General features: G+C 39.4%; 3 protein-coding genes, 2 long non-coding RNA genes and 1 pseudogene across 5 annotated transcripts; 2 read left to right on the plus strand and 4 right to left on the minus strand.

Moving 5' to 3' along the window:
• Nucleotides 1-4,134: 4,134 nt before the first annotated feature.
• On the minus strand, nucleotides 4,135-22,530 carry ak2 (adenylate kinase 2). Its single transcript, XM_024798343.2, has 7 exons — nucleotides 22,329-22,530; nucleotides 20,022-20,147; nucleotides 17,698-17,808; nucleotides 16,734-16,828; nucleotides 13,451-13,523; nucleotides 8,997-9,216; nucleotides 4,135-4,393 (listed from the first exon to the last, which is right to left on the minus strand). Exons 1-7 carry the CDS (start codon nucleotides 22,425-22,427, stop codon nucleotides 4,386-4,388), a joined length of 732 nt encoding a protein of 243 aa, XP_024654111.1. The 5' UTR covers nucleotides 22,428-22,530; the 3' UTR covers nucleotides 4,135-4,385.
• A 1,806-nt stretch (nucleotides 22,531-24,336) lies between these two features.
• Nucleotides 24,337-40,895, plus strand: LOC101483182 (C-type lectin domain family 4 member E). The gene is made up of 8 exons (XM_076879523.1): nucleotides 24,337-24,569; nucleotides 24,758-24,838; nucleotides 26,850-26,954; nucleotides 27,147-27,224; nucleotides 39,400-39,465; nucleotides 39,575-39,726; nucleotides 39,842-39,966; nucleotides 40,059-40,895. Exons 1-8 carry the CDS (start codon nucleotides 24,506-24,508, stop codon nucleotides 40,261-40,263), a joined length of 876 nt encoding a protein of 291 aa, XP_076735638.1. The 5' UTR covers nucleotides 24,337-24,505; the 3' UTR covers nucleotides 40,264-40,895.
• A 12,123-nt stretch (nucleotides 40,896-53,018) lies between these two features.
• LOC112430243 (uncharacterized) lies at nucleotides 53,019-54,583 on the minus strand. Its single transcript, XM_024798467.2, has one exon. The coding sequence runs from the start codon at nucleotides 54,489-54,491 to the stop codon at nucleotides 53,019-53,021; it is 1,473 nt and encodes a 490-aa protein (XP_024654235.2). The 5' UTR covers nucleotides 54,492-54,583.
• Nucleotides 54,584-54,833: 250 nt separating this feature from the next.
• Nucleotides 54,834-58,116, minus strand: LOC143414560 (uncharacterized). Its single transcript, XR_013095190.1, has 3 exons — nucleotides 58,083-58,116; nucleotides 56,201-56,304; nucleotides 54,834-55,047 (listed from the first exon to the last, which is right to left on the minus strand). It is a non-coding gene; the product is annotated as an uncharacterized LOC143414560 (long non-coding RNA).
• A 5,921-nt stretch (nucleotides 58,117-64,037) lies between these two features.
• Nucleotides 64,038-65,312, minus strand: LOC112430244 (uncharacterized; annotated as a pseudogene).
• A 1,998-nt stretch (nucleotides 65,313-67,310) lies between these two features.
• LOC143414627 (uncharacterized) lies at nucleotides 67,311-67,784 on the plus strand. The gene is made up of 2 exons (XR_013095279.1): nucleotides 67,311-67,643; nucleotides 67,730-67,784. It is a non-coding gene; the product is annotated as an uncharacterized LOC143414627 (long non-coding RNA).
• The last annotated feature ends 4,305 nt before the right edge of the window (nucleotides 67,785-72,089 follow it).

The following is a 72,089-nucleotide window of genomic DNA, read 5'->3' on the forward strand; positions in this document are numbered from 1 at the left end:
CCCTATTCTCACCGACTGTGGTCTCGCAGTCAAAAAGCTGTGAATCCACCTGCACAAGGATGTGCTGAATCCCAGATCCCGGAGCTTATCCGTAAGGATGTGGGGCACTATGGTGTTGAACGCTGAGCTGTAGTCTATAAACAGCATTCTCACATAGTTCCCACGTCCCTCATCTAGATGGCTCAGTGTGGTGTGCAGGACCTGTGCTACAGCATCTCCAGTGGATCTATTTGTCCGGTATGCAAACTGCAATGAGTCCAAGTCGGGAGGGAGGAAGGAACTAATAAAGGGTTTCATGAGCCTCTCAAAACATTTCATCACTACAGATGTTAGGGCCACTGGGCGATAATCATTTAGGCTGGCTGGGCGGGTGTTCTTAGGGATCGGAACAATCACTGATGTTTTAAAGCAGGTGGGGACTACCTGCTTTAAAACAACAACTCACCTGACTTCATTTGCAGGAGAAAAAGGATAAAGTCAAAAAAGGCAGGTTTCATAAACCGTAACAGTCCTATTGGTTGATTTCCTTAATTGGATTAGTTGATAAAAATGAGAAACTGAGGTTGTCATTGTCTGATGATACTTTATATTCTTATTTAGTCTATTTTTTCCCAACAGGGATATTCATTACAGGTCACACACATTATTTCATAGTAGAAAGGAGAAAAACCAAGTGGCTTCCATTGATGATAAGGTTTGAAACTAAAATTAGATATGAAATTTAGATGAATTTAATGTATTGAGTCAATTTAAAGATTTCAAAACATAGAGACAACATGTACTCAGTTTAACACCTGGCTAAAACAGAAATTCTGGACAACGAGATCTTTGTCTGTTGGTTTGTTAGCTCTAACAGCTTCATTTATCACCAAAGTCTTTTGCATTCAAATAAATGTCTCAGGTCACGTCACAGAACTCTATGCAGTCCTGTGATAAACTAAGTACACCTCACCATTCAATAGAAGCACCGTTAGCATATACAAGTGATTGTTTACTGTATGACTGTATCAGTCTCGCGTCACTGTGGATGAATTTTGGGCCACTCTTCTTCACAATAGTGCTTCAGTTCAATGAAGCTTACAGACATTTTTTCATGTAGAGTCAACTCACAGCATCTCAGTCAGTTTGAGGTCTGGACTATTTCCCTTTTGAGCCGTTCTTTTGTAGATTTGCTGCTGTGCTTGGGACCGTTGTCCTGTTACATGACCCAGTTTCAGAGAAGCTTTAGTTGTCAGTTTTGACTCTAGAATACTTTGGTATATGGAGAAGTTCATGGTCAAATCAATGACTGCAAGGTAACCAGGTCCTGTAGCTGCAAAGTCAGCTAAATCACCTTTCCACCACTGCATTTGCACTGCATTGACATGAGGTGTTTATTCCATGTTTGGGTTTCGTCAAATGTCCTACTGTGCAATGCGGTCAGATATTAAGATCATATTTGTTTAGGCTTTTTCTATTTGTGCTATCGTGAGCTTTAAGATTTAACATGCTGATTGAGGTCTGTGGAGTCTGAGATGCAGCTCTTATGTTTGTCATAGTTTTTCTGAGCATTGCATTTTGGGATGAACTTGCTGCCACGTCTAAGATTGCGATGGTTTGTTAACACACAGATGATTGTTTTCCTGCATTTGATTAGATGCACCTGGCTGCTACTCATCTTCCTAATTCTTATAGAAGAAAAATAGTTTTTCACAGGACTGCATAGCTGATAACACCTAAAAACTTGTGCATTTGTGTTGATAACTGCTGCTGACAAACTGAAGTTTTGTCACATTGATGAAGTCTCCAGTTCAATCTTTGTTCAAAGGTCATGTAAAAAACTTTTTCTATGTGTGAGGTGTACAGGCTTCACGGTTGAGGGTTAAAAGGTAAACAGAAACAATTTGCTTCAACTTTTAAGTTTAAAATTAATTACATTTTAGCTTTGATCATGTTTATTGCTACTAACTTATGTGTTTAGTATTTTTTTTGACATCTCAGTCAGACAACTCACATTTGGGATGATTCATGACGGCTGCGGATTACTATTAAGAGTTTGGTGTCAAGGCTCTGAGCTCATCACTCCCTACAAATATGATGACTAAACATCACACATGTGCAACTTAAATAGACCAACAAGTCTGGTATGTTTTGGGTGTAAGACGCAGTGCAGCTCAGTTAACATTTGCCTTAGAAATAGGGCTGTGTTAACCATCTCTGGGAAAAGTTTCACCATGCTAGCTCAAAGCGGAAACAGTGTAGTGACAGCAGCTTCATTATATTTTACACGAAGACTCGGAAACCTGTCATTTCCTTCCTGTGTTAGAAAAAACATGTTTTATCGCAACAAAAACAAATGGAAAACTTAACTTCAACAGTTTCCTGCTTAGATTGTGCAGCAGTGATAGGATCCAGGCATCAATCTCCATCTTAAGCAATCTTTTCCAGAATGAAAAAGCCCCCATCTACAGGGCACGAAAGGCCACTGAATGTTTTCATTCTTAAGAAAACCACAGTGAAATAATATGCAATGACCCAGAATGACTCAGCGGATCAACATGTTAAGGCAGTGCTCGCTCAGCACCTCGAGTAGAGTTCAGGGATTCAGACAAACCCTTCTGGCTGCAAGCAAACACCTTACAGTGATTACAATCCCTAAACAAATCTTTTAACCTGTTAAGGCCCCAGTGGTTTCATGATCTCCTCCCTTTTGCACCCATCTTTGGGTGCATGGGTGCTTAAGAGGTTAATAATCATTATCTTTCCATTTTAGATAATGCTAGTTCCTGTTTTATAATCTTTCTCTTGGATAATTGACAGTTTTATGATGAAAGCATTCTTGCTCGTGGAGATCGACTCGTTCACAAGTTCACTTTCTTGCTAACGTGTTGCTCTAAAAGATCTGTTAGTCTTTTTTTAGTGAGAGATGTGAGGCCGATGTTTCAAACCAGATTTCAAAGGTAAGAGGCAAACCTGAAAGGTTATTCAACACGGTTAGTGATATTATTATTCCTAACCCGCATGCTTACGTTCGTAATTTTTTCAATAACAAACAGAAACAGTAATGTGAAAAATATAAATTCTGCTTCACCATCTTTGGTGTCTGTTTGCTTTGTCTGTTGTTTTAGAAAGTTGGTAAAAATCACTCATTCAATAAAAACATCCTCGTGCTCTTTTGACCTTGTACTTGCACCTTTGTCCTGTTTTGGGACCTTTATAGTTTCCTCTTCAGCACATTTTGAGCATTTATCAAAATTTCCAACACTGCTATGCAGATGACATTCAGATATATATCACTCTTAAGCTCCAAGATGTTTTCAAGCAGCAGATGTTGCACACATACTTTAGCTCTATTAAAGGTTGGATGGTAAGTTTCATCCAACCTAATGAGGAGACGTCTTTGATGTGTCCCTGACAGATTTGCGCCTATGGTCATGGAAACTCTGGCTCCTCTCACCAAGCTGAGTTCCACTGTGCTGTGCTCTGAACTGTGGGGGGTGATTATTTATGCCTTGATTTCATCATATTTGGATTATTATAAGTGTTTCTGTCAATCACTTTTACGCACAAACTCACCGATTCTTACCAGATTTGTATTTCTTTTAATAAAAATAAGCCATTTTATGCAGTATTTAAATTTATTTTACTTTGACTTGTGGTCATTGCGCCGCTTTAAAAACAAACAAGCTTTTCCTCTGTTTAACTGAGGTCCTTTTACTGTATTGAGCAATTTTGTCATCCTGTATTTATTTTACTGAACTACCTTTAGGCTATTTTCTATATGTTGTTTTCAATTTCTGAACTTCTGAGATAAATTGAAAACATCTTATGAGCAAGTCCAATTTAGTGTATTTCTCATCATTCATATAGATCCTCGATCCTTCAGACATCAGTGTGTGATATGTGGAACTGTTAAATAGGAAGTCACTTCATTCCTCACTGCACACCATTACTGATAGCCTGACTTTAACCCTAACCTTTTTATGTGTCACTTCAGGTTATGATATGTCAAACGACAAGCAACAAATGTGCGGACACTCGATAGAAAATGTGCATGAAATGTCACGGTACTCCTACACGATATTTTATGATTTTATTTCTCGGATTAAAGGCCAAGTGAATTTGAGACTGGAGTGAAAAACAAAATGCACAACATTTGATGATTGTAGAAAAGCAGGAAATTTATTAGAAGGGAAAACATGAGGATTGTGACAACAAGATGGCTTCGTTTATTCCTGTCATGATCTACTTGAAATAGAAATGTGCAACAACCCCAAAACAACCTTAACTTATTCAGTCTAAGGAGTCCCCTCTTATTGCCTGCCCCTCCCCTCCGTTTTTCTGCCCACCTGAGCTGTTTGCCAGCTCCAGTCCTTCGCCTCGGTGGGCATGACGCAGCTCTGAACTCAACCAGCTGGAAGACAAGGGGGAGAAGGAAAGAAAAGTTTTGAGTGAATTTCTAGAGAAAACGTAACCAGGCATGACTTCAAAAACAAAGCTTCCTCGGTCAAACAAAATGTACCTGCCTATCTCACAAGCCCATAAAAAAATGCATTTAAGGTGGACAAAAACATCCAGACTTCGAATCAGATTAAACTATAGCACGTGTACATTTACAGCTTTCAAAGAGTGACAAAACGCATTGGAGGCATCACAAAGCACGGCATGGAATATTAAGGTAAATTTAGCATGAAATAGTCTCATTGTGTTGAGTAACAGTCTGAAATCTGCCTCCCGGGAGCGCCGAACATCTGTTGTCGTTTTTCATCACAACAGCCGGGAGAGACTAAAAATGCATCAGCATTCAAGGGAAAGAGGAAGGTAACACAGTCTGCATGCAAGAAGCTCCTACTGAACACCAGGTGACTACAGAGGAAGGAGGCGGCTCCAAAGGTCAAGGAGGAACAGAGGAGTGAAGGATGAACGCATCCACTTAACACACTGTTTGCTGCTACAACTACACGTTTCTTTTCCAACTATTTATTTATGAGTGACTTATGTATGTATGTATGTATATATATGTATATATTGTACTATTCTTAGTTAGTGTATTGTCTGTCTTGTCTTAATGTTGGTTTAAAATGGAGCACTGTAACAAAAAATAATTTCCCCCAGGGATCAATAAAGTATTCTGATTCTGATTCTGAACGCACAAAGAGGATACAACAGGAAAACCTAAAGGCTTTGTTGTTTGTAGAAGAACATTTTTAGAAAAAAAAATGTTTTACAGCTAAAACTGCTTCAGCGAACATAAAAATAAGTGGAAACTACAGAAACAAGATGAGATGAAACGAGATTAAACAGTATTCTTTGGAAGTCTCTATTTAGTGTGAAGGCGTTCGTTTCTTTTACTGGTTTTCCTTTTAGATCACAACTGTTTGATCTGAAACAGCCACCATCAAAACAAAAACAAAAGGTTAAATATAAAATACACCTTTTGGGAGCTGCAGAAACAAAAAAGACTGAACTTAAAACATTTCCTTGTAGTATCTACTGTTAAGGTTTTTGCAATCGTCCTTCAGCTCATGTCTGATCCTTGTGACGTCACACAAAGTGATGTCAGTGCTGAGAGCCTGAAGCACAGCAGAAACACAAGTTTAAAAAAAATAAAGTTCACAGTTAAAATGTAACTTTTGATTTCCATTTTCAGACCTCTGAAGTAAAAAAAATAAAAATAAACAGGCATCTTTAGAGGGGAAAAAAGGAGCTTGAGATGGCTTCATTGTAAAAAGCCATTTTCATACGAGTATGATTGATGTGTGTTTAGCTCACGACTCTTTAATGTGGAACTGCATTGTATATCAACCCTGCAATAAGTGATTTTGTGCCACTTAGGGGCAGCAGACCCAAGCTGAATCACTATACACACTGACATACAGTAGTGTCTTTTCCTCATTTTCTGTCACATATATACAGCACACACTGTTGCAAATACACACAGCAAGCTCATTAAATATGGCCCGAATTTCAACTACTGCACGCATGTTTCTCCACACATAGCACATATTCATATCTTTAAAAGTCCCCAGACTTCACACAACTCCAATTCAGAGATGTTTCTTTGTACTCCTGGATCTGTTTGAAGCCACTGAGAGGAAATGTGTTTCATATAGTCTTCTCAGGCACGCAGAAGCCCCACAAAACTGATGCTCAAGCCTTGATTATGAGCTGATAAAAAAAGCAGGAGATAAACCGGCTCAGTTCATTCAGTGGATGAACTGAGCCCAGTTTAAGGTAAATATGAAACTGGAAATTAGCACAGCACGTCCCCTTTTAAGTCGATACAGTGACAGTAAGAAAACACTTGCTTCTTTACACATCTTGCAGCCAAAGAACATTCAATCATTTTTTAAACTATATTTTGGTCTCGACCAACTCTAGAGGAACCATCTTGCTCTTTATCTGCTAAACATTTAATTCCAAGTCTTAGTTATCTGTAGCTGTACAGGTAGTAGGTTTTGCATGAACAGATCCCTGCTTTGGCTGAAAAATTACACCTCAAGAGTGGCAAGGTGATTGTGTTTTATCATAAAATCTAATCATAGCCGCTAAAAGTCTTCATGTCTTCCCAGAACTCTTAAAGTTTGGTCACAGTTATTTTAGGAACTAAACACCAGAGAAAAACCCCAAGAGTGCTTTTTTCTAATTACCCATCGGCAGTAAACATGCTGACTAAACTGAAATGTCAGTTATCTGGTTGCGAATCAGTCATCATGGATTCAGACGTGAAATTATCCGACAGATTCTTGGAAGCGGTTCGAACTATTAAAATTCCAGGATCAGCGTCAAGGAAACAACATGTTGGAACCAAAACTTTGTAAACGCTGCAAAAATATTACTGGTATTAACAGGCTGAGCTGACATCATGCCAAAAAGTGAGCATCCTGTTTCACAGTTAAGTACATAGTGATTAAAAAATTAAAGGTATTACGACGTATTAAAGATGAAGTGTGTTCTGGGAAACAACTTGGGGGAAGGAAGTGTCCACTTTCCACTCCTGATTCATCACTTCTGTAGCAAACTATATTAGGAAACACAAATGAGTCTTGTTCTACACTTTCCCACATATCAATAGATCGCTATTTCTGGATCCACTGTCAAGCTGTTTCCCAGCTCCTGCAACCAATTGCTCTAGACCAGGGGTGTCGGACTCCAGGCCTCAATGGCCGGTGTCCTGCAGGTTTTAGATCTCACCCTGGATCAACACACCTGAATAAAATGATTAGCTCATTACCAGGCCTCTGCAGAACTTCAAGACATGTTGAGGAGGTCATTTAGCCATTTAAATCAGCTGTGTTGGATCAACGACACATCTAAAACCTGCAGGACACCGGCCCTCGAGGCCTGGAGTTCGACACATGTGCTCTAGACCCTGCCTGATAGTTGCATTCCTCCAGGCCTCTATCTTTAAGAGGGATAGGCATAACTACAAATCTTAGGACTACTGCTCATCAATCCAGTATTTTTATCATTACTTCCAACCACCAAATGATCCAAAACTGATAATGGTAATTTCTGAGCTGCAAATCAGATGATGGTTTCAGCATCTCAAGAGTTTAATAATGTACACACCTTTAAGACCTTTAAGGCTTTTAATCAGTAATCACATTTATATATTAGATAACTGATCATTTAGTTAGTGGTATGTGTGCCTCAGGCTGCTGGTATAACACACCTGGAGCAATTCCAAATGAAATACAAAACGAAAACTGTGCATTTCTCCGTGTGTGATGGACTTCTACTAAACATTTTGATAGGCTGCTCATGTTTTTGCCTTTAAAGGCAAAAGACTTGTGGTGACAAGTACTTTCCAATATCACCTCTAGTGACGTGCAATCATACTTTTGAGCTTTTCTCTCTGCCTGCGTGCTGCACCACACCCACCGCGGGCAGTAATGTGCGGATGGGAGGCCAAAACTGAGAGAAAACGATGGTGTGGACGTAGCCTTAGGTAAAGCACAATGTCTTCTGCATAGAAAACAGAAGTGCATTAAGGATCTTTATCAGTAACTGAGGCGGTCAAAGTGTGAAGATACAAGCCATTTTTTTCCTTTAAGCACTGAAAGCAATACCACTAATATGAGAGCAAACTGATGTTCCAGTCTTGATCTGCTGACTCTGTTTAAAAACATTTTAAGTCCGTGTGTGTCAGACTGAGCAGATTTGTGACTGGTTCAGCTAACATGCTGGTGTTTTCACAGTTAGTAATTGTCTACTTGAGTGCGTCATTGGCCACGGGGCCAATCTGTGGCCAAGAACTCACCCTCCTGTTTTCAGAACACACCTGAGGCTGTTGCCACAAACATTACTGTGCCTCAACTTTCCCCCTGCACCCTGCTGCAGAGGTTCAGTCTGCAGACCACTGACATCAGAATATAATTCATACTATGACACACTCCACTTCCGGTTTTGCTTTTTCTTGCACTTCAGATGCATTCAGGGACAAGAAGGAGCAGCAAGTACAGCTGGTTTGGAAAAACAGAAGATCTAATCTAACATTAGGAGAAAAGGTGAAGAAAAAAAGGCAAAGCCATTGATTAAACAAGAGCAAACCTGTCCAGCAAAGGCAAACAATATGCAACAAATGTCAATATTTTCAAAATGCGCTCTGGTGAGGAGCATCTATACAAACATGCACGGCGTTCTGCACTGCTTAAATGTCAAAACCTTCTCACATCTCTACGGTGAAAAGCAGCAGTGTGGTGCTAATCGATGAGCTCTATTTTGGCTTCTTCTGTGATGAAGAGTAACGAAAACGATTCTACATCCGCTCTGTTCCTGTAACATTGATGATGCATTGCTGCTGAATTTCTTGAGCCGTGACGGCACACCGAGTCTCCATCTTCCCCGTTTACACTTCAAAGTTACATTTTGTTGCCACTCTGACACTCGATCCACTCTTGTATAATCTCCACCACGCGGGGGGAAAGAAAACAAAACCAAAACATGAAAACAGTCAGGTGAAGGGCAATGCGGCAAAGAAGGAAAACTTTAAATGAAGAACACTTGGTCTTTACAGGCTGTGGCACGAGCGGGCATTTCCGTGGCGGCGGAGAACGCGGCTACGATGGAGGCGAAGACTACGTTTGGGTTCTGGGCAGCGTCGACGGCCGTGTGCAGACCCCTGGCACTGTAGTACTGCACCAGAGGGGACGTCTGCCGGTGGTAGGCTTCCAGGCGCGAGCGCAGGGTGTTCTCGTTGTCATCGCTGCGGCGGATCAGGGGCTCACCCGTCACCTGAGTGCAGAGTAAAAAAAAAAGAAAACACATAAGACGAATCAGAAACTGTGTTCTTCTGAGTTCGCAAAAATTTTTGCTTTATTTAAAAATAAAAAATTGCATACAAAATGTAAAGCACGTTAAAAGTAGAAATGCCCGACAACACGATCGGTTGTGCAAGAACTGATTAAAAATAAAATAAAAATGTAAATATCACATGACTAATCCAAAGTGCATACAATTTTACTTTATGAGTTATATTATTGTTTCAGTCTATTTTATTGTACAGTCTTTACCTTCCAACATAAAGTGAGTTGATGCACATGTTGTTGTGATTTGGTGCTATACAAATAAAATGTAATTGGAATGTAATTAAAAAAAGTAATATCTGATTTAATATAAAACGTCCTGTATTTAACTGTAAATTGTACAAATGAACTGTTGCATCGGAAACTGAGCAGATAGCGTTCGACAGTTTTCAAAGCGAAAGTTTTCTCAATTTGTGCTTGGTACAATATTTCATCAGGGGAGAAACCCCCCCCACCTTGTGAACACTTGATTTGTTGTTTCCGTTTCAATAATAAATATAGTGCTTCACCAAACATCTTTCAATTAACCATAAAAGGCACAGCACCAATGAGTTTTCAATCCAAATTGTTTTTTTGTGTCAATATAGTTAAAGGCAATGCATGTGCATGCACAAATAGGACTGGCATTAAGCCCTGGTCACTCATTGACCATTAAACATTGCTTTTGTGCACTGGGATGTCAACATAGCTACATGATCATTCGCAGTCAGGTTTCTACCACGTTGCCATAACTACAAAAGCTGTTGTTCCTCAAACTAATTTTTTTAAAAAGAAAAAAGAAAAACAGCAGAAACAGGAATCAAAGCACCGACTTAGGATCTGATGTTTTTCTGCAGAATCTCTCCTTTAAGCTATCGCATTAATCTCCCCCTGTGCTGACTGTGAGTCCCTGTGCTCTGGCACTGATGTACGACAACAAACACTTGCAGAGACAGACCTGCTTGCAGACTCAGACTCGTGCCTGCTGTCAGCACCTGATTACAAAAGCTGGGAGTTGAACGACAAGCCGAAACAACTCCAAGGTGCAGCAGCAGTCATGTCCCACTTTTGAAACACTCGTGTTACACAGTACTTGTGGGTCCAGTCACACCTGACATTCATTACATGTAATGTTTCATGATTACCACATCACAACAGTGCAAGGTGCAAAATGTGTGCTCAAACGACACACACACATGAACCAGCTTGGTGCTAGTCTCTGCTACATTAGGTTCAACAGCACCTTAAACATCTGCACACACAGACTGAATTGTTGCAATTTTCACTAAAGCATAAAACTGTACAGTCGTTGGAACGTCAAGTATAAAACTCAAAGGAGATACTGAATAATTAAAATTAAGTCTCTCTGCTGCACATTCCTTAATCCACAGAAATCTACTCATGGAAAAAACAGGAGACAATCTCAGGAAAACTTCAAAGCTCTCTACAGTTGTTTCTCCGCATCTTCAACAGCAGAAAGAAACATGAGATTATAACTTCCAGTTGTATTGCTTCCCCTTTTTAATGCATGTGTGCAGACGGAGCACGGTTAGACTGCCAAAAAAAACAAACAAAAAACAAACTTCAACTTGAGTTTATTTGAAGAGCAGACACTTCTAATGTGACTCATGTCACTTTATTAGTAACAGGATGTGTGAAAATGAACATCGAATACTACATTTCAAAGAGGAAACATGCCTCATGTATGCAAACACAGTTTTCTACACATTAGTGGTTCTTATCTAACATTCACACACACTTATACTCCAATGAATGTATTGGAGAACAACTTGCCCAAGGACACTTTTGGCATGCAGACTGAAGCAGCCAGGTATCGAACCACAAACCTTAAACCCTCCATGCACATAAACACAGGTAGTGTTTGTAATTTGGTAGTCCTTGTTCTGCCCTACAGCCACCTGAACTTGTTTTCCACCTGCAGCACATTCTGATTAAAGAAGCCCTCCAGTCTGCTGAAGAGCAGACAAACAATTACAGTCACAGCTAAAGTGCAGGTGGAATCTGAGAACGGTGGACTGTTGAATCAGAAACTCTTTGTAAAGCAGCCAACTGATATCATGGACTACCACAATGGAGACGTAAAGAGTGGAAAAGTGTTTAAGGAAAACGTGAGAAAGGACACACTGGCTGGCAGGCAGCGACTCAGCTTTTGGGTATCGGTGAAGACCTGCTAACTGTTCATCAAGTTTGATTAAATTCTGACAAACACTGCAGGAGTACTGGTTCTTGTGACGCGTGGGTGGATGACAGATAGCTCATTTTATAAGCTCATCAGTCCTTAACATAGATGAGCTAAATATAAGTCAGCAAAGAGACTTGGGGAGGTGTTAAGCTACCCGAGCGGTCTCTGTATGATAAACCCAGACATGGTCAACGCCATGTCTTCGTCTACTCACACACTGGTTGAACTCTACTTTGAAGCACACCACCATCTCACACTATTAATATAATTAAAGAAATGAAACTCTTTGTTTAAACCATTATTATTAGTTATAATCACAATTTCTACCGTCATGTTTCTAGAAAGCTTCACACTGACCTTTTTCCAAACTCATATTAAAACAGCAAATGAACTTCAGGTCTTTTTTGGTAGGCGCATTTGTGCGTGAAATGTGTTTTTAATCATCATAAAATGAACTTTTGCCATCTGCCAGGCTGAAACAACTTGTTAGCATTTTTAAAAATCAAGTTAGTAGATGGCCTAATACATGACCTTTGGTCTTTTATTTAGTACATGTGTCATAATCTCCTGTTGCAATAGCGCAGACAAGAAACTTCTCGCCGTCGCCACACAAATTTTATTCAGTTGCTGCCAGCAGACAAGTTCCCACATGCAGAAAATAAAATGAAGGAGTGAAGTATTCAACCCAATACTGAGTAACAGCCAGTGAAAAGTATTTGCCCCCTAAACCTAATGACTGGTTGTGCCATCAGCAGCAGCAAGAACTGGATTTAAGTGTTTGTATAACTCGCAATCAGTCTTTCACATCGCTGTGGAGGATATTGACGCACTCTTATTGTTGCCACATTGGAGAGTACAAGAATGAACGGCCTGTTTATGGTCCTGCCAAAACATCTCAATCAGGTTTATGTCCGGACTTTGACCAGGCCACTGCAAAACATTTTTTTAAATTTTTGAGCCAATAAGAGGAGGACTTGTTGGTGTGTTTCAGATAATAGTCCTCCTGCTTAACTCAAGTAACCCAGGGCACAAAATGATGGCTTGACATTCCAGGATTTTCTGGTCAGGAGCAGAATTCATGTTTCTATCAGTTACAAGTCATCCAGAGCCTGAAGCATGAAAGCAGACCATCACACTACATCATGTTTGTCTGCTGGAATGGTTAAAAAAATAATAATAAAATGCCATGTCCATTTTACTTCACATGTAACAGGATTCAAACCTTTACAAAGTTTGACTTTTGTCTCATCAGGCCACAGGATATTTTCTCTAAAGTCTTGGGGATCATCAAGATACATTTGCTAAATATCAGACGAGCCTTTTTTGTTCATCTCCCGTGGATGCCACTTTTGCCCATTCTCTTTCTTATTGTTAAATCGCTATGTTGGTGCACCACTGTTCCAAATTTGCTCCACTTTCGGATAATGGCTCTCACTGTGGTTTGCTGGATTCCCAAAGCCTTAGAAATAGTTTTGTAACACTTTCCAGACACAGACTTTGTTTCTCGGTTGTTTCTTTAGACACATCTTTAGGCAAGACGTGTTGCTTGTGATCATGATGCAATCTTTTAGCCTACTTTGCTTTATCAGAGAGGTTGAAGAAAAATCTGGTTTATCACAGTTAATTCATGATTTTGGGGGGCGTCATTTACTTTTCCACACAGGGTCAGGTAGGTTTGGATAGCTTTTTTCAGGTAATAAATGAAATCATCATTTAAAAACAGCATTTTGTGTTTATTCTTGCCATCCTTGCATAACATCAACATTTGTTCCAGTTGATTTGTTTGCTCCACTCGTTTGTGATACATTTTGTTCTTTAAGAGCAGATTAGTGGCTCTATTTAATTGAGAAAATGTACTGAATAATCTAAAATGCATGGAAACACTGATCTAAATCTTTCTGCTGGTTTCCAGGCTGGCAGTCATTTTCGGTGGGTGGCAGTTTAGCCAGAAATGGTTTCTAAGTGGGTGGAAAGTACTTACGTCATCCTTCATGGACTCTTTGGGGGGGTTGAACTCCTCGTGGTAGGAGCGGCCGCTCGGCTGATGAATTAGTCTGGGGAAACAGAGGGAAGATGGTAAGCGGAAGCAGAGCACAGGACAAGGACGTTAAAGAAATCAGAGCAAGAGCGAAGGAGGTTTGACAACCACGGTGACTCATTAACTACTTAACTGTCCTTTTTTTCCATCCCACATGATGCCCTTGTCCTACTTGGGCTTGAAAAGGCAGCAGTCTCTTCAAAAAGGACCCCCACAGACAGAAAGATGACTCTCTGTAAACTAGATATGCTTTCTACTCAGCGTGACGTGTGAATAATGTGGAGTGGGTATAGTGAAGAAAGGGGACACCGATGAATGTCTGAAGAGACGTCTGCGTGTGGGTCAGCTTCAATTCAGGGCTCAGAGTCTCATACTGAGTGTTCTGAGACTTGTTTTGTAGATCATTAGACGTATTAATGTACTGAATAAGAACAAAAGTAAAAGGAGAGAAACACACCAAAGAAAACAAGAAGTAACAATTATAACTTATTTTCCAGTTCTCTCTCATTTCAACATGTACAGCTTATGCAAACATTAGGTCAGACCAGAAAGTAACACATTTCTGTTTCAGTTCACCAGTGCTGACTTTCTCAACAAAAGCTGAATGCAAATCTTGTAACAGTATGTATAGCAATGTAATAGGGATAGAACGAGGAATGAATAATGATGAATCAGAATTCAGAATAACTGATGCATTGTTTTGAAATGTACCAGAATAAACTCCATTACTCGCATGCATTTCCAGTTTACTTAGATGTGAAGGTCACCGAGGTTCAAAGTTATACAGCAACACCACAGGAGTTACGTGTAACCGCACAACCCTGTGGTGTTGGCGACATACATAGGTGACACGCCACCAAAGTTCACTGCAGAAGTCTCAATCAGACATTGCAGCTTTCAGCAGACTAGCATTCTGAATATAGCTAACTGACAAACCCATGAGTGCATGGCTGATTACCAAATTACTACATAATCCACATTAAAGATGTTACTTTAGTAAACTTTCATTTATAGTTACAGAAATACAAAAGGTAAAATTCACAGCACATTAATATGAACATCACAAAGTGCTTCACAAAAAATGATAAAACTTTAAAATGAAATGTTACCACTTTGAATATAATTTGTTCTACTGATATTCAGTTCCTAAACCATGTGCGGACACTTATTGGAGCTGATATACTGACTATGGATGCCCTATTACACATTCAGCAGATGCAGACTGACATTTTGAATGACGTGGCCACTCTGTGAATGCAAGCATTAAAATCCATTCTTTTGTTAGCTTCTTCCTATGATTACAATATCTGCCTCTTCAGCTGCAAAATGCTGTGTGTTCATCACCTAGCTGCCAACTAGGGCTGTGCGATATGACCAAAATCTCATATCCCGATATAAGACATCTATCGTCCGATAACGATATAAATCACAAAAATGTAACATTTTCTGTAAATTCTGTGAATCTCGGGCAGCTCGACTTGTGTGAAGTGTTTCCAGCTGCGTGTCGTGTACCTGGAGTCGAGTGTTTTAACTGATGTATGAAACTATACATTTTTAGACATAAGTTGTAACGGCCGACGTTTTCTTTGTATTTATTACACAGCGTGCTGCGGGGAAAAGCCTGTTCTAACGTTTGAGTCTAAGGTTTATTTTTTAGCACCTGGCGGCTCTTTTTTGCTTCTCATCCGTAAATACTCTGCATCTTTCACGTGATTCTGTTTATTTTGAAAAGTCTCAACAGGATCTTGAGCTTTATTGTGAAAGGTTTATGTGGAAAATACACAAGCGGACACGCGGTGGTTTTACTGTTGTTGTTGCTAACGACAAGGCATAAAAACAAGCACTTGTCTGTCTGTAGTGTGGTTATATAAGCGCTACATAAGAGAAGGAGAGAACTTTAAGAAATTAATATAGCCACTACAGTGACCATCAAAACGATGAGAAAATATTGCCGTAAACAGTTTATTTTGCGACACCACAAAACAAACGATAGCGTAAAATGAAACGATAGACGTTTTTAAATCGTCATCCGATATATATGTTATATCGAACAGCCCTATTGCCAATCCTATTTTCTGTTTAGACACAGGCTTATTAGCGGTTAGGGAATCAACAAAATCAAGAGACTACTCTGTGGGCTCATCACCTGGTAAATAGTAGCTGTGTTTACATTGAAAATCTTAATTGTGGCTGCTTGAGAGCCATGAATTAGATCAAAGTTATTCAGATATTAGAGTATCATGTTTTTTTCTCTGCACACGTGTCTCTTTAGAGTTAAAATCTGGAACCAGATCATAGAACCTAAAGAAGGAAAGAAGGTGACTGGACTTCTCGGACGTTTTACGTCTCAGTCGAGAACGTTCTTTCGTTCTAAAACCAAAATGGTGGAGAGTACAAAGCATTTAAAATCTAGTTGTTGACCCACTATTGATCATGTGGCTCATCACATGGGTCAAAGTGTAAAAAAAAAGAAAAAAAAAGGCATAAGTCATTATCAGCAGCTGATACGGACACAGGCTTTCTTTCTAAGCTCTTTAGAGTATCAGCCAGGCACTGAGCAGCTGTGGTATTCAACATGTCCCATCAGGGACGGACACGTCGACTTCTCCAAGAATTGAATCTGCAAACCTTCTTGCTGCAGATGCTCAATCGCCTACAGGCTACTTTTTGCTAATCATGTGCGTTCATGCTCCATTTCTCCTTAACATCATCTCACTGTCCCAGAACCTCCCGTCCGCATGAATCAATCTACTCTACCTGAGTAGGTTTAACACGCTGACAGAATGAGGAGCTGCTCACTCGAAGGAAAATCACCAACTTGCCCTTATTGTCCACTTGCTACCCACCTGAGAAATAAACCACACTCTTTCTCTGGTCTTGAATAAATCATTTTCTGTCATATTTCTGTCAGTGCGCCCCGGGCACTGATGAGCCAATGGTGAGACTTTTCTAGTCATCTTACTACATGTAGAAGATTCCTAAAAGAATCTCTGAAAAGCTGTTTATATTACATCTTAGGTGTGAGTGTAATGTGAATACAGTGATTTATTTTACAGCCTCTGTCAGTGCGCCCCAGGGTGGCTGTGGCTACAATGTAGCTTGCCATCACCAGTGTGTGAATGTGTGTGTGAATGGGTGGATGACTGGATATGTAAAGCGCTTTGGGGTCCTTAGGGACAAGTAAAGCGCTATACAAATACAGGCCATTTACCATACTGACTCCCACCTGCCACAGATCCTGCGAACCAGCAGAGAATCATCGACGGAGAACTCGATCACAGAGTCCAGCTTCTCATCTCTCTTGTCCAACAAGTCGTCCAGCTTGAAGAGACAAACACAGGAAGTCAAACATAACAAATCTGCTGTAAAGTACAAACTGACTTTTTTGACAACCGACTGTATAACACTACTGTTTTCAGGTTTATGTAATTAAACTTTAATAAAAGCTTTGTTTTTCTCTGTGAAGTTTGAAGAAACTTAAAGTAGATAAGGACAATGTTCACAAAACCCTTTTAAACAGATTAATTATGCCACCTAAAACTATTTGCATCCATTAATTTTAGCCTGGTTATTCTGAGTTCTAGGTTTAATATATTTGAGAAAATAGTTTTAGAGTTTGTTTGTGTTATCAAATTGTTAGGAAAGTTGAAACTGAAAAAAGAAAATGAAATGTAGACACTAGAAAAAGTTGCATTTCCTGTGAAAATGCAGTATGAATGCCGTATAGTGGAATCTGCTAAAAACAGCAGAAGAAGCAGAAGTGTCTGCTGAAAAGAGGCGAATAAGCTGAAATTTGTGCTAAAAGAAGTGAAGAAGCTGAAATTTTTGATGAAAAGAGTTGAAGAAGTTGAACGGTCTACTGAAAATAAAATGTTGCCATGAGTAGGATTCGAACTAGGGCCTCCCGCTCTCAGAACGGCTGTTCATCTCACTAAAACACAGCTCACCTCGGCGAGCTAAACTGGTGATCACACTTGTAATAAAAAAAAAAAGTATAAAAGTTGTGAGCACCAAAAGCTGAAAAAGAAACCTACCAGCATGCTCAGTTCTCATGAATCAACATTAAAACTAGTTTGTTTAATCTCTTCATTAGCCAATCTGTATTTAAAGTAAAGCAAACTGCACGATGCTCAAGAATTATTAAATCAACATTAAAAACGCACCAAAACACTAATAAATTAAGTCCTCACCATCTCTGCTTGTTTGACCGTTCGGGGGAATCCATCCAATAGGAATCCGTTCCTGCAGGCCGGCGACTCAAGGTTCTTCTCTATGAGCTCCACGACCATCTCATCACTGACCTGCAGGGACACAAAAACTCCTCTTTATCAAGCAACAATATTTTGGCCTTATACATTTATTTCATGTCAATACAAAATCTTTTTAAACAGCAACAGGAAATTGATATTAAAGTGCACAAATATGAGCAAACAGCACCAAACTGTGAGAGTCAAACAGATGGCAGAAAATCACACCAGGAACCTCGGTTACATGCTGGGAGATGAAATGGAAACAAAGAGCTCTGCAGCAGCTGCACAAACATGTGTACAGCGCTGGACACAAATATAGAGGAAAACACACAGACGCCTAGAAATGTTACAGAAGTGAGTTTTGACATTAAAGAGACTTAAGAGGCCACAGAATCACAAACAATTTATTATGATACAGAATAAAATGGCTTTAAAAATCAACAAGATTCTCATCCCAACACCATTTCCCCCTTCAAAACAAAAAAAATAAAAATCTTGGGGTTCATTGTTCTGTATTAATTTGTGCCTCTCATATGTAAACAGTTATATACACAAGTCAGGTCAGCAGAGCATGTCCACCATAAAAGTATAACATGATTTTATAGGTGAATCTGATCCAGTCTCAAATTTTAAAGTAGTCATTATAAAGTTCATTGAACTTGATTTAATACAACTCGATTTGAATGCTACATACAGATCATGGATTGGAGTGTAGTCTTGATAGTGATCATGCAAGAGCATAAAAAACTGAACTGGAACAGACATCCGCCCGTCCACATCGTGCAGACTTCCGGGGATTTAAAAAATGCTTTTTCACTTCATGCCTCTCTTACGGTGCGTGTTCACACCGAATGTGATACACGCGACCAAAAAGCGCCAGACACCCCTAGCTGGTCGCGTGCACATTCGCACCTCGACGCGTGACCAATGCGAATTGGTCACACTTCAAAATATGCAATTTTTTACACACGTGAAGCGGAAATGTGGGAGGAAGTAGTGCCAGACGGTATGTTTGGAAGATGGCAGCTGTCAATCTAGCGTTTGAAGAGAGTCTCCCTTCTCTATTTACTGTGGAGAGCAGAGCAGCAGCTTAAAGGACGTCCTCGCCGTACCTGGGACCATCAGGTCCTCCAGAAGAGTGAGCAGTTTGGTGAGTTTCACCATTTGCTCCCGGAGCTGCGCCTGGATGACGGCCGCTTTCGGCGGTACCACCGTCTTTCCCTCGCCCAATTTGAGGATCTGCTGTCCCGCATTGGTCCAAGCGTCGCCCGTCTAGACACCAACTACAGGCGCTCAATCCCACCTTCAGAGCGCTTCAGAGTGTTTTATACGGTAGTCCTTTATTGATACCTGCTACCTGATATATTCTCATTTGAAGTCCCAGCGACTTCCCCACAACGACTCTTTTAAGAGCCACCCATAAACCTCTAAAGAGTGTCCCTGCCTTTTTAAAATGTTCTTAATAAACGGAGCTTGCCTCCAAAATAAACTAACCTCTTTATTCTCTTAAATAATTGGTCTTCACTATGTTCCTATATAGTAGTATATTTTTTCTTTAGTATAATATGAAATAAATTCCACATGTGTCAAGTTGTCTGTCAAGTTTGCTGTGTAGTAGAAACGAGACATTAGTCATTACAAAAATTTCAAAATAATATTACAATTCTCGGTAGAGAAAGCAGCTGGTGTCGTACAGCTCCGGGTGGTTGGCTACGGCGTTGATGAGCCTTTCCTCCATATTGAATGAAGGGCTTTGGCTAGACCTGCCCCTTTGAACTAGGTCAGAGAATCACATCACAAGGTTCCTGATTGGTTGTCGCGGCGCGACTTGACACTGGAGTTCAGATCTTCCCAACTCGAATGCACAAAATGCACCACACAAACTGCCGCGCATATTTTTATTTGCGCTTCAAATGCGTCAGTTGCTTTTTTGCGATGCAAATCTGCTTCTGAATTTTCGCGGGACCCACAGTCACAATCATGCTCCTCCATTGACTTTGTATACCTGATGTTCTGGTCGTGTCTATCGCGTTAGGTGTGAACGCACCATTAGTTTTGTTTTAGCATTATTGTTGATACAGTTATGTGGTTTTAATCAACTCTATTGGAACCATCACTGCAGAAAAGGAAGGAAGGAAGTAATTGTAATATAAGGAAAACATGAGATGTCATCAAAGACGCTGCAAAGTCAATAAAAACCTCAGAGGAGACAAAGGGACAGGAAGAAAAGTTTATAGAGAGATCATGAATAGAAGAGCAGTTACCAGTTTGCCAGAATCCATCGTCTCCTTAAGCCTCTTGCCGAGCTCGGAGCCTGAAGCCACCATGGCCCTCAGCATGTCTCCAGTAGCCAGGTGGCAAACGCAGTATTTCTCTGCTAGCCGAGGGGCCTGCAGGGGAGAGAGTGTTTTTTAATATGGAACTACTATTCATCACTACCAAACACCAACTGAAGGAAATATTTGGCTGTTGACCTAAACACTGATGAACAAATACTTCCTGCACCACTGACAAATAAAACCATGATGTAGGTTTCTGAGCATAAGGCTCTGAAAAGAAAGTTTTCAGCACCACAGACTGATCTGTGGAGCTCTCGACCTTCTAGACGGCGTAGCTTTCACTTTTTCAACTCATCTGAGGATTAAAGATTAGAAGACATTCTCTTTATATGTTGCAACTAATGAAGTCAAAGGTTATAATTTATATAAGCTCATTAAAATCATAACAGAGTGAAGATCCTTAACCAACAAAGGTGAGCTTAATTCATTTAGACAAGGCCTCAACTGCAGTAGAGCATATGCTGCATAGATGCCAGCAATGTCCAATACTTCAACATCTCCAGCTAACAATTATTTTCACCACTGACCGATTCATACTATTGATTATTCATTTAGTAAAAATTGATAATTGAGGGAATCTTGACATATCCTGAAGAAAAAAAAAATTACATTTTTAAATGAGCCAGAACCAACAACTATCATTCCTGCTTGTGCACAACATAATTAATCATTTTCCTTTTTATTTTCACATAACGCTGTGTTTTAACTCTGTGTTGTTGTTTTTTTAAATTCTCTTAATGCATTGCGAACCTTTAATCTCTTTTGGTAAGCACACTGAGTGTACATGTAACGAAACGTGTTATAGAAATAAAATTGACGCTGAAGCTTTATTTAAAACATTTGATCGCTCCAATATCGGTAATACTAAAACGGGGTTTGCAACAGAGTGCTTTTGGGTAAACAAAGCACTCAAAACAAATGACAACACTAAACAAATCAGAGAGCAAACACATGGATCTATTCTGACAGCACGTGTCTGTGCTATCAGACACGTCCACGTGCCTGAGCAGAGAGGACTGCACAGTGAACCGCAGGACACAACGACGAAGGTCACACTGAGACAGACATCTGGGTTTCAGCGCTCTACACAGCTGCAACAGAAATCCTACCGAGTTATGTAACTGCGACACTGGAGCCTTACATGCCAATGAAATGCTGAAGAAATTCCAGTTTTGCACAATATAATTCTAAGAAAAACCCACTGATATGCAACTGGTCTTCTCAGACTTCCATCTGAGTTTTCTCCACACTAGTATTTCTGTATGACTGCTGCAGCTCTGGTTGCAGGCTCCCGGGAGGTTTCTCAAGTACTAAATGTTGGCTATTGTTTCTAATTTACAATTGATGTATTTATATGTAAAGATGAATTAGTAAAATCTGAAAAAATTAGAAATGAAGTACTATTCTGAATGATAAAGTTAAAAATAAAAAAGGCAACTGTCTTACCTGGTAAATATTTTTATTGATCATTTAGTTAAGGAATATGAAACTAAATGATTTATTTTCACCACAATTTTACAACAATAAATACAGTCAAAAGAAAATATTTACATGTAAATATCAAGAACTGTTTTCAACATTATTGTGAACAATTCACCAGTCAACAACAACACGTTATTTAAAATAAACCACAGATGCTCCGGGTTTTTAAGGAGAAACAATAGGCAAACTAATTTTAATAACAAGGTATTAAACTGAATCAGCAGGTTTTTATAAATATGGGTTTGTACTTTTCCTGCTGCTTCATATATCATATAAAAAGTTTTTCAGTTGTGAACTTAAAACAATTTTATGCTTCTGTAGCCTGTAAACAGCACAATATACTCAATTTATAATAACAAATGTATAAACTGCTTTTGGAAGGAGTCCAGTATTAAACTTATTTCGAAATAGCACCAACAGAAAAAAAAAAGACAAACACATTAAAATAGCTGTCACAAATTTGGCTGGTAGAGGTTTCGGTATGCACTTCACTGTGAAGCTAAAAGCAGATAATGCATTGAAATTTCTCAGAAACTCAGACATTAACGGGGTCGTTGTGAGAGTAAATTTTATTATTACATAGAGGATTAGAACATATACCTAGAGATAAAGAGACTGACAGCTGGCTCTAAAGCCTGGCAGGCTAGCATTAGCACCGACCATGCGCCTAGAATACACTACTTATATTTCAGGCTAGCCGCTAACAGCTAATGCTAGCTCATTAGCTCGTCTGGATATTTCTGCTCTCACCTGAGTCCCCTTCCCAGCTCCAGGAGGTCCAAGAAGGATGGCACGAATGCCGTCCTGCACATCGGCTATCGCCTCCTTCAGCTGCGTGCTGGGGGCCATGTCAGGACCTGGGGGGGCACCGCGGCAGAAACTTTAATAAAGTCCGTCGGTGAAGTCCTGGGTAGACTTCAGCCAAGTTGGCTAGAAAAGGAAGGACCGCCGCATTCTCTTCCGCTACAATGCATAAACCCCGCCCCTTAGACTAGTGCGCTTGATTGGCTGTCAGACTGCTCTATCACCAGAACAGCTGAATGACTTGCTCAGGGCTCTGTCTATCGCTACCTGTGCCAGCTGATTGGATAGAATTCGTAAAACACCTTGTGTAACTTACGAACAGGGCTTCAATTGAAAATGCCAATTTGTAAAACAAATAAACAAAGCAGAAAAAACAACAACAGAAAAGTATGATAGTTACTTGAAACTGACGTTGAATAAAAAAAAAAACTTACCAGAATGAACACTAGAGTGCCACATAAAATAAAGGTTACACATTTATTTGTTTTATCCTTCATAATTAAACATTTCCTTTTGTTTTGCGGATTGTTTTTTTTTTAATATATAATTAGTATAGTATTGTTTAATGGTATTTTAAAATTGAATTACTGATTTTTGTGACTAAATTGACATAAAGTTTACACAAATGTTCACTGTTAAAACTTTTAACAACAATAATTAATATATCAATATATTATTCCATAATTTATCCGACCATCCTCTTCTTAACCAATCCAGTGTTGCTGGGGCATATCCCAGTTGCCACATAGTGTGAAGCAGGGTACACCCTGGAAAGGTTGCAATCTGTCAAAGGGCTAACACATAGAGATGAGGAGTGTCTCTGATCACCCCAACCAGTCGTGGCAGATGGCAGCCCCTTCATGGGCTTGGTTCTGCTAAAGGATTCTTCCTGTTAAGAGGAGTTTTTCCTTCCCACTGACACCAAGTGCTTGCTCATATAGGGTCATCTGATTTTTGGGATTTTCTTTGTGTTTCTGCAGGGTCTTTACCTCACAGTATAAAGTGTATTTAGGCAACAGTTGGTGCAACTTTTGGTGCTGTATAAATAAAACTGCCAAAAAAACGTTCAACACGTGAATTATACTTCTGCATCTGATCTAGGCTGTAACTTATGCCCTATATCAAACTTTTGCTTAAAATTCTTGAAAAAAAAAGTAAAAAAACAACAACAAAACATTTGTATAAGTGTTCTCAGCCTTTGTTCAATAATTTGTTAAAGCATCTTTGGAAGCAAATAGATCCTCAGTTCTTTTTGAGAATTATTTCACAATCTTGGCACAACTATTTTTGGGCGATTTCGGCCCAGCTGTCATGTGCCTTTTAATGAAAACTGTCTTTCTTCTACCACACAGGCCTGAATGGTGAAGTTTAGAAATGGTTGTCCTTCTGGAAGTTTCTCCTCTATCCACAGATTAATGCTGGATCTCTGTCAGAGCGACCACGGCAGTGGCGGAGCGGGGGGTGGCTTACTGGGCTTAAGCCCAGGTTGTTTTTTCAGAAGCCCGGGGTCTTTTGGAGTGTAATTCTTTCATAGTTAGATGCCTGGCTGACAACTGTATAAAATTGTGTAGAATTTTGAGGTGAAAATGAATTTAATGCATTTTGGAAAAAGGCTGTAACACAAAATGTGTATTTAAGACACGAGCATTGGAAACAAAACATGCGACAGAATCAGTAAAAAGAAAACAAAATGTAGAACAAATAATTTTATATGTTCCAAAACAATTTCTGTCTGTAATAAAATTTAAAAAAGAAGGACAAAATGTGTGCAACAAATAGCCACTCTAGCTTCACAGGTCACACACACACACACACACACACACACACACACACACACACACACACACACACACACACACACACACGCACGTATATATATATGCGTGTATGTGTGTGACCTTCCTGTGAAACTGGATGTTTTATGGCACATTCATCACAGAGCTGAAATGGAAGATTACTTCATTTTATCCCGCCAAAACAGGAAGTAAATTACCACAAGTTAAAAAAAAAAAAGAGATTTGGGTGGGTTCTTGTGAGGAAGGTTTTTTTTTGTCTGCATGCTGTGAAACTTCTCTTTTAGAACTGCTAATACACAGCAGCCACACACACACACACACAGCAAAATGCCTGAAGCTGAGGTAGTATACTCCGATGTGAAGCTTGCAAGAGGAAAAAAGAGAGCCAATGGTGAGACTTATCTAGTCATCTTACTACATGTAGAAGATTCCTAAAAGAATAATCTGAAAAGCTGTTTATATTACATCTTAGGTGTGAGTGTAATGTGAACACAGTGATTTATTTTACAGCCGCTCATTTTATTGGCAGCCATTTTCAGTGGTAGCTGTGCAACAATCCGGTTTCATCTTTCATTACAGAGGCCGTTACCACATCGACTGACTCGACTTACTCTGAAATCAAGATCTTAAAGACTCAGCCATCCACAGCAGAGCTGTCTGGTAGGAAAACAGCAGTAATTAATAAACAGGAGGATTAACTGTGAGCTCCAGTTAGTGTTTGCTATTAAGTAAACAGACAATAGAGGAAGCACTTTTTCCTAAAATAAAGCAGAAATGTGTTTTTTGGTCAAACAGAGCTCTGTCGTTGAAAACAAAACATCCATCTGAATCAGTAAAAAGAAAAAAAGCAGAACATTTGTTCCAAAATTGTAGCTTTATGTAAATTTTAAAAAGAAGGTCAAAATGTGTGCAACACATAAACACACCAAACTTTTACAGTAGTACTTAAGACAAAAAGATGACAATGATGAATATGAGATAAATGATAGACATTACTGCACCACAGAGGCTGTCAGTATAAAAAGTAGCTGAAATAAAATTATTAAAGAACAAAAACAAAATTGTAGTTCAGTTGTCACCACACTTTATTCTAAATTTAATGTAAATTAAATTTGACAACATCAGACCCACTCGTTTTTTTAAGTGTCTCATTTACAAGTTTCCCCATTTTTTAAAAAAAATTTGGGGTTTCTTTTTTTGTTTATACTGAGGAAATTATAAAGAGACGTAAAAGTTAATTAAAAAATGAGGAAGTGGTTCTGAAGGAGTGGTTCCTTTAAATAAATTAGTTTCTCTGTGTGTGCATGCGTGTTAATGTTGATGCAGTTTCTTTACATTTCTCTGAAACCACTGGTCCGTCTTATTGCAGAAGAGGAACTACGGTGCTGAGTTTGAGGTTGTCTCGAGGAGCAGTTCTCTGCTAAAAGATCATTTGCATAAAATTGGTCAATTTTAGTCCCCAAAAGACCGACTCTGACCAGACACTCTGCTCATTTATCTAAACGAAACTTGTAGCTCCATGCAACCCGTTTTTCTTTGTCCCTCAGTTCCTCCTCACTCTCTACTTCATTTTTAAAAAAATTAAAATTGTTAAACATTGTTAACATTGTTTTTTATTTTTCCTTATTTGTAGTCCACATAAGACAGTTAGTGGATGCACAGTTTCATCCAGGAGATTAGTTTTCATATCATTTTTGTTTTAATTAGTTTACCAGTATATTTTTGACTTGTAACTGTTGTCCTCATCCACCGTTTGGTTAGATGTATATTGACAATAAAACTTTACGGGGTTAGTTGAGTAAAAGGACATACTCTGGGTTAAAATACACCCTCTTACACCTTTAACCATGTAAGAAGCATCTCCTTCATTTTTCAGGCTTTGTTACAAACATGTTTGTGAAGTTTACAAGTATGAGAATACAGTTGCCTGGGAAATAGCTCATCAGGCATCTGCAGTACAAAAGATCTTCTTTACTAAAAATCCTACTTCCTCTTACTGACATGTTATTTTTTAATAAAAATGTAATTTCCTTCAAAATTATTTCATGCAAACTGCCGATATGTGTTTATTCCCGGCTAAAGATTTTGTCCTAATTCTCTCCACATAAGCACTCAGGATAACAAATATATATTTCTTTGATGCTGTAATTAATGCAAAGCCAGCGTTCTCCTTAATCTTCATCTTTTTTCGACTGCTTCCTTTAGGGGGTGATGACAGGGGGCGTATTGCTAGCATCCTCCTTTTACAACATCCATGTATCTTCTCTGTGGTCATTCTTATTGGCAGCTCCATCTTCAACGTCCTTTGTCCACTTTAACCACTGTTGCTTCTCTGCACATGTCCAAACCATCTCAGCCTCACCTCTCTAACTTTGTCTCTAAACCACTCGACCTGAGTTGTCATACTCATCTGCCTGCACTCTTTTCTTCATCTCTCTTACGGTTCAGTCAAATATGTTATTGTTTGTCTTGCTTATAAGTCATATGTTTACCTTTGAGGTTTGTGTGTTTTAAATCTGTGATTCTGAGCTCGAAGAACGAGCCAGTGAATCGTGTTCTTTGTACAAATACAGTGAGAACATTAACATCTAAAATCTAGCTCAATAAAATTCTCAACCACATTTACACCACATCTCACATCTCTAACGTGTTTCCTTTTCTCACTATTCAGAGGATCCTCAACAAGCTGTGGTGAGGAAAGGGTCAAAGGTCACCTCAGAGAGAGTGGTCCTGGTGGTTCTCAGTGTTCTCCTGGCAGCTGCTCTGTGTTTTACCAGTGAGTTAACATTAGAATTTAATAAGACTTAAAGTAAAATCAATTATTTTAAGTAATGTTAAGAAGAATAATGCTTCTGTTTAATGTTTCCCCAAAATACTGTCTTTTACATTTTCAGAGCTATAAGAATGTTTTCAGTGTAAAGAAAAATGTTTACTGACTGATGTATTTGTTTGATCTTTTTTAAATCAGCATTTGAAATAATTAAAACTAACAAGAAGGTCAAATATCTGGAAGATGACAAAATGAAGTGTGATAATAATCTCACAGGTATGAATATTTAAGATACACTTTGATATTTGGTCAGACATTCCTGATGAATGACTGATGACTGTTTTATTCTTTATTCTAACAGAGACTCTCTCTAAGATAAAATCATGCAGCACGGTGCAGCCGACCTGTCCAGTACCTAAAGTAATAGGTAAGTTATGGATTTTGCCTCTGAGACACAAACTTCAAGCTAAGCTCACACAAACATGAACAGTGATTTCTTCCACCTGACTGAAGTCGTTGCTGTAATCTCTTCAAAGATGATCCTTGTTATAAATGTGAAGAAGGCTGGGAGCAACATGGAGGAAAGTGCTATTACTTCTCCATCAGTAAATCATCCTGGGAACAGAGCAGAGATGAGTGTAGAGCTAAAAGAGGAGACCTGGTTAAGATAGACAGCAGAGAGGAGCAGGTATGAAACACTGCTGCAGGTTCATGTTCGCACATGTTATATCACATCTTTATGTTTCACCTTCTCAGCACAGAAAAGTCTAACAAAGTCATTTTCATCTTCTTTTTGTGATCAGAGGCTCCTGGAGAGAAGACTGAGAGATGTAATGACTAGAGATGAGGACAAGTTCTGGATCGGACTGACAGACTCAGCATTAGAGGGCAGATGGGTGTGGGTGGACAGATCACCACTGCATCAACGGTTTGTTTGTTGTGAAAATATATTTTTTTCATTTCCAGAATTAAAGTTATCAGTTTTTACTAAACCAATTATTTTTGTTCTTCAACTCTTAGTTTGACGTTTTGGAACATCAAAGAGCCAGACAATTGGAACGGGACACATGAAGAACATCCTGATGGAGAGGACTGTGTGAGGATGGGAGAAAAAGGCAGAGCTGATGATCTGAAGTGTTGGTTTGATGCATTTTGCTCAAAGCCTCACAGAAGTATTTGTGAGAAAGCAGCAGTAAAAGGACAGTTTAAAAAAGTATGTGACTGAAATTCACATATGAAACACCAGGATGAAGTGATGCAATTTTTAAAATAATGCCACAAACAGAAACAAAATGAACACAGTAAAATCAACATGAGTAATATTTTGCATCTGATACTTTTTAGTTTTGAAGCGATTAACACGAACAAGAAATGTGGGAGCACCTGTGAAATTCATTAATTTTTATAATAAAATAATAAATGATCCTGTTTTGTAAACTTAAAGCCATCTAGAAAGTTAAAAAGTATTTTGGATACTGAATCAATGAGTACATCATATAACAGAAGAACCTATGAATTATTTATTATCACTTTTACAGGAAAAAGAAACAAAGAAAGAAAGACGTGAAGTGTTACAATGGAATAAGTAATTCACGTCAGTGTTATTAAAAATAGGAATGCAACATTTAACATCGATTCATCCAGTACAAGAAAAGGAGGCTGTGGTTCTCAGAGTTTTCAGTGTGAGAAGCTGTTTGTAAATGTGGTAAATGATACACATTTCTTAACTCTCACATCTGTGACTCCTGAAAAACCTCTGACAGTGTGGTGCTGCTGTTGTTTTTTTCTTTCTTCAAATGTGTGTTTGAATGACAAGAAATTAAACGAGCAACAGAACATTTGCTGTTGTTGTAAAATCCTGTCGGCTTCTTGTGTTAACCCGCTTTTTTTTGCGGGGGGAGGGGGGCATCCAGGATCTGAAGCAAAACCAGCAATAAATTATAAATCATTAGATATCATTACATATTATTAATAGATATTAATCAATTGATCAATTGTTAAAGAAGGATCTTGATTTTAAGATTTCAAGTGTATTTTTAATTTTAAGTGGAGTGCGATCCTAAGTTACACCACAAGAGGGCGCTTCCAGGTCTGGCACAAAGTTCTGCCCATAGTATCCTAGACATTCAGACCTGTAGATACTGTACCTTTATACAGATGACTGGGAGATCATGCACATTAAAATAAAGCATTTTAAGATTTAATAATGAATAAAGATAAATGAATGAATTTCCAAATCACTTTAGTTTATTATACATTTATTATACTTCTTTACTTTGAAATTACTTTGATTGTCTTTTATTCATTTATACATTAATACATTAATTATTACTAATAAATTATTTGATAATTCAAATAGTGGCAAAAAACCCACTGTCTAATCTGCTGAACACATCTGTAATTCTAAACCTCGACCATAGAGAAGAGAGGACAGCAAAAATGTCTCATTATTTATTTATTTTAAGTTCCAGCTGATCATCGTATCACTTTTTCCCGATGCTGTTCTAAGATCTTTTTGTTTTATTATGTTGTAATTAACAAAATCTTTGTTTATTAAATTTATTAATCAGCATTTAAACACATGAGAGACAAAGAAACATTAAAACAATTGGAAGGTCTCAAAAATAAAGCTGTAAATAAAAAACTGTAAACTTGTGCAGTATTCACATTTCTTTAGTGTTTTTGATCAACATTTTAATATAAGTTGGGGCACAGAAAAATCCAACAAGGAGCTCGGGAAGAAAGAGACTGGCATTTAAAAAATGTCCTAAATTTAACCTAAACTTCCTAAACTAAGCTTGCTTCTACCACGACCTGTGTGACTCAGAACCTACACAGATATTTCCAGTGAGGTCATTTCCTCAACTGTTTCTGTTCAGACATTTCTGGAGAGAAGAATGAGAAACATCATGAATGAAGATGACAAGTTGTGGATCAGACTGACAGATTCAGCAGTAGAGGGCAGATATTTGTGGGTGGATGGTTCAGGACTGTGTAAAAGGCTTGATTGTTGAGAAAACTTTAGGTTGTGCCACATTTGTGAAACAACTATTTTAACAAGGCCCTAAAATATCACCTCATCTCATGGGCAGTTCCTCATTTTGTTCTGCTTTAATACGTTTTATTTTTATCTTCCTTTTAACCGCCTGCAAATGTGATACAACTCATAAAACTGTTGTTGCATTTGTATGCAAGAGATCAGCACAATGTACCACAGGGTCAGACATTTCAACAATAAATAAAGAAACCTTGCATCAGTTATAATAAAAGCAGTTATTCTGACAGGAGGAGTCTCAGTCTTCAACAGCAACACAACATATTTTGTCTTGTCTTCTTTCTCCCACCCCAACCGGTCGCAGCAGATGGCCTCGCCCCGAGTCTGGTTCTGCTGGAGGTTTCTTCCTGTTAAAAGGGAGTTTTTCCTTCCTACTGTCTCTAAAGTGCTTGCTCAGAGGGGGTCATATGATTGTTGTGTTTTTCTCTGTATATATTCTTGAAGTGTGTAACTTATAATATAAAGCACCTTGAGGCGACTCTTTGTTGTGATTTGGTGCTGTATAAATAAATTGAATTGAATTTCAGTGTTGATTGTTTACATTTTTTCTCATGTTTCCACACAAACGGACACTGGAGAGCAGGAATATTCAGCTCATGCTTTGAGATGTTTGAGAATGTTAGAAATAAACAAGTGTTGTTAAGAAAGAAACATTTCCATGAAACGAATGTTTTTTGATGAAAGAGTTTTCATAGTTGACAGTATAGTTTTTACAATGGGTTTTAGTGTTTTAGCAATTCAGAAAACTGTAAAATAGTTTTGGGTCAATTGTTTGGTTTTGAAAGACAAGTCGAAGGTTTTGTGTGTGTTTATCACACTTGTGGCTAATGATGTGAGGCACTACAATGGATAGAAATCCAAGAAGAGGAGTTCGTGTGAGAGGAGGCTGAGCAGGTCAAGGTGGTCGAGGTGGTCAGAGAGGAGAAAGAACAGTAAAATCAGATGAAATCAGAGCTACTATGATTGACCATGTTCTTGTCCATGGTATGACAATGAAGGAGGCCGGACTAAGGGTACAACCAAACATCAGTAGATTCACCGTGTCCACCATAATCCGAAGATTTGGAGAAGAGAACAGGTAGTTACCTTTTTTGACATCATATTATGTAAATGTTGACAACAATTACATATGTACAATGACTGTACTATATACTGTACCACAGTAAACATGTTTTAGTACATCACTATGCCAGTGTACTGAGGTACTGTAATGGAGGGTTAGTCTGACTGTTTGTAGGCATATTCCATGTATGTATTTTTGTAAGTGCATTTTCTCTTTTGTAGAATTGAAAGACTGCCACATGGGGGTGGTAGGACATCTATGTTCTCCCCACACAATTAAACAACTAAAGAACAACACCATTAAACTGCGTGAAATTCAGCTGAGGATCATTGATGACCATGTGCATTTTGAGGGTATCGACAGTGTCAGCCTCTCTACTGTAGACCGTATCCTCAAGTGCAACAGACTGCGCATGAAACAGCTGTACTGAATGCCCTTTGAACACAACTCTGATTGAGTCAAAGAGCAAAGATTCCAGTATGTACTGGTTTGTATATATCCAGACACATAAATGTTGGTTACTGTAAGTAGTGATTTACTGTAGTTGGCCTACATCACCTACAAAAATGTGTATATATACATTTCTACAGAGAGTTTTTGAACTGGATGCAATGGAAAAACTCCATGAATACATCTGCATGGATGAAGCTGGGTTCAATCTCAAGGAGAAGGAGAGGCTGTAGTGTGATTGGCCAACGGGCCATTGTTGGTGTCCCTGGGCAGCGTGGTGGCAATGTCACATTGTGTGCTGCCACCAGCAATCATGGTGTTTTCCACCATCATGCCAGCCAAAGCCCCTACAACACTCACCAGCCCCTCATCTTCCTCAATCACATGCGAGATGCTCTGTTAGGGCAGCAGGATGAGCTGCCCATTTATGTTGTTGTTTGGGACAATCTGAGTTTTCACAGAGGCCTCCGGGTTAGGGAGTGGTTCAATATGAACCAAGCTTTTATCAATCTTTGCCTTCCACCATACTCCCCTTTCCTGAACCCCATTGAAGAATTCTTCTCCTCATGGCGGTGGAAGTTATAGGAACGCCAACCTTACAGCAGGGTAAATCTCCTGCAAGCCATGGAACTGGCCTGTGGTGACATTGGTGTGGAGCCATGTCAAGCCTGGATACGACATGCCAGGGTTTTTTCCCCCGTTGCCTGGCCAGAGAACATGTGGCCTGTGATGCAGGTGAAGTCCTGTGGCCTGACCCAGTACGGAGAAATGATGCTGTGGCGGAGTAATGCACCTTTTTCCTTTGTACTTCATTTTTATACTTGTGTGCTTTATTTCTACGTACAAGTGCTACATGTAAATGCACAGGATTTCTGTTTTTTGTTTTTTGGCAAATTCTCTTTTCTATGTACAAGTGTAAGAAATGCCCAGGTATTTTCTTTTGCAACATGCATTTAGCCTAAATAAACATTTATTTCTACCGCTTCATGTCCTGAACATTGTTTTCCTTTTATCTATGTAGTGTTTAGTGACTACTCAGTATTTAATTTAGATTGACTTGAGGCATAATTTGATGGCATAGTTCAGTTTTGAGCACAGATTGAACTGTTTTGAGGTAAAAGTTTGGTTTTGCAAGAAGAATCAGAGGATTAGTGAATGTAGCTTGGAAATTGGGTTTTGTGTTCACAGTTTGGGGAACAGGAGAGCAGCTTTCCAGGAATGTGTCTTAGCAATCGTGAAAAACTGTAAAATGTGAGAACAAGAATAAATGAATGAATAGATAAATATTATTTTCCAGCTATTTCACAGTGTTTTGTATTTATTTTTGTAGTGTGTAATCGTTGCCAAGTTGTGTTTGCACATTGGCTGGTTTTGTGTGGCTTTTGGCACTAGTGGTTGGTTTTGAGTAAAGTTCAAATAATTTTGGGTCAAATGTTTGGTTTTGCAAGACGTGTTAAAGGTTATGTGAGTGTAGCTTGAATGTTACACTTTGTGTTTAGTGTTTTGACATAAAGAGATGACATTTTAGGAAATGTGTTTTTGCAGTACAGAAAAACTGTATTGTAATAAACTCTTAAAAATGCAGCACAGTGCACCCTACAAGTGTGTAAATATTTGTAGGGAAATGTCTAAAAAAAGGTGGTGTCTTCCATGTCCTATAGTATATGGTAAGTAAGAATATTAATTTCAGATTTGATATTTTTTCTCCAGCAAGGAGATTGTGCTTTTGCATGTGTGTGAATGCAAGTGCAATGTTTGTATTGACAGCATATTGGGATACTGTGAATGATACATGGGGATTCTAAATATCAGATTACTTTCGACCTCTGGAGTCTTCTTCAAGGTCAAATAATGTCAAACTTTCATAAAACGTCTTTTATCTTTACAACTATGCTTAAAAATATACTGCCTTTATGTTTATTGGCAAAATTTAGGAAATAATGTTGGTACATAGGGATTGTAAATAGTTTGAATCCAAATATCGCGTCACATTTGACCTTTGATCTCACTTCTACATCTACCTTTCATGTTATTTATGGCCAAGTTTTACAGATCCATAGCAATTATCCATTACTTTATGTTACGTTCCAGTCTAGGGGTACAGGAACCCAACATAAGGGTTAAAAGGAAAGTGACCCCGCCAGGGTCCTCAAAGCCAAACCCAGAAGCCAATTTACGAGTCAAGGTGAATTTATTGTGACTAAACTGAAAGTTTTAACTCCGGGGTGAACAAAGGCCAGAATAACAAACAAGTTGTATTCGTAAACAGACCTAAAAAAAAAAAAAAATCTGATATTTTTGTTTACAAGGTTACAAGAACAAAATATTTGTCACCACAAATTGAGGCCATATAAATGCTTTCATACAACATATTTTGCAACACAGAAATAACTGAAGAAAAAAACAGTCCCTCTGGTTGATTAGTGGTGTGGGGTTTTTTTTTTTTTTTGTTCTTCTTACTAGTTCAGTCTGAATGCATGTTGTGTTTTTTTTCTCAGCGCAGAAAGGGAAGTGAATTACCCATAGTTTAAAAAAAGTCAGATTCTGAGGAAGTGAGGCAGTTTATAAGCCCTCCTCATTTTTCAGTGTTGTCTATTGTCAGTGATGCTGACAAAGCTGTAAAATGTCTGAATGTCTGCAGAACTTTGCCCTGGTGTGAACTTTACCAAAGGAGACAGAAAGGTAAATGGAGACCTGACCTGGATGACTGAGAACCTTCACAGACATACGGTAAATGGAGACTGTAATCTTTTCTGTTTGTGTGTCTATGAGAGAAAAGTTTTGTAAGAAAAACCTTATAAAATCCTTTTATTTTGTTTGCTGCATTTTAGTTTAATGTGAATATAGTGAAGTTATAAACTCACATTTTACCAGCAGCCATGAGTATTCAAACCACACCAGTCTGCAATCTAGTTTTGTGTTTTTGTTGCAGAGGCTGTTACTCTGAAGTTAAGACCTTAAGTGTGATTTGCCACAGTAGAGCTGCCTGGTAGGTAAAGAGCAGAAATAAACATGAGTATGACCTATGAGTCCAGTCAGCGTCCATTATGAGAATGCTTATTATGTCTCTCACTGTTGTTGTTGTGTTTGTTAATTGCTGAGAGAAACAAACTGAAGACAAGATTTGCCTTTTTACTGTAGAGTCAAAGTGAAGAAGTGGCTCTGAAGTCCGTCATCTCCTTATTTGTATGTGTGTGTTTGTGCATTGTCTTTGTGTATCTACTTCATACTCCGCAGGCGTATTGCTGACGAGGAAGTACAGTGTCTGTTTTTAGCTTCCTTGTGAAGTTCTCAGTTAAATTTTACTAACTTTTAGCTGAGTTAGTGGTCTGTGAGTTATTAGGAAAAATCCAAGCAAAGCTTAAACAAAAGCAAAGCATAAAGAAAAACTTATTCATGGCTTCATCCTTTCTAGACTGGATTACTGCAATTCTGCACATCTTTTAACAGGTGCTAGAACATATGAACAAATCACTCCAGTTTTTGCAAATTTTTGAGATTTGATGAGATTTTAAGATTCTTGGTATGGCACTCAGTTATTTAAGCAAACTCCTCAACATGTATAACTCCAAATGAGCACTGAGATCGTCTCGCCAGATGCTCTTAGTACAACTGAGGTCTCGATTGAATCATAGAGGAGATCGGGCCTTCGCAGTTGCAGCGCCTAGACTCTGGAATAACTTGCCAGATGATATTCGTACTTCAGAGTCTTTCAGTCTTTCAAATCGTGTCTTAAAACTCACTTTTTTACGTTGGCTTTTAATTCAAGTTCACTTTGAGTACCATCAGACTTTTTTTGTTACGTTTGTTTTGTTTTTATGTTGCACGTTGTCATTGCCTCATCTCAATTATCTGTATTTGTTTTTCTATTGCTTTCTCATGTTCTTAACTAATTGTGAAGAACTTTGGTCAATGCTGTTGCATTTAAATGTGCTATAGAAATAAAATTGATTTGATATTTTAGTATCAATGAACACTGAATGAGATAAAAAGTAGCAGAAAAAACATCCCCAACTGTATAGCTGAGCTAGAAAGCCTGTGCCAGGCTATAAACATTTAAACAACACTCAAACACCTTAATGCTTAATGTTTCAGTAGGTAGCTGCTCATAGATATATACACATCTATGTATATTAACATTAAAATTGTTTGTGTGTGTAGCACTTGGCACCTTTTGTGATGGTAAAAAATTATGAGTTGGTTCATTACATTTTGAGTTAAATATACTTTCTATCCAACAAATTTAAAAAGCAAAGGAACTTTACACACGTTTTTTTAGGGTTAGTAATAATACTTTATCATATTAAATAATAATAATAATAATAATAATAATAATAATAATAATACTTAAGTAATGTTCTTGGCAAAGTATTTGATAAAGTTAAAAAAAATTACCACAGCTTTGTTCAAACAGATTTACAACCATGTAAGAAGTTTCTCCATTTTTTGGATTACCAGGTAACTAAAAGTAAATATGCACAGTGCCCTAAACCAACAAAGTTATTTACTAACACAGTGTAGTAAATAATTGCACAACAAAGAATCCCTGTGTGCCCTGATTCCCCTTCTGTGTCTCCGCTCCCGTGATACTCGTGCTCACTGCCTTCTCGTTCCCGCACTCCTGCTGGAAAATCCACAGAGGCAGCTGTTAGCGCACATCTAAATATCAACAGACTAACACTCACTGATTATGCTGAAAACACTGACGGGTGGTCACACAACAACCCAGCGTCGAGGAGAACTCAGCCACACTTCTATGTACCTCTGTCGACAATCCTGATCAGCTGCAGGTGTGTGTGATCATCCTCCTCAGGTGTGGCCAACCTCCCAACGGGACACACCCACCAGGCCTGATGGTGCCTGAAAACCAGACCTCCGGAACACACACACAAACACCTATACACACAAACCTGAAAACCAGGGACACAAGCCACAAACCAGCAAATATAAAAACAAGTCCAAACTGCTCATCGACCCTGGGTCACTCAGACCGAGGTCCTTGACAATTTGTATTCCAGACATTCAGACCTGTACTGTACCCTGATATGGATGACTAGGAAGTATTTCAAGATTTATTAATAAATAAAATTAATTGAATAAAATACGTTTTAGAAAATTCATTTCCAAGTTTTCTTTTTTAGTTTATTATACATTTATTATACTTAATGACTTTAGACTGTGATAATTATAGATAATTATAATCTGCTAAACACATCTGCAATTCTAGACCTCGACCACAGAGCAGAGGTGTCAGAAAAAAAAGTCTTATTATCTAGTTATTTTAAGTTCCAGATGATCAGCATACCATTTCTGTTTATCCAGTTTATTAATCAGCATTTGAACAAATGAGGGTCAAAGAAACATTTAAAAAACAGTCTCAAGGGTCTCAAAAATAAAGCTGTAAATAAAAATCTGTAAAACTTGTCATGACTGACCCCCTAAATCAGGGGTGTCAAACTCAAATACACAGTGGGCCAAAATTCAAAACTGAAACAAAGTCGCGGGCTAACGTGAATATTTATTGAAATATATTTATTCCTCCAAATATAAGAATGAATCTTTTCTTATGGACTCAAACACGTTTTGCTGAAAAACTGAATATGGAACAAGCAAAGCTTAATACTAAACAATATATATATTAGCTGTATAATACCAGTAGGCCAGCTCTAATAGTAATTTGGTATGGCTTCACGGGCCAAATGTAATTAGGCTGCAGGCCAAATTTGGCCCGCGGGCCAGAGTTTGACACCTATGCCCTAAATGGTTGTTTTGACAGTATTCACATTTCTTTAGTGTTTTTGATCAACATTTTAATATAAGTTGGGGGATTTCTGGTACAGCATCAAATTTATTAGAAAATACAACTAATTAAGCCATTAATAAATTAAATAGAGTATTTTTAAAAATTAAAAATTTCCTAAACTTAAAAAACTCCAGTCGCCTCTACCACGACCTGTGTGACTCAGAACCTACACAGATATTTCCAGTGAGGTCATTTCCTCAACTGTTTCTGTTCAGACATTTCTGGAGAGAAGAATGAGAAACATCATGAATGAAGATGACAAGTTGTGGATCAGATCAGATATTTGTGGGTGGATGGTTCAGGACTGTGTAAAAGGCTTGATTGTTGAGAAACCTTTAGGTTGTGCCAAATTTGTGAAACAACTATTTTAACAACGCCCTAAAATATCACCTCATCTCATGGGCAGTTCCTCATTTTGTTCTGTTTTAATACATTTTATTTTTATCTTCCTTTTAACCGCCTGCAAATGTGATACAACTCATAAAACTGTTGTTGCATTTGTATGCAAGAGATCAGCACAATGTACCACAGGGACAGATATTTCAATAATAAAAAAAGAAACCTTCCTTCAGTTATAAAAACAGCAGTTATTCTGACAGGAGGAGCCAGACTGTAGATGAAGCCTCCTCCCTCCTCTTTAGGAACAGACCAACAGGGCTTTTTAAGCTGTAAAACAGAAGCCACAGTGAGTAAGGAAGCAATTAAATTAAGCATCAAAGCTTAGCTACATTTAGTTTCTGTTAAATGTATAAAGAATTGAATCTATGATAAATAATAAAGGAAACATAATTTCAACATTTTGTTGTGTTTTGTGATTCAGAGACTGTTGGATTACGTCTGAAGTCAGGATCTTGAAGTTTCAGCATGATGAGTCGTCCGCAGAGCTTCATAGACGGTAAGAACATTAATGTGGTGGTAAGACAACAGGAAGGTGACGGAGCTTCAGTCACATCTGAGTGATCATCATCAGACTTTTGATTAAAGTTATGATGTTTGTGCTGGAACAGAACAACATTATATGTATATGACTTAAAAATATGTAGAGCCCACATTCATTGTCTAATCATATCAATTATTTTTCTTTATTTATTGCATAAATCAGAAATGTAACAGTCAAAAGTAATTGATGAAGAAAGAATGTTTAAAAGCAAAATGAAGATGTGAAGAGCAAAAACAAAAACAGGAACTGACCAAAAGGATGTGTGACATGTTAACATGTTTTAACTCAAGTGTTTCCTGTTCAAAGCATCTAAATCATCTTTAATGTTCTTGTATTGACACTCACTACAGTTCAGTGTACTTTAATAGTACTAAAGTATTGTAGCATGACAAACTGTTTAAACTGTTGTAACTGATAAATACACATTTTTCTGAACTCTCACATTGTGTCTCCTCTAAATGTTCATCAGGTGAAGCTCCTGACTCTCGGCATGAAAAATCAAACAGAGGGTCAAAGGTCACCACAGAGAGAGTGGCACTGGTGGTTCTCTGTATCCTGCTGGCAGCTGCTCTCATCATTATTTATCGTCTCTGTGAGTTTGTGTGTTTTCCTTCGTCTTACTTAACTTAAAAAAATCAATAATCTGATGAGAAAAATATTTACAGTGAAGGTGTAAAACACTGCAGATTGGCTCCGTTTTAATCATGTTGCAGCAAATTAAAGATGTGTCCAACTTTTCAGTGTTTTTCTTGTTTTCTGAAAAATCTGTCTGTTTCTCTCATTTTTAAATCAGCAGTAACTAAAGAAACACTGAAAACACAAAGCTACAAAAATCTTTTCAGTGTAAACAAACCTCACTGACTGACTGGTTTATTTGTTCTTTTTTAATCAGCATTTGACAAAATTAGAACGAACAACGAGCTCGAAAACCTGAAACATCACAAAATGAAGTGTGAAAGAAATCTGACAGGTAAGCATATACAGCTGATTGTTTCTAACCTTCAGTCTAAATCAAACTCATGACACACAGCTGAGTCTGTCTTTTTTATTCCATGTGAATGATTATTTGTTTTTAATTCAAACTTTAGATAAAAATAGATGATGAATGACTGATGACTGTTTTATTCTTTATTCTAACAGAGACTCTCTCTAAGATAAAACCATGCAGCACGGTGCAGCCGACCTGTCCAGTACCTAAAGTAATAGGTAAGTTATGGATTTTGTCTCTGAGACACAAACTTCAAGCTAAGTTCACACAAACATGAACAGTGATTTCTTCCACCTGACTGAAGTCGTTGCTGTAATCTCTTCAAAGATGATCCTTGTTATAAATGTGAAGAAGGCTGGGAGCAACATGGAGGAAAGTGCTATTACTTCTCCACCAGTAAATCATCCTGGGAACAGAGCAGAGATGAGTGTAGAGCTAAAAGAGGAGAGCTGGTTAAGATAGACAGCATAGAGGAGCAGGTATGAAACACTGCTGCAGGTTCATGTTCTTACATGTTATATCACATCTTTATGTTTCACCTTCTCAGCACAGAAAAGTCTAACAAAGTCATTTTCATCTTCTTTTTGTGATCAGAGGTTCCTGGAGAGAAAACTGAGAGATGTAATGACTGATTATGAGGACAAGTTCTGGATCGGACTGACAGACTCAGCAGTAGAGGGCAGATGGGTGTGGGTGGACAGATCACCACTGCATCAAAGGTTTGATTGTTGTGAAAATATATTTTATTCATTTCCAGAATTAAAGTTATCAGTTTTTACTAAACCAGTTATTTTTGTTCTTCAACTCTTAGTTTGACGTTTTGGAGCAACAATGAGCCAGACAATTGGAACGGGACACATGAAGAACATCCTGATGGAGAGGACTGTGCGAGGATGGGAGAAAAAGGCGGAGCTGATGATCTGAAGTGTTGGTTTGATGCATTTTGCTCAAAGCCTCACAGAAGTATTTGTGAGAAAGCAGGAGTAAGAGGAAAGTTTAAAAAAGTATGTGACTGAAATTCACATATGAAACACCAGGATGAAGTGATGCAATTATTAAAATAATGGCACAAACAGAAACAAAATGAACACAGTAAAATCAACATGAGTAATATTTTGCATCTGATACTTTTTAGTTTTGAAGCGATTAACACGAACAAGAAATGTGGGAGCACCTGTGAAATTCATTAATTTTTATAATAAAACAATAAATTATCCTGTTTTGTAAACTTAAAGCCATCTAGAAAGTTAAAACGTATTTTGGATACTGAGTCAATGAGTACATCATATAACAGAAGAACCTATGAATTATTTATTATCACTTTTACAGGAAAACGAAAGGAACGAAGAAAGAAAGACGTGAAGTGTTACAATGGAATAAGTAATTCACGTCAGTGTTATTAAAAATAGGAATGCAACATTTAACATCGATTCATCCAGTACAAGAAAAGGAGGCTGTGGTTCTCAGAGTTTTCAGTGTGAGAAGCTGTTTGTAAATGTGGTAAATGATACACATTTCTTAACTCTCACATCTGTGACTCCTGAAAAACCTCTGACTGTGTGGTGCTGCTGTTGTTTTTTTCTTTTTTCAAATGTGTGTTTGAATGACAAGAAATTAAATGAGCAACAGAACATTTGCTGTTGTTGTAAAATCCTGTCGGCTTCTTGTGTTAACCCACTTTTTTTTTGCGGGGGGAGGGGGGCATCCAGGATCTGATGCAAAACCGGCGACAAATTATAAATCATTAGATATCATTACATATTATTAATAGATATTAATCAATTGATCAATTGTTAAAGAAGGATCTTAATTTTAAGATTTCAAGTGTATTTTTAATTTTAAGTGGAGTGCGATCCTAAGTTACACCACAAGAGGGCGCTTCCAGGTCTGGCACAAAGTTCTGCCCATAGACATTCAGACCTGTAGACAGAGGCGGAGCCAGACATTTGAAACACCCGGGGCTTAGCCCAAAAGGATAGTATGGGGGGGGGGGGGGGGGGGGGGGGGGGGGGGTAGAAATGACTGAAAGATTAATTGGCTCTGTTTTGAGTTTTGTTCAAAAAAGAATGACTTCATATAGGGAAAAATATATATCACATGTGCAGAACACCTTAAGCTAGTTTTTTAATTAAGCAGCAAGGCAGAACAAAATCAGGGCTGTATCAAGACACGAGGACTAAACCCCAATTCAACCAGACCAAGAACTGATCCAGAATTAAAACAGGACTACAACAGTTCAAAATCAGGACTACTTGGGACTTAACCAAGACAGAACCAGAATCAGAACTAGATGATAGTAGCACTAAAAATCATCATAGACCTGCACTACACTTATTTTTTAATTTTACCAAAGTACAATATTTAGATTGAGAAAGGTTTATATAATTATTTAGCCTTGTTGTGCAAACAAGCCTTCATAACTTAATAAATATAGAATTTGAAAAATAACAAACCTAAAAAGAAACACTAGGTACGAGATACATGAGTACCTATGATACAGTGATACTTTTGGTAAACAACCATTTGACTAACATGTGTGTCTCACCTGCTCTTGTTCATCTCTGTTCTGTCCTCATTCTCCATCTCCCTCTCTGCTCCTTTCTCTCTCCCTCTCTGTTCCTCTCTCTCCCTCTCTGTTCCTCTCTCCCTCTTTGTGCTGACAATCATCAAATATACAGTTGAAACCAGATATTTACAAACTCTTCAGATAAAAACACAAACACTTTTAAATTGTAACATCAAATCAGACTAAATGTTTATTTTTTTAGATTGATAAATATAAAAAACATATTTGTTAACTTTAAGAGTAAAGAGAGAAATCGTCTGTATTTCTTAATTGTAAATGGCACCAAATTGTATTCAAAATTGAGCCACACTTATGGAGCTCCACAGTTCTTTTCCTGGTGTTTTGGTTGATATCTCTTGATTTTCCCATGTCACAGAAACAGGCTCTGTGTTTTGTCTTATATGCATCCACAGCTGTGCCACCAGTTTACTCACATGGACTCTACTAACCTATCAGAAGCTTCTTCAGCTCAGAATGGAATCGTCTGGAGTTTTCTTATTAATTAACAATAAACTTAGTGTACATGTACTCCTAAATTTGATGAAAGTGATAAAAAACAGAAAGCTCTGTCTCTCTTTATTGTGACATTTAACTAATTCAAAAGATATTTCAATATTTATCTAAAACAAAAGTTTACTCTAAATTGATGTTGTGCAGTAAAAATGTTTTATGTTTTCTCCCTAAAGTGTAAATATCTGGTTACAAATGTGAATATCCTGCTGTGTACTGAAATTCCTCTTGTTTTGCATACAAATATACTGAACAACATACAAAGCATAATATATAAAATAACATTTACCTGAGTTTTTCTTTGAAAGAACCCTCTAATGTCCATTCTTATATTTCAGTACATAACTGAAACCGATTTAGTCGGGGAGGGTAAGAACTGAAAATATGAAATAAACACACGTAAGCTAAGAATCTCTAAAAAAAAATAGCATTTGTTCGGCTTTTCATTTCGCCATTTGTTGATTCACTTGAAGAGCAAGTAACGTAATATTGGTCAAGTGATCAGTTTGATATCAATCTTTCGTGATGCACCGTCATATTTACATTATTTGTACGGTACGAATGATTTGCTTTGGTACCTGGTCAAACTTAAGCTCTCCTTAGTATGGCTGGCTCCGTCTCTCCAACAGCGCACTCACGGGCAGCAGTTGCCCCGCCCCCTCGCTCAGTCGCTTAGTGCCTGAGCTTGGATCATACCAATATCAGGGGGGGATTCACGCACAGTCGTAAATTCCCACAGTGTGCACTATGTGCTTCGAATATTGTGTGTACTTTTTGTTTTATACAGTTGTCAGCCAGACATCTATGAAAAAATTACACTCCAAAATACCCCGGGCTTCTGACAAAACAACCCGGGCTTAAGCCCAGTAAGCCACCCCCACGCTCCGCCCCTGCCTGTAGATACTGTACCTTTATACAGATGACTGGGAGATCATGCACATTAAAATAAAGCATTTTAAGATTTAATAATGAATAAAGATAAATGAATAAAATATGCTTCGGTAAATTCATTTGCAAATTACTTTAGTTTATTATACATTTATTATACTTCTTTAGTTTGAAATTACTTTGATTGTCTTTTATTCATTTATACATTAATAAATTAATTATTACTAATAAATTATTTGATAATTCAAATAGTGGCAAAAAACCCACTGTCTAATCTGCTAAACACATCTGTAATTCTAAACCTCGACCATAGAGAAGAGAGGACAGAAAAAATGTCTCATTATTTATTTATTTTAAGTTCCAGCTGATCATCGTATCACTTTTTTCCAATGCTGTTCTAAGATCTTTTTGTTTTATTATGTTGTAATTAACAAAATCTTTGTTTATTAAATTTATTAATCACCATTTGAACACATGAGACACAAAGAAACATTAAAACAATTGGAAGGTCTCAAAAATAAAGCTGTAAACAAAAAACTGTAAACTTGTACAGTATTCACATTTCTTTAGTGTTTTTGATCAACATTATAATATAAGTTGGGGAATTTCTGTTACAGCACCAAATTTATTAGAAAATACAACTTATTAAGTCATTGATAAATTAAATAGAGCATTTTTACATAATTTGAAAGAGTTTTGTTATTTTAATTTTGTTAAGTTTCTGTAACAAGAATCTTACTGAACTTCTAATAAAGCAGAGATTAATGTAGAGCTAAATGTTGAGCCGAACATGAACCAGCATGAGGGTTCATGTTCTTATGCATTAAATCACATTGTTATGTTTCATCATCTCAGCACAGAAAAATCCAACAAGGAGCTCGGGAAGAAAGAGACTGGAGTTTAAAAAATGTCCTAAATTTAACCTAAACTAAGCTTGCTTCTACCACGACCTGTGTGACTCAGAACCTACACAGATATTTCCAGTGAGGTCATTTCCTCAACTGTTTCTGTTCAGACATTTCTGGAGAGAAGAATGAGAAACATCATGAATGAAGATGACAAGTTGTGGATCAGACTGACAGACTCAGCAGTAGAGGGCAAAAAAATTCTTTGTACACATAGAAATCTTTTTTACACACACACACACACACACACACACACACACACACACACACACACACACACACACACACACACACACACACACACACACAAATCTTTTTCACACATACAAATCCTGATTTACAAGTACAAAATATTTATGACCACATTTTGAGCCCATAGTTAGTGAGTCCTGAGTGATTCGCTACGATTGAGCACAGCAAGGGAGGGGGTGAGTAACTCAAATGTGCTGTTAGCATGTTAGCTGAGCGATGCTACTGTGAACTGAGGAGCTATTGTCTTGATGTGAGCTTCTACTCAGGGTTTTTTCTTCCAGTTCAGAGCAGAAATGCTTTTGTTAAGAATCTGTCTGTTGTTTCCCCCCCCCCACAATTTTAATTATAAGCTAGATATAGTTCTACTAATGGAATTAGTTTGCTAACAGCAACAGGGATGAGTCAGTGAGTCAGTCAGTAAAGTGATTCTCAAGTATTCGAACATCACTAGTCAGGGCCTACCGGGGGCATTCTGTGAGATGTTACAGTGAGGGTAACATGCAGACTGGCTCAGCCGCTTGTTTTGTTTACATATATAGATGTTTGTTTTGTTTTGAATTAAGTCAGTTGTTTATTTTCTATGTAAATAATCTTTTGTGCACCTGCATTTGTTTGGGAGAAGTTTAGGAGAGGACCCCGCCACACCCAATCACTTCCCCATAATTTGAACAGTAAACCACAAGATGTTATACAATTATTGTTTCTAAAAGCTTAAGCGAAGGGGCAAGGAAACATTCTTCTGTTTGTCAAAGAATGAGTAAACTATTAATTTTTACAGAATACATGTTTCTTCGGCTGCCTTCAGCTGAAGAACCTCTCGCCATAACAACAATTTCGTCCCGCTGCTGTTGGACTCATGAACAATAACCATAAGTACTGTTCCCACAACAAACACATGACTCTGTGTGTGCATACATTTATATATCAATCTGCTTAGCACTTTTAATTTAAATTTTTATGTTTATGTAAGTGTTTGTCTTACAATATGTTTCGCAAGTACCGCAGCAGCCTGCTCAACATTTGGCAATAAAACCCCTTTCTGATTCTGATTATAATGCAGAGGCACATCCTCTGTGGCAATAACCCCACAAGACACAAGTGCCTACATAAGGGGTAAATCCAAAACAATACATGGCGTGCATACATCCATTCTGCACAGTCACCTTGACCAAAATGAACTATGTCGTAGTGAAGTTATTGTCCTACTGTCAGAGAATGACAGTTATCAAACAGTCAGGTGAATAAACAACACTGAGACACTTGGAAACTGTTAACGTGCTGCACGGGTGAGGGCCCAGGGAGAGACTCACACACACCGAGCTGCAGTGGTACGTCTTTATGAAGAGCATAGCAGTGTCCTTTAATTTTGCATACATGTGTGTGTGTGTGTTAACCTCTCACAGGGTGAGCTCCCTGTTCCCAGAGACAGAGCAAGTAGTACATTTCGTACTTTTCCCAATAAGAGTAACATATGAACATATACCTTAATGCAACATAAAGCTCATAAAAGCGTTTCCACCCTGACACCTACTGATTTTGCCTTCCCTCAGTGTCGGTTGTCTCTGAGAGCATACTGACAATGAGGTGTATGGTGATTGGTATGTCTGGTAATTGCCATTTGCGCCCACATAAGTCATGAGTGACCTGTATGAACCCCATATACTTCCAGTTGATGGTGATGGTGTACTGCATCTGGTGCAGCCCCCTGTTGAGCCAGACCGACATGCAGTCGTGAGTACTCGTAATACTCCACAGACTACATGTGTCAACAGTAGAACAGCAATGCTGTTAAATGTCTCCACCACAGGCATATGATGACGAAACAGTGACAGCTGCTACAGAGGAGGCCGCAACAGAGCCACACTATGAGGTATACAGCGTACAGTGGAAAATATAACAACTGACTACAATGTGGTACTATGATGACACCATGGACTTACTATGTCCCTGGCAGAGTGATGCTGGAAATGAAGAGGAAGAGGGTCCAGCCACTCCTACAACAAACCTTTCCACAGTAGGATGTTCAGCACTGATTTACAACCAACCTAAGTAGGCATGTACTATGGATGCCAATGCTATGTCCCTTGTTGCAATAGCTCCCTGTAAAGCAGCTGTATAAGACATATCTGGCCAGGAAGATACAGAAGTGCGACATGGAAATGGTGCACCTCCAGCTGCAGATCCAAAAGTCGAAGCTGGAGATTGTACTGCTGGAACAACAGTTAAGGGTGGGTGGAGTGATCATAGATGGACGAATCATGTCAGTGTTTGTACAACATACTAATATACGCATTTATACTTTGTGTACAGGACATACAGGGTGACCAATAAAGCCAGTTGACCACAGTATCTGTGTATTTGTCATGTAACATGTTGGGGTGACGGGTCACAGGAAATGGTTGTGGCATATGGTGTCTCTGACTGCTCTTCCATCCTGTACGTTCGTGGGTGGGTCAGGATGTTCATCGTGTGGATCACTGCTGATGTCTGGTTCAGCTGGACAGTGTTCACCTCTAATCGTGGCAATGTTGTGTAGGATCACACATGCCACAATGATGTCACATGCCCTTTCTGGGGTGACCCTGAGTCTACGAAGGCACTGGAACCGGGCCTTGAGCATTCCGATGGTCATTTCAACTCTGGCCCGTGTCCTGCAATGGGCCAGATTATAATGCTGCTGTGGGCCCGGTTCAGGGTCAGGGTAAGGGGTGAGCAAATAGGGTAGACATGGGTACCCCCTATCACCAAGCAGGTGGCCAGTGAACTCTCCTAGGACAGAAGAATACATGTCAGTGCAAACGTCCCTGTGGCAATTGGTCTCTGTATATTTCACAGTTACTTCGACCCACCAAATTTGGTGCTCAGTGTACATTCCCGGAAGATTCGTGAGTCATGTACAGAGCCTGGCCACTTGGCTTCCACATTTGTGATGATGTTGGCAGCATCACATATGATCTACACAGTGCAGAGAACACATATTGGCATCCATTACCATGATGCCATCACTTGTTGGTGTGAAATGCTACAGGGAATTATGTACCTGTACATTGATGCTGTGGAAGGACTTCCTGTTCACATAGTCTCCTTCATTTGCTGAGGGTGCAATGATTGGAATGTGGGTGCCATCTATACAGCCAATCACGCCTGGGAACCCTGGAAATTTATGTACCATTTGAGTGGTAGTTCACGTATCACCACATCATGCATTGAGTTTTGTTCATCCTGATACCTGAAATTTTGTGGCATCCCTCTTTGATGAATCTTGTGGGTCTATGACCGGGGAACACCACAAACGAGTACAGGAGACGTTTCAGTGCTACTGTAACATTCCTGACTGCCCGACAGACGGTAGCCTTGGAAACGTGCTCAGCGTCACCAATATTATACAGAAAGCTCCCGTTTGCAAAGAAACGGAGTGCGGTACAAAGAATATGTAATGGACTGAGCGCATGTCCGCGATGTGTCACATGCGCAATATATGGCCTGAGGATGTTATCCAAATAACTTATTGATTGTGCTGAGAAACGGTAACGTTCGCACAGGAAATCATCAGGTAATGATAAAATGTCCATACGCGCTCTGATCACTCTCTCCCGGCGGAGAGCTCTGCGGAGAATTTGGGCTTCAACATCTACTGGCTCTTCAAGGAAGGGGCACGCCATGTCTGACACTTCCTACTGTCAGGTTTCCGACAAAGAGGCGGGGACAGTCAGGGTTAGTTGTAGTAAACCTGCTAGGGGGCAGGTTAGCTTCACGGAGTGTGTCGTCATAGTGACTCACTCAGGCTTCAGCTGAACTCGCTTTGTGAAACCGAAAACCCAGAGTTTTCGTTAACTCAGGGTATACTTACTCAGATTTTGCTCTAAACCGGCTTCCTGAAATAGGGCCCAGGACTCTGTGCTGGAACAACAAAGAACTATGAAACGTATACACGGAAGCAACATGGACATGACCAGCACAGAGTCCTGTAACCTGCCGTAACATGGGGGGAGTTGAACAGACGACGCGGCGACGAACAAAGGAAGACTGAGGACTTAAATACACACATGAGGTGATCAGGGGAAGTGGAGACACATGAGAACACAGCTGACTAGAAGGAAACATAATGACAATACAGGGGAGAGTAACACTAACTACAATGAACAAAGAACAGCAGACTCTTTCAAAATAAAACAGGAAACACAGAGACATGGAGATAGAACATGAACTTAACCTAACCAGAGACATGAAACATGACAGGTAGACACACGGACCAAGGAGAGATGACAAAAGGGACTAAGAAACCAAGGACTAAACTGCAAACTAGAAAACAACTAGATGCGTTAAACTACACATGTGGATACAAAAATGTGCATTAGAACTTAAACCCTGGGCCTCATGGTCCAGTACCGTGACATTCTTGGACTAATTCTGAAGTCTGTGTATGACGAGTTGTCCACAGAAAGTAAGAACATTAATGTGATGGTAAATCAACAGGACGCTTCAGTCAGAGCTGAGTGGTCATCAAACAACCACCAGTTACTTATAGAAAAAAACATTAATTATTAATTAATAAATAATTAATTGCTAATTTTAGAACATAATGTGTTTATGTTGAAATAAAACAAATTCACATGGATATAACCAAAGCGTCATTGTGGTGTAGTGGTGAGCACTGTCACCTCACTTTCCTGGTGTCTCTATGTGGCTTTCGTGTTTTTTCTTTGTGGCTACATGGGACTTGTTCTGCAATTTTGATTAACTGGTATTTCTAAATTGGTCCTAGTTGTAGATGCTAATTAGATACTGAATGGAGACCTAGATGAATATGTGAAAAAAAGTTGGATTTGGCTTGTAGTGTAAAGGACTTTGAGTGGTTACTGAGACAAGCTTTGTAAATTTCAGTCCATTCTAAACAACTTAAAGAAAGTGGAAAATTTAATAATCAAGACAGAGACAAAAAATAATAAAAAAAAAAAAAGGCATCCAAAGTCCAGTATGGATAATAAGCATAAGGTAGGGCTGTGAGAGCTTTATTAATGTCTCCCTTGTCCGTGGCATGAAGATCATTTGTTACTTTTAATGACTACCTTTAATTAACTACTAATCTTTAAGAGTCTGACTCGATTCTCACATTAGAATATCGATATTTTAGTAATTTAGAGTAAATTTGTAGTTCATTAACAGGAACACAGTGGAAAGAAACTATAACATTCGGATTGTCTACATTCAAAGGAACTACTTCCTCTTCTGCCTTTCATAGTCATGTGCGAAATACGGCTGTATAAATGTCTCGCAGCCCCTTGGCGTGCGCACTCACAACAATGGCTGAGTGTAATTTTAGTCATGTGCAGACTTATTTTACCTCCACAAACAGCTGAGACGTGGTTTGCAATACATGTGGCAAAAAAGTGCTCCAAGAGTGAGGTGTTGTGGCCATACTAGGGAGACATTCAAAAGGGCTGTTTGGGGGGGGGGGGTAAAATGCATTGTACAGGGTTTATTTATCGGATAAAATACGTTAACAGCGGCCTCTTATCGTTTTAATGCTTTGCTTATCGTTGCCAAAACAGATTAGTTTCAGCATGTGTTCATGTGTGTATAAATAAGCTTGTATCCATAAGCATAATACATAAACCGTTCATGGAAATTGCATTTTTCATGTTGCGAAGCTTCACCACATGAACATTTAGAGGAAATACACAAATACATAAAATACATGGTTACAAAATACCAAAGTGTAGGTTTGTGTGGCTACAAGAAAAAATAGGTTCCCTTATTTGTTGACCATAACAGGTATAACAGTTTATCACACAGCCAACAGTAAGAGGTACAGAGACATTCGACATACAGGAAACATGACACAGAGCGTAAAACAAAATATCACACATGCTAATCGTAGTTTCTAATTTTGTTTTGCGGTAATGTCATTCTTTAATCTCACTTAAAGATGGAGGTTAGAAGGGGTCGGTTCTCACCTCCAGGATGAGGTGAGATGTGTTGACAACCCAAACAGGGATCTGGGGTTCTCCCGTGGGACGGCCCGCGCACCTTCCTTCTATCCTTGTAGGAGGAATCAATTCCCCTACCCTAACCCTGACTCCCAAATTTGATTTCCCCTAACCCCTCCCCCATCCTAATTCTAATCTTAACCTGGGGGCCATAATACAAAACCCTCATCCTAATATTTACAGTTAATTACAATTGGACATGGACATTATTTACATTATAAAAATTGATTAAAACATTTTTATTTGATAAAAATGATGTTTAGATTAAAAAAACGTGGAATCACGTAAAACATTAAAAACAGTGTTATTTCATGACATCATTTCACAAGAAACAAATACAGTTAAAAAGATTAAATATTAAAAACAGTGTACTGTAAAATGTTTAGAGGTCATATTTAAGGGTAATGGTAAAAAGGATTCACATGCAGAAGGTTAATACACGTTTTACAAAAGGAGAATTGGAAATGGATTGACAAAACATAAAAAACACACACAGTCAGTATAAAGGGAGGTGGAGTCAGCCAGGAGCTCATTCGGATTTGGAACGTTGAAGAGTGAACATCTCTTACCAGCCACAGAACTGTGCATTACAGCCACATTTTTGTCAGCAGTTTTTTTGTGTGCCAAGCGCCTGAAGAAGAACCTTGAAGGGTCGAATCGTTGCGTTTACGGAACACCATTTTCTTGATCTTAATAATTAATTAAATAAAACTTTTGTTTAAATTTTTCTTTTTTTTCCTTTTATTTTCTATATTTATTTCTCGCCTCATAAAAGCTCATATAAGAGTTATAATTACTTAGATAAAGGCGAACCCCAATCACAAAAACTACAACAATATACAAAACATAAAACACAACACAAACGCAAAGATTAACCAAAGACTGAGGACCCAATGTCAGCAGGCTTTCCCGTAATCGTGACAACCAGCAGGGTGGGTTTCCTTCTGGAGGGATGCCTCCGTGCCCCTGCCTCACGGAGATGGCAGGCTCAGTCCCCTTCCCCTAACCCATTTCGTTTTCCCCTAACCCTACACCCCCCCCCCCCCCCCTCCATTGCGTTCTTTTTCACAAACCTAACCAAATTAAAAAGTATAAAATGAACTCAGACACTTTTGAGGTAACAATGAGGACACACAATTGAATACATAGAACACTCAAAACGCCACATCCAAAAAAGTAAATGTAGGATTTCACTCAATGGGGATTGATGGAGTTTGCTGTCTCGGCGTCTCCCGGCGGCTACACAGTCATCCTCCAGGGACAGAAGGGCAAGTGAGATGAGATAGGGTAATGTGGAGTTACGCATGTGCGTCTCCAATGAACCTCTATCAACCACCTGGTCATCAGACAAGGTGGGGAGGGTTTTTGCATTCTATCTCACAACCCTAATCCCTTTTCTCTATATGTATTATTTTAGGATCTATCTGTTACAAAATCAGTTTCACCCTGGTTCTTTTTTATTCCTCGAGGCATCCAGAGACGGCACCGGACTCAGTAGTCATTTTCACAAAACCTTTATTCATCTTAATTTAAGCATGCATCTTCCAGAAGGGGAGACGTGTAAGGCTGGTGTCCCTCTGCAGATCTTCCACTCCTTTGTTTGTTACAGTCAGCTTTATAGAAGTGACCCCATCATAAAACCCCCATGGTGAGCTGCAAACTCTGTGTTTGTGTGTGTATGCACGAGCAGGTGAGTGCCTGTGCGTGCCTATGTGAGTGCACGTGAGTGACTGTGCATGTAGGTGTGTGAGTGTAACAGTCAAAGCACTGTGTGTGTGTGTGTCTCTGTGTGCGTGACTTCCTGCCGGTCATAAAAGTAATCTCCTCACCCAAGCCACACCAAATTCCTTTAGACAACATACAAAACACAGTTAACATATTACAAACACTGAGACCCCCACTCTGCATCCACTGGGCCATTGGCCTCTTGTTGTCTTACATTTACAGATAAGCATGTGGAGAGTCTCCTGCAAACCTACAGTTTATAACAATTATGAGATTTTATTAAAGGTACAAGCATCAGCAACCCCCAACTGTAGCTTCCTGTCTCTTTTTATGACAGCAGACCCCCAGTGTCAATAAATTCATTTCCCTCTAAACAATTACACACTCTCAGGCCTACAGCTAAGCCAAACTGAAACACAGACAAATCCTTCCTTATTCCTGTGATCTAAACAAATTTAACACATCATATTATAATAACTATTTTCTTGTACTCACATATCTTACAATATGAAGCGCCTTGGGGCAACTGATTGGTGGTCTATAAATAAAACTGAATTGATTTGATTTATTTTGTTGTTTTATTATTAAATTATTTTTTTCACAGCAAAATCATAACAAAGAAACTTATAAAATACATACCTTATTTAATTCCCATTATTATTACATAGAATAACAAACCCAACAGGGAACAAAAAAAACTACACAAAAAAAATTACAACCCCCCCCCCCCCCCCCCCCCCCAAAAAAAACAAAAACAAAAACACGGCTCATCGGAAGAAAATGAGCACCTCAGAGTAGAACACAGTAGGAAGAACCTTTCACAAAACTTTTTCCGGGGTCAAACAGGGCAACCCGTTTGGGGGTTGGACTCCGCCTCTCCTGTCTCTGTCTGGACAAAGGCTCAGTCATCCATTCCTACCCCTAACCCCACTTTTTCACTTCTCTAGTTTTTTTCCCTGCATATACAATGACCCTACTCTGGTTCCTTCATCCACTCTCTTTCTCATTTCCTCCAGTTTCTGGACCTTCTCTGTGTTTTGTTCCTCCTTCATCTTCTCAATCAGGAAGCCCAAGTGGACAAAAGTGGATGCTGAATCAGCTTTCAGAGCGATCTCCTCCAGTGTGACAAGTCGTTGGTAGCACTCACCAAGTAACTGTGACTTCTTTGCTGCCAGTTGGCTTATTTCCTCTTGAAGGTGTTCCAGAAGGCTCATCTGCTCTTGACTTTCAGACTTATTTTTTTCATACTTCTTTTTCATGTCTTCTGATGTCTGCCAGACTTTCCTTGTTTTCAGCACATATCTCCAGTTTTCTTTCACATGATGTGATACAGGACACTTGCAAAAAGTGCAGTAGCCTCCGCTCATGATATCACACTGTGAAGGATACCAGGCCATTTCACAATTCAAGTGACAGTTCTCCTGACAGTTTGTACAGGAGACAGTACCATTATAAAACACCCCACCCCACCACCCAGTTTTTATATATTCTTTCTCTTTGTAATTCTCCGAAACTTCGACAGAAAAATTTTCATTGTTTTGCATCTCTTCTTTATGTTTCTCTAACTTTTCTTGTTTCTGTCTGGCTTCGGTTTGCTTGACTTCAACTTCATTTATTTTCTCTTTCAAGTTTTGTATGCTGGCTTTCAGTCTTTTGCGTTCACGTAACACTTTAGTTGTTACCAACAACTTTTCAGGTGCAGTTTTTTCTAGAAAAGCTGCGAGCTCATCCATTCCTCTCTCTGTTATTCTCCATGCTGTCTCCAAACAAGATTCATTTTTTTCTGTTCTCTCTTTTCTCTGTTGGTTATTAAACAGGAAGTGAACAGGCTCATTATTTCCATTTCTTGGACATTCAATTTTTGCAGTTTTGAGAGCTTTGAGAGCATTTTCAGGTGTTACTCCATCTGAGTGTGTGACGAGAGCAACAATGCTTTTCTCCAGATCTTTTCCAAACAAAGACACCACTGAATCAAGGATGTACCTCTGTCGGTCACTCAGTCGATTCTCACTTGCCTTCATCACCAGACCCACTGCATGAATTTTGTTAACTCCATCCTCTGATTGAAACAAGTCTAATAGTCTTTCACTGATGCCATCATCCATTTCAGTACCTCTGGTGTCTCCATATCCAGGAGTATCAATGATGGTCAGAGAGTAGGTCAGAGAGTAGGGCAGAGATTTATCTTCAAAACCAAAGATGTCATACACGATCACATCTGATGTCTGACTTTCTGTCTGACTTCTCTTCTCCTCATCTATAATCTGAAACCAGACTCCATCCTCAAACTGAACCCCCATGGTGAAGTTGACTAGAGCGTTGATCAAAGTAGATTTTCCTGCTCCCGTTTCACCCACAAGTAAGATGGTTTTATTTGGCTTGTTTGGTTTTTTTTCCCCAACAGTCATTCTTGTCAGACTCCCAAACTTCTCTTTCTTTGGTCTCAGTTGGTAGACAGCAGGAGGTCCTTTAGATTTCAGATCACTGTTGGAGATGATATCTGAGTACTTGGAAGGAGTTCCATAAAACCTAAAAAGAAAAAGTTAATATTTGCACTGTAATTATTTGGAATTATGTTCCCACAATTGCTTGTTTTTGAGCAATCGATTTTGTTTTAGAAGTTACAAGAATTGTGTTTAATTCTGTGGTGACAGTTTTAAAAAAAAATAAGAATACAGCAATAGTTTTCTTACTTTTTAAAAAAAATTGTGAAAACTTGTGTTACCCACCATGATATCAACCAGCCTAAAAAAGACTCTCCATTGGCAGTACCATCATCTGCATTGGTGACAGGGACCCACGAAATGAAGCGACCCCTGAGCCACATCAAACCCAACAAAGTCACTGGACCGGATAGAGTTTGTGGACGAGTTCTTAGACGCTGCATAGGGCTTCGGTAGGCAGTGTTCAGCAGCCTGGTAATCATTCTTCTGGAATGGCCAGTTGATCCCAGCTGTCTCCAGTCTGCAAAAAATAAGAAAGTTATTGTCACGGCTCGTGGGGCAAACAGTGAGGAATTTAACGAAGGACCCAAAATGCAGGCTGCTTTCAGATGCAAGGGAGTTTTATTGGGGAGGTGAAATAAACAGACACGCAGTGGGCATGAAACAGAACCTGAGGATCCCTAAACTGGAGACAACTAAATACAACAGACTTGAAAGGGAGCTGCAGGGAGACTTGGGGAACCCACACAGGAGGACGCAGGGAAATGCAGACAAACCAGCAATGAGCAGATGATACACACTGGTCGTGTCCAAATTCATGGGCTGCATCCTCCTGAGGCCGCATTTGTAGACCGATTACGTCACAGCGACGCGCCGAAGGCTGTCCAAATTCGTAGACTCCTCCGAACGCAGCCGACAAATGCGTCCTCCTTTTCCCCGAATTTGAAGGATGGGTCGGGTGTGTCCTTCGTGGCCTACCATATCCCAGAATTCATAGCGCGGCCCAGCCAAACTCCAGTTTCCAACAATGGCGGCCGCTATTAAGTTTTAAAATTACTCATGCAGCCCATGAATTTGGACACGACCACTATAAATACGCAGGCAGTCACAAGAGGGAACGAGGAACAGGTGGCAACACAGCTGGGACTGATTGGGGAAGACGAGACAAGGAAGTGAAACAGAATACACTCACATGAGACACGGACCTTCACAATAAAACCGGAAATGTATGGAGACATGGTACAGACAGTAAACAGAGGGAACACAAAAACCAAACTAAAAAAAACAACTCTGTTACTGACACTGGACCGTGACAGTTATCACCTTCACTGCCCTATTTATTAGCAGTTAAAGTACCTTAACTTTACCTCCAAATAATAATATTAATAATAATCCAAATAATTCTGTTTAAGTAAAACAAGAGAAGGCAAAACTCGGTTTGTGTATGCTTTTGAAGGGAGCACACTTCTTCATAATATAACTTTTTTCTGTAATTGTTGAATAAATCAAAGGTACAAATTAATTAAACATTTATTTGGAATTACTTATAATTGCACCCTAAATTGAACAGAAACACATGACAGATGATGTAAAGCTATGATGTGTTGCCAACTGTATTATAAAATGTTATCACATCTTATAGTTGACCAGTACTATGTTTAACTTTGTTTTACCCTTAATTAGGTATCGCCAAGCTTGCACCAAATAAATTCTCATTGTGTAGTGGAAACAGATGTCTTGTATCTTCTTAAGTGTCAGCAAACTTTGGTCTGTGGAACTGAAATGTAAGAAAAGCATTTAACCATAAGTAACAGATATGATAAGTGACAAATATGACAAACTTGCATTTTAAAAATAGTAACATAAACACACACTTGCAGTTTGTGATTGTAAGGGTATTCACTGATGTACAGTTATTCAAAATTGCAACACTGTGCAAAAATCTAGAGCCACCTCTCAATCATTTCTATCTTTTTAATTCCCTATATTCCAGACTTTGTCATCATTTTTCAAAGGTGGCCTCAAGTAATGAGGTGGCCTCACAATTTCTGCAGTTATTTTCAAGCACAACATGGCTGGTTTTTCACTTGCTTTTAACTTTAACCATTTTGACTTTGTTAGCTTCTTTTAAATGTCTGCGTTCAGACTGCAGTGGTGTGACAAAGAACCAAAGTAAGGACTTACTTTAAACATTTAATAAATGATAATAACTTTTTTATATAAAGGGTAAAATCTAATTTCAGTTTTTAAAGTAAATAAAACGTAATTAGTGAAATATTTAATTTGGTGATTTATTTAGACTTGTTCTTATCCCTTTGCTACTAGAGTAGTCCGAGCGCTTTACACAATACACCTCATTCAGCCATTGATACGAGTACTTTTTCCTATGCTTCAGTGAATTCTGTCTAACATTTACACCCTGGTGAAATGCAGGCCGAGCCAGCAGCAAAAGAAGCAGCAAACTATGCTTCACATTTGATCAATTTCGTCATGAATTCCCTCTGACTTTTGCTGTTTTGCTTCCACCACGATAAAAATCACACTTCATGCAAAGCTCTCTCTCTCTCTGTGTACTTCAAGAACAGTTTCCTGTCTCAAATCTGTTTTCTGCATTATTCATTGGCTTATTGCCCACCAGTCTACCGTTGTTTACAGCGCTGTCGGCCGCTGTCTTTTTCTTTTCTTTTTCTTTTTTTCATTTAAATGACCTCGGACAAGAAAGCCTAATTTCTGCTGTTCAATACTGAAGAAATTTAAACTTTTTAAAATTATGCAAAGGTACAGAATATTGCAGAGTATTTTTAAGGTTATCTGCTATAAAAAGCCAGACCAGAAAAATCTCCTTCGTGTTTTTCTGTGTTTTATTCTCAGTTACTTTGACACAAAGGCATCTGCTGTGATGTTCACAATTCTGATGAAGTCTCACATGTATCAGTACTGATAAATGATCAGAATTATAATATTTCTGACTGTCTGAGGCTAAATTGAATCCAATCAGGACTTTGAGAACCGGAATCGAATGGATTATAGAAATCAGTGATGATACCCAGCCCTAGTGAGCAGCCTAGGCCTGAGAGAAGTGGATGTAGCTGTGGGTAACAAGAAAAGATGAAAAGAACTACTGATAACTTTTTTGTTAAGTTAAGGCCTGATCCCTCTGAAATTCATAGGTAGTGCTCTGACATGGTGCCACCAATCTTTGAATGCTAAAAAAGCACAGTGTATCCAGAAAACATTATATTCTGCAATAAATGCACTGCCCAAGTGTCCCCTCTCCCCACTGCCTTTCAGCAGCATGCAACAGCAAACAGATCGTCAGAAGCCAAGATGATGATTAAGTTTAACATTTTCTACAATATTGACAAAGCACTTTAAGAACAAGATTGTTAGTTAATAATTTAGAAATTAATATTGTCTGTATGGACTGCAATCCCCCCCCCAAAAAAAAGTACACATGTAAAACTGCGGTGTTAAGCGATGCGGTTGAAAAATTTGAGTGCGCCTAACTTTACCTAAGTCTAGCTTGCGTGTTCCCGTCATTTGATGTTATCTTACCTCCCGTGATTCTTTCAGGAACTTCTCTGATTCTGAAAAGGTGGAAAAAACAAGGAGCATTGAAAGTTAAAATCTCTTATACTACATCAGAGGAGGGACTAATGCTCTACAGTCACATGATTTCATTGAAACTAACCACAAGAACTCCTCCCTCCTGTCAGTATGTAAATTTTCCAGTTTTTCTTGTTCCACTTCTCCAACTGATTAAATGAACTCCACACAAATAAAGACTCCCACTAAGTTACACTCTATTAGTGTAACTCTGCTGGTTGTCTTCATTTTTTAATTGTTATTCATTCGTTTTTTGTTTTTTTTTGCTTGTCCGCTTCAGCTGTTTAATAATGTAGGAGTGTCACAAAGAACCAAAGTAAGGACTTACTTTAAACATTTAATAAATTATAATTTTTTTTATAAAAAGGGTAAAATCTAATTTCAGTTTTTAAAGTTAATAAAACATAATTAGTGAAATATTTAATTTGGTGATTTATTTAGACTTGTTCTTAAATAACCCTTTGCTACTAGAGTAGTCCAAGCGCTTTACACAATACACCTCATTCAACCATTGATACGAGCACTTTTTCCTATGCTTCAGTGAATTCTGTCTAACATTTACACACTGGTGAAATGCAGGGTGGAGAATAACTTGGGCCAGCCAGGGAATGAACCACTAACCACCTAATTAGTAAATAACCTGCTATCCCCTGAGTTATAGCCATAAGTAAGTAAGTAGCAGGTAAGTAGTAAGTAATAAGTAATAAGTAAGTAGCAATCAACTTCATCAAGTCATTCATTTATAGCTAAGTCTAGCTTGCGTGTTCCAGTCATTTGATGTTATCTTACCTCCCGTGATTCTTTCAGGAACTTCTCTGATTCTGAAAAGGTGGAAAAAACAAGGAGCATTGAAAGTTAAGATCTCTTATGCTACATCAGAGGAGGGACTAATGCTCTACAGTCAAATGATTTCATTGAAACTCTAACCACAAGAACTCCTCCCTCCTGTCAGTATGTAAATTTTCCAGTTTTTCTTGTTCCACTCCTCCAACTGAACAAATGAACTCCACACAAATAAAGACTCCCACTAAGATACAGTCTAAAAGTGTAACACTCTATTAGTGTAACTCTAATCGTTGTCGTTATGTTTTAATGATTTTTTTTAAATTTGCCTGTTCTGTCCAGCTGTGCAGTAATCAGTGAAAACTGTGCCACTGAAAATGCCATTTACGTGTGGACGAAAAAGCTGCGTTTTCAAAAACGGTGTGGACGTAGCTTAAAAGAGTTAGTAGTTTAGTCAAAGGAGCTTGCAAAGAAAAGCATCTGGACTTCTTTAAGTTGCTTGAAGACGTTTCACCTCTCATCCGAGAAGCTTCTTCAGTTCTAAGGTCAAATGGTGGAGAGTCCCAGATTTAAACCTAGTGGGAGTATCCCCCCACAGAGGGACAAAAGGACCCCTGATGATCCTCTAATCGCCTGAGCCAAGGTGTGAAACTGGGTGTGGGTCCCAATCAGCCAGGGTTTCGGATGAGCTTGTTGTGAAACCTGGCCCCACCTTATCATGCGAATTCCTGAGGTCAGACGGCCCAGGATGTGAGTGGGCGTTAAGTCGTCTGGGGAGGGATCTCAAAACTGGATTATAGATGGCAGAGAGTTGGTGTCGTAAACCACCGCCTGTTCAAAGATGGTCGCTCACAGTGGACATAGATGCTTCTTTCACTCCTCTTTCAAACCATCTGTCCTCTCTGTCCAAAATGTGAACATTGGCATCCTCGAAAGAGTGTCCTTTATCCTTAAGATGCAGATGGACTGCTGAGTCTTGTCCTGTGGAGGTGGCTCTTCTATGTTGTGCCATGCGCTTGTGAAGTGGCTGTTTGGTCTCTCCAATGTAGAGGTCTGAGCATTCCTCGCTGCACTGTACAGCATACACCACATTGTTAAGTCTGTGTTTTGGGGTTTAGTAGTTTGTTTTCTTACTACCTGTCATTTATTGCAGACTACTTGTATTTGCTTAATTGTTTACTAAATGTGTGAGATGTGAAATAAATCACAATGGAGCAAAATATGGGTGTGTGTGGTTGGAGGATGTGTTAGTGCGTGCGTGTGTGTGTGTGTGGGGGGGGGGGCGCAAACATTTTTCCTGTAAAAACAAAGGGGGGCCTAGCAAAAAAGTTTGGGAACCACTGCTCTAAACCATCAACGTGTCTTTTAGACCCCATTCCTACAAACCTGCTCAAAGAAGTCCTGCCATTAATTAATGCTTCAACCTTAAATATGATCAACTTATCTCTAATAATCTGCTATGTAACACAGGCCTTCAAGATGGCTCTAGTTAAACCGTTACATAAAAAGCCATCCCCAGACCCAGCTGTCTTAGCTAATTATAGGCAGATCTCAAACCTTAGAACCATAGAACCAAGTCCGCCAGAGCTTATATTATATTTTTATATGCTGTAGTGCCATTTTTGGGTGTATTTCAAGTTGATATACATCAATACAACCATTATAGCCAAAGTTTTAATAATTACATAAATTGCAATAAATACAATAAACTACAAAAAAATTTAAAATTGTTTTTTTTTTCTTTTTAACATATATTTCTAGTTAGAAAATTTTAAGAGGCTTATCCCTCAGAACTGTTAGATTTATGTTAGTATTTTTGCTGAGGTACAGCTGAGTGTTACTTTCGATTTTATTGCTAGCAATATTATTATTTTTTTTTTTGGGTGAGCAACTTCTCACTTAACGAGCAACTTCTCGCAAAACAACAGGCAACTTCCTGTGTCTCTCTGCTTTTAATTTACTTTATTCGGGGACTAAGGAAGATTCATCAGTGTATCCCATTTATCTGGGCCACTAAGGAAAACTTCGTCAGCATATCCCGTTTCTTTATGGGTCACTGAGAACGGTATAATACAGTCCCATATAAATATAAAAGACACGTATTTACCTTCGTCAGCGAATCCCACTTCTGACACCAAATTGAAAGAAATCTCCGTCCCGGGTCATCCGTGGATCGGGTTTCCTCCGAGGCGTGGGCACCTATCAGCAGAGTTTTGTTTAAGATTCAAAATTGTTCTCAAGTAACACTCAGGTATGCCGTTCAGCGGGTTAGTTACGACGTCGGGAGTAGCTTGAGAGAACAAAGCGACACAGAGACTGTTCAGGTTGCTTTCCCAAACCAACTCAAAGGTTTATTCATCATACAACAATATATAGAGGAAAAAGGTTCGTGTGTCAGCAGATTCTCAGTTCAAACCGGTACAGACCAAATAAGGAAACGTCTTCCTGCCTTGTGAGCAAAGAAGTATCCTTTGTGTAGTTTATCAGTTCAGCTACAATTTATGATCATCCCAGCAAAATACACTCCTAGACATAGAATACAGAGTTCTTTCATTAGTGAATTCTGAAACGAACCACCTGGCCTTTAACAAGCCCTTTCCTAAGAGATAAGGAAGGGAGGATGGGAGTAAGGAAGTGATCTCTGTGGTATTTTCGACCTTGAGGTACCAGCCTGTGATTCTTACACATTAATTCATTAGTCACAAAGAAAGAGAAAAACAACTAGTAAATGGGCCTTATTGAGTAACAGTTTTCCTGTATAATATCACTACAAAACAATATCCTGTAAATGCTAACCGTAGTGCTAAAATTCACAACAGTTCCACTCTTTTATTATATTTAAAATAATAACTAAAAAAAAATCACAAATGCAATAACATAATATAAAGACAAATCATAAATGTGACTGGTCTCTTCTTGAATAATCGAGTAATTCCCAATCTAATGCTCAATACATACATCAGGATCATCATTCATGACATCTGGCACATAATCTGGGTCAATTTGTGCCAATTGCAAATACATTGAAGTAGCTGTACTACTAGCTATACGGGTTATCATTGAGCGTACACAGGGTATCACACAACAGACAATAATCATCAAAAACAAAATGATACATGCTACAATGGTTACAAAAGCTACAATTAGTTCCTTCCATTTTCCAAACGTATCCTGCAGCCACTTGTCTAGCCACTGACCGTGACCTGCATTGGCTCTTAGTTCTATCTGCAATGCTTCAAGTCTATTCATAGCTTGTGTGAATGAACCGTTAGGGGCGGTATTATTGGGAATGAAAGTACAGCAAACATCTCCAAACATCGCGCAAACACCTCCTTTCTCAGCTAACAGCATGTCTAAGGCCATCCTATTTTGCATGGTCATTAAAGAGGTAGCAGACATCTGTTCTCCTAGGGCCTTAAGGGCCGTATTGGTCAGATTGGTATGTCTTTGCTGATGGTAATAAACATAATTGATCCAGGCTACATTTTTGTTTATCTGTATCCACGGTAGTATTGAGGCAAACCCTGCGGATATTTCTCCTTGTGCCTGTAATTCCTTTGGTATCCCGCGTGGAACTCCTATAGCATCTATGTAAACGTTATGTGAGTAAGCGGAGCGTTTTGTACGTCTGCTGGATACAGGCAGGTCCGAGGTTTGTTGTATTAGTAGTTCTTGAGCTAAAGTTACTAGACCACAGGTACCAGTCCAATTAACAGGTAAAGCTAATCTAAGGGTATTATTGCACATCCAATAAGCATGTGGGATTGGTCTGGTCAGGCGCGAAGCTGTATAGCCTTTTAATATGCCTCCCCAGTACGAGTCGTTCAGTGTGTTGGGGGCATACAAGATTTTTACTGAATACTTACTAACATATGCCTGTATATAAGAAAACATATCTCTATCTTCTGTCCTGTCAATACTCGCTGATAGCCATGTTTCGGTACAGCGTGCTCCTGGAAAGTCAGAAAAAAATGTATAGTTTTGTGCGTCATAAGTTATGTTCTTAAGCTTTGGTCGGTGTATGCATGTCATCGAGATATTTGGGTGATGGCGCATCTGTTTTCGGGGCGAAAGAGGTTCAGTCCAGTCTTCGGGGCGCTTCATGCAAGGGTAGGAAGTGTTGTCAATCATGCTGACATCTGTACCAGAGACTTGTCCTGCGTATATGAGTAAACAATCTAAAGGACTTAGTTCTGCTCGCGCTTCCATCATGATTGCTGTTAAGGGCCCCTTTTTATCATTATTGAATAGCATCTTTGTCAGGGGAAAACCTGAGATTGGGTATCCCACTATAACCTGTTCTGGATTACCCTTTGAACAGACATAACAATTACTGTTTCCTAGATCACGAGCAGCTGTTCTAGCATTTTCATACCAGGAGTTAACTCCTGCTCTAGAGGGCGCATAAAATGGTTTATTAGTGGCGTCTATGTTGCCATTTACTGATTTTAGGGAACGTGTTTATAACAATTATGAGTTTTTATTGAAGGTACAAGCATCAGCAACCCCCAACTGTAGCTTCCTGTCTCTTTTTATGACAGCAGACCCCCAGTGTCAATAAATTCATTTCCCTCTAAACAATTACACACTCTCAGGCCTACAGCTAAGCCAAACTGAAACACAGACAAATCCTTCCTTATTCCTGTGATCTAAACAAATTTAACACATCATATTATAATAACTATTTTCTTGTACTCACATATCTTACAATATGAAGCGCCTTGGGGCAACTGATTAGTGGTCTATAAATAAAACTGAATTGATTTGATTTATTTTGTTGTTTTATTATTAAATTATTTTTTCACAGCAAAATCATAACAAAGAAACTTATAAAATACATACCTTATTTAATTCCCATTATTATTACATAGAATAACAAACCCAACAGGGAACAAAAAAAACTACACAAAAAAAATTACAACCCCCCCCCCCCCAAAAAAAAAAACCAAAAACACGGCTCATCGGCAGAAAATGAGCAGAATAGAACACAGTAGGAAGAACCTTTCACAAAACTTTTTCCGGGGTCAAACAGGGCAACCCGTTTGGGGGTTGGACTCCGCCTCTCCTGTCTCTGTCTGGACAAAGGCTCAGTCATCCATTCCTACCCCTAACCCCACTTTTTCACTTCTCTAGTTTTTTTCCCTGCATATACCTTGACCCTACTCTGGTTCCTTCATCCACTCTCTTTCTCATTTCCTCCAGTTTCTGGACCTTCTCTGTGTTTTGTTCCTCCTTCATCTTCTCAATCAGGAAGTCCAAGTGGACAAAAGTGGATGCTGAATCAGCTTTCAGAGCCATCTCCTCCAGTGTGACAAGTTGTTGGTAGCTCTCACCAAGTAACTGTGACTTCTTTGCTGCCAGTTGGCTTATTTCCCCTTGAAGGTGTTCCAGAAGGCTCATCTGCTCTTGGACAAAAGTGGATGCTGAAACAGCTTTCAGAGCGATCTCCTCCAGTTTTTCATACTTCTTTTTCATGTCTTCTGATGTCTGCCAGACTTTCCTTTTATTTTTATTGTTTTGCATCTCTTCTTTATGTTTCTCTAACTTTTCTTTTATCTGTCTGGCTTCGGTTTGCTTGACTTCAACTTCATTTATTTTCTCTTTCAAGTTTTGTATGCAGGCTTTCAGTCTGTTGCGTTCACGTAACACTTTAGTTGTTACCAACAACTTTTCAGGTGCAGTTTTTTCTAGAAAAGCTGTGAGCTCATCCATTCCTCTCTCTGTTATTCTCCATGCTGTCTCCAAACAAGATTCATTTTTTTCTGTTCTCTCTTTGCTCTGTTGGTTATTAAACAGGAAGTGAACAGGCTCATTATTTCCATTTCTTGGACATTCAATTTTTGCAATTTCGAGAGCTTTGAGAGCATTTTCAGGTGTTACTCCATCTGAGTGTGTGATGAGAGCAACAATGCTTTTCTCCAGATCTTTTCCAAACAAAGACACCACTGAATCAAGGATGTACCTCTGTCGGTCACTCAGTCGAATCTCACTTGCCTTCATCACCAGACCCACTGCATGAATTTTGTTAACTCCATCATCTGATTGAAACAAGTCTAATAGTCTTTAACTGATGCTTTCATCCCTTTTAGTACTTGTGGTGTCTCCAAATCCAGGAGTATCAATGATGGTCAGAGAGTAGGGCAGAGATTTATCTTCAAAACCAAAGATCTCATACACGATCACATCTGATGTCTGACTTCTCTTCTCCTCCTCTATAATCTGAAACCAGACTCCATCCTCAAACTGAACCCCCATGGTGAAGTTGACTAGAGCGTTGATCAAAGTAGATTTTCCTGCTCCCGTTTCACCCACAAGTAAGATGGTTTTATTTGGCTTGTTTTGGTTTTTTTCCCCAACAGTCATTCTTGTCAGACTCCCGAACTTCTCTTTCTTTGGTCTCAGTTGGTAGACAGCAGGAGGTCCTTTAGATTTCAGATCACTGTTGGAGATGATATCTGAGTACTTGGAAGGAGTTCCATAAAACCTAAAAAGAAAAAGTTAATATTTGCACTGTAATTATTTGGAATTATGTTCCCACAATTGCTTGTTTTTGAGCAATCGATTTTGTTTTAGAAGTTACAAGAATTGTGTTTAATTCTGTGGTGACAGTTTTTAAAAAAAAAAAAAAAAAAAAAAAAGAATACAGCAATAGTTTTCTTACTTTTTAAAAAAAATTGTGAAAACTTGTGTTACCCACCATGTGAACCAGCCTAAAAGAGAAGGTTTCTCTCCATTGGCAGTACCATCATCTGCATTGGTGACAGGGACCCACAAAATGAAGCGACCCCTGAGCCACATCAAACCCAACAAAGTTACTGGACCGGATAGAGTTTGTGGACGAGTTCTTAGACGCTGCATAGGGCTTCGGTAGGCAGTGTTCAGCAGCCTGGTAATCATTCTTCTGGAATGGCCAGTTGATCCCAGCTGTCTCCAGTCTGCAAAAAATAAGAAAGTTATTGTTAGTGATGTGACGTTCTGTATCGAGGCTTCGAAGCTTGTGTCGAGTAATTGAGGGGGCGTTTCCGCGATGCGCGTATCGAGGCTTGCTTCATTTATGGGAGGAGCTGAAAATGATGACGTCCGAAGCCTCGCTGCCCGGCTGTACCACGTGACTGGTTCATGAAGTGGTTCGAACTTTGCCGTGAGATATGACAGAGATACGGTATAAACAATGTTCAGACTTCATTCAAAAATGTGGGTGTTTGATGGAGAGTTGCGGTTAGCGAGAGTTTTGAGACAGAGATTTCTACAGAAGATGTATTTTCATAATACTGATGGTGCAATACAATTCATGTTAAGCTGTCTTGACTTTTGTACAAGGTGAAGTGTTTGCTATGTGCCAGGGAGCTGGGATATAACAACAACACCTCATCCATGCTTAGGCACTACAGAGCTTTGCATGAGAATAAGGGGAACACCGATTGTGGAGCAAGACCAGGTGAGCCATCAATGTGCAATGATAATATAGCATGCAGTAATGCTGCTAAATGATATAACAATATTATACAACTGTTATAAGTTACGTGTGTGATATTTATATTTGTGCTTTGTCTTTATTGTCTTTCCTCAGGAGAACAATCTCAAATAGATGAAGACCTGGTCAGCATGGTGATTGAGGACTCCCAGCCATTTAGCATTGTGGAGGACAAAGGATTCAAAAGATTTGTTAAATCATTAAATCCTAGCTATGTTCTCCCCACTAAAAAGGTCATAAAAGCAGTGAAAATTTAGTTTTTACAGAATAAAATGTGAACAGGCAGGACTGACGCCTCAGTGTGTAGCTGTCCATACCTCAACGTTACAAAAGCACAACTACTGTCCACACCCCAACCACACCTCACCTCACAGTAAATGATCATTTCCATTTTAAGCATTTCCAAATAATCATTTTCCATACTGCCAGTATAAATATACACAGTATACTGCCATCACTACAATATACATGTTTTACACACTCCTTTTGTTGTTGACATTTACAGGCTGTGTGCAAAAGGCCACACTTCAAATTCTTGCCAACTAATATTTTTGCGTCCAGTAGGTGTCCTACTAGAGCAAATGAAGCTTCAAGAAGCTTTGCGCTGGGGTGAACCAATTGGATGAAAAGCTTCAGTGCTTCATGAAGCTTCATCTGCCCATCACTAGTTATTGTCACGGCTCGTGGGGCAAGCAGTGTGGAATTTAATGAAGCTTTCAGATGCAAGGGAGTTTTATTGGGGAGGTGAAATAAACAGACACGCAGTGGGCATGAAACAGAACCTGAGGATCCCTAAACTGGAGACAACTAAATACAACAGACTTGAAAGGGAGCTGCAGGGAGACTCGGGGAACCCACACAGGAGGACGCAGGGAAATGCAGACAAACCAGCGATGAGCAAATGATACACACTGTAACAGTTGGTGAAATGTTAGTATTTGACCACTAGGCGGAGCTCTTGTAATGATAATGTAACTAACTCATTTTATTTTGTATGTTTTATTTTTGTGTTGAGCATGTTAACATTTTCCTTTTTTGCCTACCGGATTGGTGTACAGTTAATTTGATACATGGAAAATAGCCGGTTAATTTTGTAAATATAAGGTAAGGGCAGAGGTCACTTCCTGTTTTGGGAAGTAAAGTCAGAGAAGCTGCGCATGGTGACGGTCTAGCCGTGTAAAAGTCAAGCTAAGAAAGAAGAAATAAGCCCTAAGTTCCAGTTACACCGGTTTGTCTACTTGCAGGCCAAAGTGGTATGTTTGTTTATATTTTGTGAATTTTATATTGTAATATGTTTTAATGCTGAAATATAATTTTCTTGTACATTTGTATTCACCAGTTCTACGGTGTACCTGTACGTTAAGAGAAGCACAGTAAACATCAGTAAAGAAGAACTCTCGTGTCTCTCGTGTATGTGTACAAGCCGGCATAGTAGAACACTCCACTGCTCCGGAGAAGGCAACGAGATGGTTGGACCGACGCTACTAGCAAGAGACGCTACTAGCAAGAGAAGCTACTAGCAAGAGAAGTATCACATGCTCCAGCAAATGCATTGAATACGTAAAGAAGCAAGCTAACAAGTGAAAGATAGTCAAGCAAGCACAAAAGTCCGTGTCTTGGAAGTAACAAAGCACTTGTAAATTGTTATCAAGCCTCAGCTCCATTTGAAATTCAAAGTGACCTTTCATACTAAGGAGCAGCTAAAATCAAGATTTATCAAGTAAATGTTAAAGTCAAGTGAAAATACTATGAAGACAACATGGCAGATGAAAATGAAGATGCAATACAGCCCACTGAAGAAGAAAGTGCTGATGATAATTTTCAAAATGATGAAAGTAAAGAGCAGACAAATGGAGAAGAAACTCCACAGTGCTCAGTATTTACTGAAGGCACACAGTCAGAAAGCTTACGCAGAAGCCAGCGCACACGCACTCTCACTGAAAAGGGACAATCCTTACAAGAAGCCAAGTTAAATGACTTGACAAACAATTTTGAGCGAGTTTACAAGAAGTGGAAATACCACATAAACTTATTTAAAAGAATGGTGAAGAGTAAAGACATTGAGTTAATACCTGAAGCTGTAAGTGTTATAGACACTAGTATGACTGACATCTGTAACATTCATGATGAGATCAGAAAAATACAAAGTCCTGATATTGAAATGCGCAGAAGATGTGATGTGTGCATGGCTATCAGTGAAACTGCCAGAGCAAAGGCTCGGTGCCTTTTAGAAGAAGATGGTGATCCAAATAGTATACCCTGGCCTGATTCAGAGTCCGTGTATGACAGCAGTTCATCCAGCGCTTCTTCAAGGATCACATATAAGTCAAGGTCTATCTCTGGAATGTCAAAGCAATCATCTCTGGTCACACTACAACAAAGACAAGAAGCTGCAGCTGATGTAGCAGCTACAGAAGAAGTCATTAAAATAATGAAAACACAGCATCAGTGTGAGGAAGAAATCAGAGAACTTGAAGTTGAGGATGCAAGGAAAAGAGCTCAATTTCTAACTGAGAGCACCTCAATAAAGACTAAAGGTTAGATGAAAAGAGAAAGGAAGTGGAACTTTTGAGAGAATTGCAAAAGCGTAATGCAGCACAAGCAAGATTGAAAGTGTATGCTGAAAGTGTGAATAGTGAGGATGAAGACAAATCTCCTGTTCATTCCCAAGTAAGACAAGATAGTTCCGTCCCGCAACCAAGCTTTCCAAATGTGAACTCGAAACCATTCATCCCATCTCAAGTTAGAGCTCCGCAACAAACTGCACCTCTCCGAGCCTCTGTCCCTCAAACAGCAATTCGTAGTGCAAATGAAACGCCCTCCACTGATCTTGTAAGGATGCTCGCTGAAGCTATCACTGCAAACAGAATCCCAATCCCAGAGCCTCCAGTCTTCACAGGTGATCCACTGCAGTATAATGACTGGAAGTTGTCTTTTCAAACATTAGTTGACCGCAAGAATCTGCCAATTCAAGAAAAGCTATTCTTCCTGAGAAAGTATGTTGGAGGTTCAGCGAAGAAGGCTATTGAAGGACATTTTCTGGTTGGAACAGACACCGCTTATCATGCTGCCTGGGAGATACTCAACGACAGGTTTGGAGATCCCTTTGTGATAGGCAAATCATATCGTGACAAGATTCAGTCATGGCCAAAAATTAACAACAAAGACACTAAAGATCTACGTGAGTTTGCAGATTTTCTAAGCAGTGTTGAGTCAGCCATACCTTATGTTCAAGGTTTACAAGTTTTGCATGACTGCGTGGAAAATCAGAGGATAGCTGCAAAGCTGCCTGATTGGCTAAGTGCACGGTGGAACAGAACGGTGACAGAGTTTCAAGATGAACACAGAATGTTCCCAGATTTTAGTCATTTTGTCAAATTCCTGAATAAAGAAGCAAGAATTGCATGTAATCCTATCACTTCTCTGCCTGCAATAAAGCCGACTGAACAAGACAAGCATGCATTCAAAGACAAGCCCAAAAGAAACTACATGCTGAATGCTAAGTCACTTAGTACAAGCTCTAGTGAAAGGACAAATGTCACATGTCTCTTTTGTAAGAAACCTGGTCACACGCTTCAGAAATGTCGCAAGATAATGGACAAGTCAGTTGAAGAGAGAGTAAAGTTTGTGCAGTCTGAAAAACTGTGCTTTGGTTGCCTCAAGACTGGTCATAACTCTAAGAACTGCACTTCCAGAAGTGTGTGTGACAAATGCCAAAAGCCTCACCCAACTTGTCTACATCAAGACAGAGAGAAAAGAGACAAGGAACAAAGAAAGAATAGCCAACAACAATTTAAGGCTAACCAGGAAACAGAGGTTTCTGAAGTACAAGAGCAAGTATCTAACCAAGTTACATCCAACAGAGTTGTGCAACAAAAGTCAAAAGGTGTCACGGCTGGCGGAGGGAGCCGTGTGGTGTGGAGGAAAAGGAGGACCCAAGATGCAGCAAACTGATGATACGAGTGATGTTTTATTTACAAAGGTGGTGGTGACAAAAACAGGCAACGAGGTATGAGTACTTTACAAACGGAAACCTAAACTGGGAGAAACTAAGTGACAAACCTGAGACCATACAAAAGGGGTGTGGGGCAGAGAGACGCAGAGACAGGAACACCATAGAACGCAGAGGTAGACGGATGAATGCAGACGAGCCGACAACAGGCAGGAGAACACACAGGGCTTAAATACACACCAGTAATCAGGGGATGAGGGACAGGAGGGCAACACAGCTGGGAGAAATCAGAACTGACGGGACAGGGGAAATGTAAACTGAACACACTCACATCAGACAGAGACCTTCACAATAAAACAGGAAACTCAGACACGGGGAACCAAACAAGACACAGATCTAAACAGACAGCTTCACAAACAGATGGGGTGACACCATAGACAGACAGATCCAGACGCAGACTCAGAGGCAGACCGAATATAACACAGAACTAAAACAATCATCATCATGAAAATGATAACAAACTAAAAGCGCTGGGTCACCGACCCAGGACCATGACAGTACCCCCCCCGCAAGGGCTGGCCCCAGACAGCCCAAAACAAAAACAGACGACCAACCCAGGGCGGGCGGCGGGGGACCAGGACGGAGGGACCAACACCAAACAAAAAAACTCCAGTGACCCAAAAGAATTGACCAAAACACAACACACACTGGAGTCCCCGAACAGGGTCCCAAAATATAGTTCAGGAGGCCGGCCCGGAGGCTGACAACTCAGGAGCCTAGAATAGTTCATCTCCGGGGGCCGACCATGCGGAAGGCAGTGGCGGCGACGGGGAAACCGTTCAGGCGGCCGACCGTGCGGACAGCAACGGCGGCGACGGGGAAACAGTTCAGGCGGCCGACCGTGCGGACAGCAACGGCGGCGACGGGGAAACAGTTCAGGGGGCCGACTGTGCGGACGGCAACGGCGGCGTGTAGGAGGTCGTCCACGCAGCAGGCGGGGGTGGCAACAGAAGTCCGGAGGGCGGCCACGGTGGTGATGATGCCCAACAAGCGGCCTGGCAGACGACCGACGATGTGAAGGTGGTAGTAGGGGACCCGAAGGCTGCGTGGCCCCTGCAGCCCCAGGCGAAGCGGAGGTTGGACCAGACGAGGCTGAAGCCGATGCGGAGGCTGGTCCAGGCGAGGCTGAAGCCGATGCGGAGGCTGGTCCAGGCGACGGCGTAGGTGAAGCAGTAGCTGGACCAGGTGATGCTGGACCAGGCGATGCTGATGCTGGACCAGGCGATGCTGATGCTGGACCAGACGAGACTGAGGTTGAAGCGGAGGCCGGACCAGACGAGACTGAGGTTGAAGCGGAGGCCGGACCAGACGAGACTGAGGTTGAAGCGGAGGCCGGACCAGACGAGACTGAGGTGGAGGCTGGACCAGGCGAGGATGAAGACACAGAGGCCGGACCAGGCGTGGATGACGGCAGCGGGACGGCTGCAAAACCTGACGGCAGCGATGCTGCAGGAGGTGATGTGGAGATGTGCTGGCTGGGTCCTCCAGGACCGTCAGCAGGTGTGAGGATGTGCTGGCTGGGTCCTCCAGGACCGTCAGCTAACGAGGCGTGGTGCTGGGTGGGCTCCTCGGGCCCTCCAGCAGACGGCACTTGAGGCTGGCTGGGTTCTCCTAAACCCCCAGCAGAAGACACTTGAGGCTGGCTGGGTTCTCCAGAACCCCCAGCAGAAGACACTTGAGGCTGGAC

The sequence above is a fragment of the Maylandia zebra genome, linkage group LG22 (assembly GCF_041146795.1).
Source record: "Maylandia zebra isolate NMK-2024a linkage group LG22, Mzebra_GT3a, whole genome shotgun sequence".
Lineage (NCBI taxonomy): Eukaryota > Metazoa > Chordata > Actinopteri > Cichliformes > Cichlidae > Maylandia > Maylandia zebra.

Excerpts from the sequence above, each read along its gene's own strand:
- LOC112430243 (XM_024798467.2), bottom strand. The coding sequence starts at position 54,491 with ATGACTGTTGGGGAAAAAAAACCAAACAAGCCAAATAAAACCATCTTA.
- LOC101483182 (XM_076879523.1), top strand. The coding sequence starts at position 24,506 with ATGCCTGAAGCTGAGGTAGTATACTCCGATGTGAAGCTTGCAAGAGGA. Across the intron at positions 26,955-27,146 it reads AGCTGCTCTGTGTTTTACCA|CATTTGAAATAATTAAAACT; the intron begins GTGAGTTAACAT and ends TTTTTAAATCAG. Across the intron at positions 39,967-40,058 it reads AGATCACCACTGCATCAAAG|TTTGACGTTTTGGAGCAACA; the intron begins GTTTGATTGTTG and ends TTCAACTCTTAG.
- ak2 (XM_024798343.2), bottom strand. The coding sequence starts at position 22,427 with ATGGCCCCCAGCACGCAGCTGAAGGAGGCGATAGCCGATGTGCAGGAC. Across the intron at positions 17,809-20,021 it reads CGATGGATTCTGGCAAACTG|GTCAGTGATGAGATGGTCGT; the intron begins GTAACTGCTCTT and ends GTGTCCCTGCAG. Across the intron at positions 9,217-13,450 it reads AAGAGTCCATGAAGGATGAC|GTGACGGGTGAGCCCCTGAT; the intron begins GTAAGTACTTTC and ends CTCTGCACTCAG.